General features: G+C 35.5%; 1 pseudogene; it reads right to left on the bottom strand.

Moving 5' to 3' along the window:
• Positions 1 to 9,547: 9,547 nt before the first annotated feature.
• On the bottom strand, positions 9,548 to 38,117 carry LOC138148094 (NADH dehydrogenase [ubiquinone] 1 alpha subcomplex subunit 10, mitochondrial-like; annotated as a pseudogene).
• Positions 38,118 to 72,089: the final 33,972 nt, after the last annotated feature.

The raw sequence follows: 72,089 nt of genomic DNA on the forward strand, positions 1-72,089 counted from the left end.
CTTTATCATAGAAATTTGCTAGAAAAGTTATTGCAATGTCAAATCATTAAAGGGGGAAAATTCCTTCAGCATTAATTATTAGAATACTTCAAAATAATGATAAAAAAGAACTGAGACATCATTTTTCAAGAAATTATCCAGCAAAATAGCCATGGTATTCTAGAATCAGAGAGTAAAATAGTAATTGAAAGAATTCACCAATCCTCTCCTGAAAGAGATCCCAAAATAAAAACTCTCAAGAATATTATAGTCAAATTGCAGAGCTCCCAAATCAAGGAGACAATATTTACATTAAATATCAGAGGGCTTTTGGGCATGTCTAGGTGGCACAGTGAGTAAAGTGCCAGCTCTGGAGTCAGGAGGTCTCCACTTCGGTTCCGGCTTCAGACACTTAACACCCCCCCCCCCCACACACACACACACAATAAGTACTCGTGTAACCTTGGGCCAGTTACTTAACCCCAATTGCCCTCAAAAAGGCAAAAAAAAATCAGATGGCTTCTAATATGACATTCTTGAGGTCAAAGGAGCTAGGATTACAACCAATATTCACCAACACAGAAAAAATGAGTGTAATACTTGAGGGGAAAAATGGACATTCATTGAAATAGAAACACTTCATGAATTCTTGATGAAAAGACCAGAGCAGAATTAAAAAAAATACTTTCAAGTATAAGACTTAAGAGAAAAATAAAAAAAGATGAACAAAAAAAGTAAATCTTAAAGGACCTAATAAAGTTAAACCATTTACATTCCTACATGTAAAAAACTTATACTTGTAACTCACAAACAATTATCATTCTTAGAACAGTCAGGAGAATGTATAAGCAGAGGGCCCAATTCCAAATTGAATATAAAGTGATGATATAAAAAAATTGGATGAGAAGAGGAATGAACTGGGAGAAAGGGAAAGGAAAGGGTAGAATGGGTAAATTATCACACACAAAAAAGGCATAAAAAGCTTTTACATTGAAGGTGAAGGTGGAAGAATTAAGTAAGTAAACCTTAGTGTCATTAGATTTGGCTCAAAGGAGACATAACACACAATACAATTCTATATAGAAATCTATCTTACCTTACAGAAAAGTAGGAGGGAAAGGGGATAAGAGAAATAGTAGTGTTGATACAAGGGAGGACAGCTTGGGGTGGTAGTAAGAAACAAAACATTTTTGAAGAAGAACAGGGTAAAAAGGTAGAGAGAATAGAATAAATGGGGGAAGAATAGGATAGAAGAAACTACATTTAACAATCATAATGGGAAAATATATTGAAGAAAGTTTCATAAATACCTTGTTTCCCTAATATATAGATAACTGAGTCAAATTTATTTTTGAAAAGAGACATTTCCTATTTGATAATTGATTAAGTGACATGAACTGTTTTCAGATGATGTAATGAAAGCTATCTATCACCATATGAGAAGGTGCTCTAAATTGGTATTGATTGGAGAAATACAAATTGAAGCAATTCTGAGGTACTACCTCATACCTATTTGATAGGTCAATGGAACAGGAAAAGAGAATAACAAATGCTGGAGAGAATGTGTGTGTGTTGGTGGGGGGTGAGTAGATACAAATGCACTGCTGGTGGTGTTGTAAACTCATTCAACCATTTTTCAGAATGTAATTTGGAGCTATGTTTGAAGGGTGATAAAACCATGCGGGTTTTTTGCTATGCATTTTCTTTCACAATATGACCGATATGGAAATATATTTTTCATATCAACACATATATAATATATATCATATTACTTGCCTTCTCAATGGGAGGGACGTGGAGAGGGATAAGGGGAGATAATTTGGAAGTTAACGTTTTAAAAATTAATATTAAAAATTGTTTTTACATATAATTGGGGAAAATAAAATACCAAATAAATTTCAAAAAGGAAATTATTTAATAATTTCTCCTAAATGCTTCCATAAACTATTTAAACCAAGGAATGTTGCCTTTTTTTTGCTGGATTGATGGCCCAATTTACTAATACCCTACATCACATCAGTGACTTCATTTATTATAACATAATCCCCTCTTCAAATATTGTAGCATAGTATATTTATGAACATCTCTAATGTGCAAAAAGTTGTTGCCTTAGAAAGTCTATTTTTGTCTGATATGAGGATGATACCTCATTCTTTTTTTATCTATAAGAAATTGACAATTCCACAAAAGTTAATTTTCCAAATAAATAAAGCTGAGCTTCAAGAATTGAAATATAAAGTAATCTGACCATTTTAATATACATCCTTAAAAAGATTTGAAGGGCCAACTTTAAATCCACAGAGTAGGGAAAATAAATGAAAATCACTCCTATTAGTAGGAAAGTGTATGGCTAAGGTATGGGATGTTGTGTACATTATTTAATGTAATTACTGGATGAATTAGTTTTTTCTTAATGTATTCTTTTCTAAGGGCTTGCTTCCCATTAATGGTAAGAGGCAGTGGGGTTGAATATTATGAAATAAAGTGATATACAAAACACTATCATTAAAGTACACATTTGCATATTTGATTAAAACCTTTATTATAAATCACCAGTAATATCATTTTTTAAAAAATTTTGGTTCATAGTTTATTTGATATATAATATAGACAATATGTGTATTTATATAAATGCATATACAATAATATGAGTGTATATAGTTACTAGCTGTGTGACCTGGAAAAATAACTCAAGATTTGTTTGTCTCAGTTCCTCAGTTGTAAAATGAGCTACAAAAAGAAATGGCAAATCACTTTAGTATCTCTGTCAAGAAAACCACAAATGAGGTTATGAAGAGTAGGACACAAGTGAAAAATGACTAAATATAGTAAACAGTACTGAAAATTGGACGACATATTTTCCATTCCACAAATTAAATGGACATGAATAATATTAATTCAATGTATGTAGTGTTTATTGGTTTAAAAACAACAATGACAACATGATTTTGTAGAAAAGTATGACATTTCAGTCTATTTTATAACAAACTGTCTTCCATCCATTGCTCAAAAGCACTCAAGATCACTTCAGAATTATTACAAGCCTGCTTTCCACCTTCTGAAAAGAAATATTTTTGTTGCTATAGTTTGGTCATTTCTGATTCTTCATAATCTCATATGAAGTTTTCTTGGCAAAGATATTGGTGTGGCTTGCCATTTCCTTCTCCAGTAAATTAGAACAAATAGAGGTTAGATGACTTTTCTAGGGTCACACAGGTAGTGAGTTTATGAGGTCACATATGAACTCTGCTCTTCTGGACTCAAGGTCCACCAGTCTATCCACTGAGTTACCCAATTGCCTCTAAGAAACATCATATAAGGCTTAAAACTGACAAAGGTAAACTTGCCCAATATAATCACCGATATGACTAAAAAGATGCAAATCAAACTTCACATCAAGGAAATCTCTATGGATCATGATGGCTCTCCAGAAGCTTCTATTACTGATGACATTGTGCTGATTGTAACATTCCCAGTAGTATTGCTATCTCCTAGCAGAGATGTGTAATTACTGAAAAAGAATTTGGCTTACTCATAAACACAGATAAACCAAACTGGATGAAGAAAGTCTATTGACAAATTTATGATGGAAAGTCAGACAGAATGATACACTGCTATCCTTATAATACCAGTGTAAATGATTAAAGTCTATAGCATGAGTCAGGATACAAAAAAATATATGCTGCCATTGGCATCTCTTAAGGGAATAGATAAGAGCCCAGATGCCAGATCCTTTTGACTATTGGTAGAGAGTATATTTCATGTATTGGATAGAGGGCTTCCGTCAAAGCCTGACAGACCTAGGTTAAAGTCCTGCTTCTTTCATATATTAGTTGGATGACCCTGGCCAAGTCACTTGACCTGCCAGTGCCCTTGGAAATTCTTTAAGATTATAAATTGCAGAGAGGAAATTGACCTGCATTTGGACAGTGATTTTTTTTTCCTTAATGAGTAGTGTTGTCATACTCTAAAAGAAGCAGAGCCACATAAGGATCCCTGTTGGCAACATATTGACTTAGCTTTAAAATATACTTTTATCTACATTTTATATTTTTATTTGCTTTATTATATTTTTCCTAATTATATTTTAATCTGGCTCTAAAACACTCCAGACCGCTACGGGCTGCATACAGTCAGTGGGTACCTCTACTTTAGATCAATGAAATCATAGATTAGGTCCCAATCTTTATATGTTTCAGAATAGATGCCAGACTGTTTTAAATATATTCAAACTAAAACCTTAAATGAATGAAATAAAAGCATAGAATGAATACAAATATATGTACACATTCATGTTTATTTATGCATATATGTATGAATGCATTCGTGTAGTATGCATGTATTGAGACATGCATGTGTACAGAATGTTACAAGAATTTTAGTGCAATTTTAAACTTTTAAGGATAAAATGCTCTATGTTAGTGTCAATGTCTGAAATGTATACAAGCATTCATTGAAAAACTATGACAGGGGTGGCCAGATAGCACAGCGAGTAAGAGCACCAGCTCCATTGTTGAGAAGACCTGGAGATCGAATCCCAGGCTCAGACACTTAGCAACCACCCAGAAACACCTGGCCATGTAACCTTGAGCAAGTTACTTAACCCCAATTGCTTAGGGGTGGCCAGGTGGATCAGCGAGTAAGAGCACCGGCTCCAGTGTTGGGATGATCTGGATCAAATCTGGGCTCAGATACTCAGCACCACACCCCGAAATAACTGGCCATGTAACCTTGAGCAAGTTACTTAACCCCAATTGCTTAAAAAAAAAAGAAAGACTATGACAAAGTTTGGACACAGATGTAAGGATTCAATTTTTATATATTGATAAGCAAAAACATGTTTTTGTTGTCTTTTGCCTTATGATAACAGTATAGAAAAATGAAATAATGTGGTTGGAAAAAATATTAGAGGTAATGTACAAATTTAAAAATAAGCTGTACATATATAAGTCCAACCCTTCCTTTTACAGAAAAAAAATAGAATAAATACAACTAACCATGCTTTTTTTTATCACCAATCTGATTAAATAAAATAAAAATTTCACTGCAATGTTCTTTGCAAGCTGTAAAGTTATAGTAAGAATAAATTTTAATATTTCCATTTTGATTACTAATCGATGATTTAGGTAGCTAAGTTGGGGGAGGGGGAAAAGATAGAATACTGAGCTTAGTGTCAGAAAGACCTAAGTTCAAATTTAACCTCAGATACTTAACAGTTATGTAACCCTTGGCAATTCACCTAAGTTCTGTTTCACTTACTTTGCTCATATGAAAAATGGGATTAACAATAGTACCTACCTCCCTGTTGTGATGATAAAAAAGAACTTTGTACAGTTCTTGACACATAGTAGGTGCTATATAAATATTTGTTGTTGTTGTGATTATTGCTATTGTTGCTATCTTTGCTCTAGGACCCTAGGTTGTTGTTAAATACTGATTCTTGGGAAGGCCAGGTGGCTTGGCGAATAAGAGCACCGGTTCCAGTGTCGGGATGACCTTGGCATCAAATCTGGGATCAGATACTCAGCAGCACACCAAGAAAAAACTGACCATTTAAACTTGAGCAAGTTACTTAACCCCTAATTCTTAAAAAAAAAAAAGAATGTTTCTTTTGCTTCCTCTCCTAGTGTCAGCTGTCTACTTGCTGTCTTTATGAAGATTTTTAAAATACTGATTAGGTAACCAAGCTTGTTTAACCAATAATTTAAATTTCCCTACAGGATGAAATCAATGCACCTGCTTAATGGCAACAGATTACACCAATTGTAGAATGTTTTATGAAATTTTCTCTTCATTCCGCAGAGGCTATATTTCTCCATATACATATACTTACATACAGAAATATGTATTTCTCCATATACATACAGATACATACATACATACATATCTATGTATATAATATAGAGAAATATGTGTCTGTATACACACGTATATATGTATACACAAATATACAACTATATAATATATAAATATTTCATATATATTTAAATAAATATGTGCATATAATTATATTATTAGATACATATTATAAAATTAAATACGCATGTGCATACCCATGTACATATCTATATTGGCTAATATGTTTACACATATGTATATACAAATATGCTTACCAAGTACACATGCATATTTATGTATGCACAAATAATAAAATCCAGGATATCAAGGACATGGACGGGAAGGAAAAACTTAACAGTGGTAAGGAAGGGGCATGAGGTATCAAGAATTCAGAATATCATTTCATTGACAGCAGTGTGTAGAATAGACTGGAATAATGAGAAATTTGATGTAATGTGGCCTCTTATGACAATGTTGTATAATTTCTGCAAGAGGTGATTGGGATCTGAACTAAAGTGGTATTTCTGAGAGTGGAGAGCAGTTGAATATGAGCGAAGTTAAGGTAGAAGCAGTAAGATTTGATATCTGATTACACATGTGGAATGAGGATAATGTGAGTGAGTATGGGATAATGCTGATGTTATGAACCTGAGACGGTGGGAGAATGGTAGGGATTTCAATAGAAATAGAGAAATTTAGATGAGGTGAAGGTTTAGAGGGAAAGATAATGAGTTCAGTTATAGAAAGTGGATTTTAAATGTCTCCTCAGTTTGAAAGACCTAATGGGCAATGGGGAAATTTTCAGTCTACTATTTCTCTCAAAAGTAATAGAATATTTAGAATGGAATATTTACTCCAAGAGATCTGTCATCTCATCAATATGGGCATATGTATAATTCATATCAAAACCCATTCATGCCTGCTGATCCCATGCCATGTGACAATTTCTATCCATAATTTCAACACAATGGCTCCATCAAATGTGCTGGCAATCATTTTATGACATTAAGAATACCAGTGAAGTGAACAGACTATCTCCCTGTTTTCCTTCACTCTCCGTATGTAACCACCCAGACTGCTTTTGCTCACATCTTTGATGACATTCTTCCCACTTCTCATTCATGATTCTTTGTAATACAATATAGCTTCTTTAAGGCCAATGTACATCTCTCCACTGACATTTGACTGATCATCAGATTGGATTCCTTGAACACTGTATCGTTTCATGAAAAAAAAACATAAAATGACATCGGAAGAATGCTGCTATTAAAAACAAGTGAATATTAGAAAGACAAGTTTAGCTGGCTATAAGAAATTAAAAAGTAATTTTAGTGAATCTAACCTTCTTCCTGAAATGAAGGGCTTCATAATGCAACTTCTTTACTGGAAAATAATTCTTATAAAAACCCTCTTTCATATTGCAACATTTTTAAAGTGAGTTAAAATTTTTGACAATTCAAATACTCTATCATATGAAAATAAAGACTCAATATAACACACATGGATTTAGAAAAGACACCTTTAATTAATTATAGACACATCCATATTTTTCTCCTTGATAGATGTATTCACTTTATTCTAAATTTCCTATATACTAGATTCTATGATCATATATCTCATAATTTTTTCTATTTCCCATCAAATTACAGGAATATTCCATATAAGTTGGCTCATATTGTTAAAATTAATTATGACAAAATCATCAGCTAAATTTCTAAAAGTATACTTTTGCTTACTTGTTGGCCTAATCAAATTGAGAACAATTCAGAGTTTGCCGTCCTTCCTCTCTCACTCCCATATGCAATATACTCAAGCTTGGTTCTTTCTTCTCTAGAAATTCTAGGGACTTCTTTCCAATTCACCTTTATGAGAGGACTCACACTACTCAGGAAACAAAAAGAAACACTCCTAAGGGAGGAAACCCAGGGCTTTGTTTCAAAGTGCTAACATGGAGACAGAGAAGGCAAACCCAATGGTAGTTAAGAGATTGCTATCCCTATGTCTTGTTGTGGAATGGTCTGTATCACACAATACAAACCTACTTCCTAGACCACCATGTCCATCCCACAATTATTGTGGGCCCTACCTTTTCCAAAAATTCCTGCATTGTCCATCCCCTCAATAGATGGGCTGCCCCATTCCACTCCAGCTCTTTCTCAACTTTGACCCAGGTAAAAGTATTTTGCCAGTGAGTCGCATACTCTCATCTAGGATGCTCTGGTGCCTAAAAATCACATCTTAAGCTTGTCATTAAGCTTCAACCATAATTATTAATTACTCAAATACTTCTGTCTATCAGTATTATCTTCTCTCAGAGCATACAAACACACACACATACATATACATTCATATGTATGTGTATAATATATATATATTTATATACATACACACACATACACATATATATTCTATCAGAGTTATCCTCACCACTTTTCTTTCATTCCACACAAGCTATGTCTATATCCACATCACTGGTTTCATCCTACACCAGAATCCTTTCAGCAATTAACTATAATTCAGTCCCAGAACAGGAATGCTCTAGTCTTCCTATTTCAGTTTGGTTTTCACCAAATTTATCACATCCCCTTGTTTTTCTGTTTGTGGAGATTCTTACATTCTTTCCAGCTTAGTCCTATCCTAGAGAGAAAATTATCAGAGCTTCCTACCCATGTTTTTGCTGAACTCATTTTTGATCCTTCATAAGTAACCCTCTACTTCTTCCTTTCACACAAAAGTTTACAGAAATTGCCGTACTCTGAGACATCTCTTTTTCCTATGCATCAACTTTTCTCTTGTAACATTGTTTTGCCTAAAGTGATATTTTCATCAAAGTAATTAATGATGTTAAGTGGAGGTGTTCCTGCAAAATCTTAACATGCTGCTATGTTAATCAAAAATAACTGTCTGCACTGTAGTAGATCTGATTATTTCAATTATATTAATAATGAAGCAAATAGCTGCTCAGTCAACCTAGTTGATTACTATATAGCTGGATGAAAAAAAAAGTCAGAAAAAAACAGATTTACTGTTCTATATCTTGTTACCATGAGACTTAACAAGTCATGTAGTCATTTCTATATTTTTTCAGATTTTTGAAGTCATGTAACATATTTTTCAATTCTCCCATATCAAACGTCCCTCATCACTGAAGGTCAATTAGAGTCAATCTAAGCAAGAATAGAGATGATCTAAGACTTTGAAAATGGTTATCAAAATATGGCAGAAGTTTGCTTGGAGTCATAAAACATGCAGAACTTCTCTTACATAGAAAAAACTGAAATGTAAAGACATATACTTGGTTAAAGGCTGACAAGAAACTCCCCATTTTTATTTCTATCCTTGTTCTCTGCACTTATGTCAATAACTTTTCTGTTCCTCCCTTCTTCATGGCCATCAGTATGATTTCACTGGTATATGAAGGAAATGCCCACCCCATCCAATTCTCTAAATTCTCTGAACTTAAAGCAGTAGAAATATTCTGAGGACACCGAGGAGACAAGGACTTTATTTGGGTCCCTCAGAGAGTATGTGACACAGGCAGTACTTGAGTCTTGGTTCCCCCCCCCCCCAGAAAAGGTTTTATTTCTTGGAAGTCTGAGGAAGCAAAACACAGACCCTGCAGGGGCAAGGGCTGAGAGGCAATGGAAGAAAGCTGTTTCTGGTCCTACTGACCAGTTTTGGAAACGTCTGGGTTTTTTGCTTTGAAATTATTTAACTGATATCACTAGGAATCTGAGGATCCTTCGGACCTGGTCATGGGTGTCTACAGGCAGTCTGTGCTTGGGGAGGCCATTCCATCCTTCCATCCCCTAACTAGAGGCTCATTTCCATGGTGACCGGACCTTGCACTGTCAGAGCTCTGTAACCGCTCCAAGGAAGAAAGGCTTCATTTCAGCCAGATCCACTTGTCCCCCACATCTGCATTATAGCCTGGATTGTATTTGTGGTCTTTCAGCTCTCTGAACTGGCCTTAGAGGCGGTCGCACTGGTGGGCTCCGATGGTGATCTCTGGGAGGTAGATGGTCGTGTAACGGAGCACTTCGTATTTCTTCTGGACCAACATCCTCAAGTGATGTAGAGAATAGCCATTTTGCTCCAGCCAAGGGCCCTTATCAAACTTGACATAGTCGATATCTTCCAAAACCTTGTCCATGTCCTTCGCTTCCTTTGCCATATATTGTAAAATCTCACAATTTTCACTAATTTTTGGAAGGAAGGTTTTCTTGTAGGCATTTTCAAAGTCCTGTAGGTGGGCGGCCGTGATCTTCTTTTCATGGGCATTTCCTTTATCATGAATCTTCTTCAGGATCTCGGGGACAGGCACATCGATGTATATATATGACCAGGTGAGGCGGCAAGTACTGCGGAGTGGTGAGACGTTTGATTTCCTCATAGTGCTCCACGCACTGTTTTCGGATGAATCTTTGCTTGAACATGGCCTCCATGAAGACAAAGTCACTGAAGATCGAGCGCCCCAGAACTACGCCCTGTCCTGTGCTCAGCAGGTGGTCCAGCACATCAGAGTACTGCAGGAGGCGGTTGGCATAGAGCCAGGACTGCAGGCGGTCAGCGTTGCCATCGTTGCTCCGGGGATTGTCATAAAACTTCTCCAAGCTGCAGTTGCCGCCCAGCTCTGGACTCAGGATGTTTCCTAGACCTGAATTTTTCTCTGAGTAATGTATGCCGACTTCAGGAAAGTGCTTCAGACCCAGACTCTCTGCCAGCTGCTGCGCCAGCTCGCTCTTTCCCGAGCACACATTGCAGTCCACCGTCACCACTTTGTTCTTCTCAGTGAATCTCCTCGTGGTTCTCTCTCAGAGGATGCGGGCCCGTGTGAAGGCCGGCCGCGCGTGGGGCGCCCACAGCCCCGAGTCGGCGCGACAGGGACAGGGACAACAGCCCAGGCCGCACGAGGCCTCACGAGAACTGTAACCACACTGTCCTCACAGCTGTCTGATGGGAGAGAAGTCCCGGAGCCTTCCTGAATCTCGGTTTTCTTGATGCTAATGTCATCGTTCTATCCACTATGCTAGAGTGCCTGGCACATTTCAGATGCTAAAAGAGTATTTATGATTGAACAATATTATATGTCTTATAATGAGTCATAATACAAATATGATTTAGTTAACAACTAGATTAAAACAAGAATTTCTACAAAGGATGTGAATATTCAACGTGTATGTGGAGTGCAGTACCTAGTTGGAGTCAGGAAGAACTGAGTTCAAATCCATCTTCAAACACTTAGTAACTGTGTTACTGTGTTACCCTAGGCAAGTCACTTAATCATTGTTTTCCCTAAGTTTCCTCATCTACAAAATGAGTATAAACAGACAAGATTATTGAGAAGTTTAAATGAAATAATAATTACAAAGTACTTAAAACTGTTTCTGAGATAGTAAATACTTCAGCAGGCTAAATTAGACTTCCTGGACTTGGATACCAACAGGAAATGGGAACACTGAAATGTTCATCATCCCAATTGCTTATTAGCTTTAACAGGAAAAGTTACAGGAGTGAGAAAGACTGGGTTCAGTCCCCTGGCATAGCAAATTTCACACACACCATAGCAGCAATTATCCCAGCATCCCCAGAGGGGCTGCCAACACAAGTTCTTAGATCTTTTCTAAAGTAAAGAAACTCAAAATTTGTTACCAAGTTTGCTTTAATCAATCACATATATATCGTTTACCTAGTTCAGGGGAAAAAGGTCAGCATCCTGAACTTCAGAGTATACAGACAGAAGTTAGAAGACACAGAAACATTCAAGCATAGAGGCTTCCAAACTGTCCGACCATTACATACATATCAATTCACAGTTACCAGAGAGGAAAGCATCAACATCTGAGTTTTCAAAGCTGTGGAATTCTCAATGGCTACCCAGAGTTTCATCAGCTCACACAAAACACTTTGCAGAGTGAGCTCAAAGCAAAGCCTCCCATCAAGGCTTATATAGCCTTCTCCTGGGTCAGATAATGTAACAACCCTTTTGGAACCACTGCACATTCACAAAGTATCTCCTGAGAAACAAACCTCCCACCACAGGCTCCAGGTGCACTTAAGCCTATGGGCAGGGAAAACTAAAAGTTTACATTCCCATGACACACACACACACACACAAACACTCACACACACACACACACACACACACACACACACACACACACACCACCTACTGTAATCAAAGGAAGGGGACAAGGTGGTGGCCAGTGAAGGAGAAGAGAGATTATTCATCCTTACCATGTTAAAAGGATTTCTTCCCATGCACCTTCAGTGTCTGGCTGTCTAAGTGGTGCTATGCTATTGAAGCGTGGGGATTTTATTCTCTCACCAAAGCTTATAAGAAAATTTTGTGATAGTGCTAGATCAAAGTGTATGCAGTTTTAAAGCCCATTAAGTATAGATCCAGAATGGTTATATCAGTTAACAACTCCACAAACAATGCACTAGTGTTCCAACTTTCCCAAATTTTCCTCAACATTTATCATTTTCCTTTCCTGTCTTATTAGCCAATCTGATAGGTGAGAGGTGGCACCTCAATTTTGTTTTAAATTTGCATTTCGATAATAAATATTAATTTAGAGAATTATTTCATATGCCTAGTGATACCGTTAATTTCTTTATCTGAAAACTCAGAGTTTATACTATTTGATTATGTATCAATTGGGGAATAATTTTCATTCTTATAAATTTGACTGAGTTGTTTATGTATTTGAGAATGAGGCCTTTGTCAAAAACACTGGCTATAAAAATTGTTTGCCAGATTTCTACTTTTATTCTAATCTTGGTTGCATTGGATTTGTTTGTCCAAAATATTTTTAACTTAATATAACTTGTTATCCATTTTGCATTTCATAATGTTCTCTATCTTTTGTATGTTCCTAAATTCTTTCCTTCTCCATAGATCATAGAGGTAAACTATTCCTTGCTCTCCTAATTTGTTTATGGCATCATAAACTATGTCTAAATTGTTTAGCCATTTCAAACTTCTCTTGCAATGAGATGTGGGATGTTGGTCTATGCCGCGTTTCTGTCATGCTATTTTCAAGTTATACCGGCAGGTTTTTGTTTTTTTGTCAAATAGTGATTTTTTTTTCCTAGACACTTGAGTCTTTGTGTTTATCAAATCGTAGATAACTGTAGTAATTTGTTTCTGTGTCTTTTGTAACTAACCCATTCCACTGATCCACCACTCTATTCTTAGCAAATAAAAAATAATTTTTATAATTGTTGCTTTATAATATGCCTTAGATCTGGGAGGTCAGGCCACCTTCCTTTGCATTTTTTCTTTAATTCCCTTGATAGTCCTGCTATTTTGTTCTTTCAGATAAATTTTATTATTTTTCCAATTCTATAAAATAATTTTGGGTAGTTTGATTAGTATGGCACTGAATAACTAAATTTTTGTAGAATTGCCATTTTTTTATTGTATTAGCTTAATCTACCCAGGAGCAACTGATATTTATAAACATTTTTTTTTCCAATTTAGATGTGACTTTATTTGTGTGAAAAGTGTTTTGTAGTTGTGTTTATATAGCTCCTGCTTCTGTCTTGGCAGCTAGATTGCCAAATATTTTACTTATATTCTCTACAGTTATTTTCAATGGAAATTTTCTATCTCTTGTTGTTGTCCTTTTTTAAATAAGAAATAAAAATAATAATGACTCATATAGGTTTATTTAATATCCTGCAACTTTGCTAAAGTTGTTACTTGTTTCAGGTAGTTTTTTTAGTTGATTCTCTAGAATTTCCTATGTATAACACCATGTCATCTGTTTCCTTAGTGCCTATTCTAATTCCTTCAATTTCTTTTTCTTCTCATTGCTACAGTTAACATTTCTTGTACAAAGTTCAATAGCAGTGGTGATAGTGGGTTTCTTTGTTGTACCCTGGATCTTTTTTTTTTTTTTTTTAAGAAATCAAGGTTAAGTAACTTGCTCAAGGTTACATGGCCATTTATTTCTGCATGTGGTGCTGAGAATCTGTGCCTGGGATTCGATCCAGGTCATCTCGACACTGGCACCAGCGCTCTTACTCACTGTGCTACCTGGCCGCCACAGTAACCTGGATCTTATCAAGAAAGTTTGTAGTTTATACCCATTACAAATAATGCTTGATGACGGTTTTACACATATACTGCTTATCATTCTAAGGAAAATTCCTTTCATTCTTATGGTCTCTATTGTTTTTAATAGGAATGGGGCTATATTTTATCAAAAGAGTTTTGCCCATATATTGAGATAATCATATGCTTTCTACTAATTTTGTTATAATATGGTCAATTATGCTGATAATATTCTCAATATTGAGCAATCCACAATTCTTGACACAAATCCTACTTGGTCATAGTATGTTATCCTAGTGATAAATTACTGTAATTGCTTTGCTAGTACTTCATTATTAATTTTTTTTTTGCCAAATTATGCCTTAAGGAAATTTGTTTATAGTTTAAATTCTCTGATTTGGCTCTTCTTGTTTTGGGTATCAGTGCAATATTTGCGTCAAAAAAGGAATTTGTTAGGACTCCATCTTTGTCAATTTGTCCAAGTAATTTGTAAAGTATAGAAACACATTGTTCTTTAAATATTTGATAGAATTCACTTATAAATCTCTCTGGTGCTAGAGACTTTTTCTTTGGGAATTCACTGATGTCTTGCTCAGTTCCTTTAAAAAAATATATCATTTTATGGGGCGGCCAGGTAGCACAGCGAGTAAGAGCACTGGCTCCAGTGTCAGAATAACATGGGAATCGAATCCTGGGCTCAGATACTTAGTATCCACCCAGAAACACCTGGCTATGTAACCTTGAGCAAGTTACTTAACCCCAATTGCTTAGGGGTGGCCAGGTCGCTCAGTGAGTAACAGCACCAGCTTCGGTGTAGGGATGACATGGGGGTCAAATCTGGGCTCAGATACTTAGCACCACACCCATATGGTTGTGTAACCTTGAGCAAGTTACTTAACCCCAATTGCTTTAAAAAAAGGTCATTTTTTAAGCATTTTATTTCCTCTTCTGTTAATCTAGGCAAATAATATTTTTGTTACTGTGCATCCATTTCCCTTAGATTTTCACATTTATTGGCATAGATTTTGGCAAAATAACTCCTGATTATCACTTTCATTTCCATTTCATTGACAATGGATTTGTCGTCTTCATTCTTGGCAGTGATTATTTGCTTATCTTTTTTTCCCTAAAACAAATTCATCAAAAGTTTATCTATTTTACTGCTTTCCCATACAAAAAAAAACCTCTTAGTTTTCTTTATTAGTTTAATAGTTTTCTTACTTTCAATTTTATTATCCTTTCCTTTCATTTTCAGAATTTCTAATGTGGCATTTAACTAGGAATTTAATTTTTTTTTCCTTTTTCTAGAATTTTTAGGTGCACATCCAATTCATTGAATTGTTATTTCTCTATTTTCTTATCTAAGCATTTAGAGAAATATACTTTTCATTCAGAAATGGTTTGGTTCCATCTACTAAGCATTGGTGTGTTGTCTTATTTTCATTCTTCTTAATGATTTTTTGTTTCTATGAATTATGGTTTGATAAACTCATTCTTTTCAATGAGATTATTTAGTTTCTTTTATTTTTGCTTTTTGGATGGCAATTGGGGTTAAGTGACTTGCCCAAAGTCACATGACGAGTTTTTGTGTTAAGTGTTTGAGGCCAGATTTGAACTTAGGTCTTCCTGACTTTTTTTTTTTCTATCCCCATTAACATTTCTTCAAATATGTATCATATTTAACTTTTCTCAAATTCTATTAGATTGATAAATAGATATAGATACAGAAACATATATAGATAGATAAAGAAATAGATGTTTAATATTTAAATGACTTCATTGTCTATATGATACCTTTTAGCAAGAAGTCTCTGTCCTTATCTCTTTTTTTTTTTGCTTTTGCTTTATCTCAGATCAGAACTGCTACTCATTTTTTCCCCTAATGTAAGCCGATGCATTATATATTCTGCTTCATTCTTTTAACTTTACTCTGTGTGTACTCTGCATTTCCTGTAAACAGTATGTTGTAGGATTATGGTTTTTAATCCACTCTGCTATCTGCTTCTATTTTATGGGAGAGTTCATCTCATTCACATTCACTGTTATGATTGCTGTGTATATTCCTTCATCGTACTTCCCTCATTCAGACATTTCTCTTCCCTTTCAACCTGTCCTCCTCACCAGTGCTTTGCTTCTGACCAACACCTCCAGAAATCTCCCTTTGATCAAATGCCCTTTTCTTTTATTTTCTCCTCCTATGTCTAATCTTTATTTTTACCCTCCTTCTGTCTTCCCTCCCTTCTTTTATCTTTCACCTTTCTCCTCCTACTTACTTATAGGTTAAGATACATTTCCATACCCAACTGAATGTTTCTGTTAGTCCTTCTATGAGCCAAATCCAACAAGAGTAAGGTTAAAACAATTCTTAGCCATCTTTTTACTTCTATTTTTAACTGGTATTTTGTGCCTCTTCGTGTGATATAATTTACCATGTTCTGCTTCCCTCTTTCCTCTTCTCCCAGTACAATACTTTGTTTTATTCACTCCTTAATTTTTTTTCATCACCTCATCAATTTTAACTTTATACTCTCACCCTCTGTCCATGAATACTCCTTCTAAGTACCCTGGTAAAGACACAGTTCTCAAGACATTCAAGTGCCATTTTCCTGTGTAGGGATGAAAACAGTTTAACCTTTGTGATTAACATTTTTTGTTTCCTGTTTGCCTTACTATGAATCTCTTTAGTCTTATATTTGCAGCCCAAATTTTCTGTACAGCTTTTGTCTTTTCATTAGCAAAGTTTGAAAGACTCCAATTTTATTGAATATCCATAATTTCCCCTCGGTGATTATATTCAGTTGTGCTGTTCAGGTGATCCTTGGTTGTAATCCAAGCTCTTTGCCTTCCAGAATATCATATTCAAAGTCTTCTGATCCTTTAATGTGAAGTCTACTAAATCCTGTGTAATACTGACTGTGGCTCCTTGATATTTGAATTTTTTCTTTCTGGCGGCTTTTAGTATTTTCTCCTTGACCTGTTAACTCTGGAATCTTCCTGCAATATTCCTTGGAGTTTTCATTTTGGGATCACTTTAAGGAAGTTATTGGTTGATTATTTTAATGACTATTTTACATTCTGGTTCTAGGATATCAGAACAATTTCCCCTGATAATTTCTTGAAAGGTATCCAGGCTTTAGTTTTTCACCTTAGCTTTCAGGTAGTCCAATAATTGTTAAATTATGTCTCCTGAATCTATTTTCTGAGTGAGGTGTTACATTTTCTTATATTTTTCTTTTTCATTCTTTAATTTTGTTTTACTGCTTCTTGATATCATTTAGAGTCATTATCTCCCACTGACCCAATTCTCATTTTTAAGAATTTTTTTTTTTCAGTAAGCTTTTGTACCTCTTTTTCCATTTGTTCAATTATAGTCTTAAAGTAATTGTTTCCTTTACTGGATTTTATTTTCCCATTTTGCTAATTGTATTTTTAAAGGATTTTTTCATTTGAATTAATTTCTGTGATCTTTTCCCAAGTTATTTTTTTCATAATTACCCTGAATAACTCTTTTATTTTTCTTTTCCCATTTTTTTCTTCTCTTACTTGATTTTTAACATCCTTTTTTACCTCTTCTAAGGGGTCTTTTTGGGCTGGAGAACAATTCATCTTTCCTTTGAGACTTCATATGTAGACATTTTTAACATTGCTTTTGTCTCCTGGGTTTGTATTTGAGCCTTCCTGTCATTATGGTATCTTTCTATACTCAGGGTAGATTTGTTTTCTGTTTTTTTGAAGTTGAACTTCACTCCTAAGCATCTTGTACTGTAAAACAGGGGCCTGGTCACTGGCTTTCCAAGTTCTGGCTTCTGATGATGGTGGCTTTCTCTTTACATGGGGGTGACCTAGCCTAGTCACATCTGTTGCCATAGGCTTCCATGGCTGGCAATTTGCCTTCTGTTCTAGGGCTGGATGCCTCACTGCTTTTCTGTTGTGCCACTGGCCTGCTGGACCGAGGGGTAGGGGACTCAGTTGTTGATCTGTGTTGTGTCTAAGAACCTCCTTCTGGCTTGCCCAGACTCCATCTGTGTTGGGCTGTACTTCCCCTTTACCAAATGAAACAGAGCTTTACTGAAGTCCTTAAGTGGAAAATTGTTTTTCTTTGTCTTTTTTTTGGGTTCTGTCACTCTAGAATTCATTTATAGGCTTGATTTAATGTTGTTTCTGAAAGAAACCTGGGAGAACTCAGGAACTTCCTGAGTACTCTATCATCTTGTCTCCATCTTCCTGAACAACATTTTTTGCTAGGGATATTTGTCCCTGATATACTGGATGAGGAGGTAATTTCTGCATATATATCTTTGGCCCACTCTGACTTCCAAGCCCTCCCTTTGTTGTGAGATGCTTTACATCCTTTGAGATTCAGTGTATCAATTTGAATTGGGCTGTTCAGATTTTTATTGCTCTATTATTCCCCCTCTCCAAGTCACATTTTCCTTTCTTTTCTTTATTATTTTTCATTTAATAATCATGTTTTATTCTTTCTCCCATCTTTCACACACCACAACTGAGATAGAATAAAAGAAAAATAAAAACCTTTTTCACTAATACATGAAGTTAAGCTGAACTAATTGCCATTTTGGCTATTTACAAAACTCAAGGTTTCATTTTGAATATTCAATCGGTGACTTCTCTTTCAAGAGACAGGCAACATTTTTATCATTTATGTTCTGAAATCATGCTTGTTCATTGTGCTGGTCAAAGTTCTTAAGTATCTTGAAGTTGTTTTCATTACAATGTTCTCATTTTATAAACTGTTTTCCTGGTTTTACTAACTTCATCCTCTGAATTATTTCACACATATCTTACTAGAGTCTTCTTTTTTATGAAATACAATACCTAACTAACAATCTTTCTCTCTACCCATCACCTTGTTTTGAAATGTGTAACTTCTCTATTCCTTAAGTCCCTTAAATCTCATGATCTCTCAATCAAACTTTATACCTTGTTCTCAAACTTTTTTTTTCAACTTTTTAATGGCTTTTGACAACCTGAACCCTTTGCCCCTCAAAACTAATTTCTCCTCCTATGGTTTCCATGGCAATATTTTTCTTTTCCTTTTATTCCTTTTTTTTTTAAACTGAACCTTTTACATCTTAAGAATATTCTCTCTTTAAGGCAGCTAAGTGGCCAAGTGAATAGAACACAGGATCTGGAATCAGGAGGACCTGAGTTCAAATGCAGCATCAGAAAATTAACACAAAACTAGCCATGTGACCTTGGGCAAGTGACAACCCCAATTGCCCTACCTTCCCCCCATCAAAAAGCAACCCTCCCCCCACAAAAAATCCCACAAAGTTTATTGTCTCTTCTTTTGGCTTCCATGAACTCTTCTTATTCTTCTATCTGATTATTCCTTTTTAGTTTCTTTCCTTTGGATTATCTATATTTCCTCATAAGTATGAATTTCTCTTTAAAGTTCTGTCCAAGATGGATTCTTTTCTGCTCCTGTTATCTATTTAATTATCTCATTCATTTTTATGTATTCAATTATTATCTCAGTGAAAACAAATTTCAAATGTGTATACTCTCATCCTTCTAAAAAAACTATTTACAATGGCCTCTGAATATCTCATCAGTATACAGATATTTATACGTCCTTTACCAAAGTCATGATCTTCCCCTTAACCTGACCATCCTACAAACTTTACAATTACCTTCATCTTTTCAATCATGCAGTTTCATAACTTCACAGTCACCTTTGGGAAAGTGGAGATGTAGTCATCAAGTCATTCTTAAAATTTTAAATACAAAACATTCACAGTAATTAATCTGTCCATTTTCTTCCAAAGTTGTTCCTTGAGAAGAGTTTTGTTGTTGTTTTTGTTTACCTCTTTAAATTCCTATCACATAGTTAAATCAGGTACTTAATAAAGTTTGTTCCCTTGACTTTTGTCCTGTCACCTTTGTCATTTGACAGTTATGATTACAAGAGAAACCTAATTGCTATTCCTAATTTTTGTATCTTGACTACTTTATGTAGCATTCATTTTACCATTTATACCTCAACTTCACACAGTGACTAGAGTAGTCTTGCTGATATATTATTGCGATCATGCCATTCCCCTACTCAAAAACATTCTGGAGGCACCAGTTGTGTTTAAGATAAAATTGAATTTCTTTAGATTGACATTAAAAGTTTTCCATGGTCTGGCTACATTCAACCTTTGCAGCTATATTTCCCATCAATCAATCCCTTACTTGCTTCGTTCTAGTCTGCATTATTAGCTATCCCTAGAATTTAGTTATGCCTCTTTGTTTTCACATAATCCAGTCCCAGTGTCTTCAGCGTATTCCCTTTTCATATTTACTTTTTAGGTTACTCATCTTCATTCAAAGGTCAGCTCAGGTGCTACCTCCTCTATGAAACCTTCCCTCACCTCTGTACTATTGCTGCTCTCTCTATATCTCTTTGGATATTTCTAGACCTCCTTTTCTCTTCTCTTCTTTACTTCTTCCATACCATACTTAAACTTCCTACTTGCAGGCACCCTTTCATTATATTGTGCAATTTTCAGGGCTTAGCACAATATCTTGCATAAAGTAAGTATATAGTGAATTAATATTAATAATAATAAATTGAAATCAAAATGCTAAAAAAAGCAACAAAACCTCTAAATAATTTACAGCTAATAAGACAAATGTTTGGTGATTTGAATGATGATAATGATGATAGTAAACATTCATATAAATCTTTGAGGTTTACAAAGTGCCCTATAGAAGAGCAGAGGAAACACTTTGGTCACCAGGAATAGAGAGATGTCCTTGTTCAAAGACAATGGGAGTGAACAATGACGCATCCCTCAGAATATTTCAATTTCTGTTACCTTGTTCATTCCTGTTAGGTGTAACTTAATTGTATGTTTTTACTAATGCAATTGCAACCTTGTCAAGGTTAAATCCAAGATCAGAATTAAGTGCAAGTTTCAATTTGCTTTGGGAAAATAAGAACCTTAGACAGATGGTATCTTAAAGTAATAGATTTCCTATAGATGAAAAATAGTTTTGTTCTTCTTTTCTTTGCTAAATGAATACTTATATAATGTTTAAACTGGTGAAGTCTAATTAACAAATTGTTTTTTCCTGTATTCTCCAAATCTGCATCTTGGTAATTGTGAGATAGTTACAGAAAATGGCCATATTGAGATATATATTCCTAGAAAAAGATTGCCACCTGGCAGCAGCACATATCCCAGTGAAATGAACCAGCATATCCTTCTCTAACAGCAAATTAGGCAGGAGTTGTTTTCTAATGAATGTCATGACTCCCAAGTAGATACAACAAACAACTTTCCCCACAGATGATCATTAGCTATGTCTTAGTACAAATGTATATCTAGGTTAAATGGGCCAACAATGAACTGGCAGTTCTAAACCTGGCTTGGATGGATTCTATTCTGTGTGTCAGGTAAAACATTTATAGGAATAAATGAAGATAGTGGTTACACCATTTATAGCAAATGAATCTGAGAATTTATTTTTTTCTATCTATGTAGGCTCATGAATCCTCAGATGAGAAAAAGGGCTAATGAGATAATTACTGCCAACATATTAGTGGGGTTTGATATTTTTTAAATGTTCCTATTCCATTCACATATTACATATCTATGTGTGTAAATATGCAAATATGTATATATATGTGTGTGTGTGTGCATGTGTATATTCACATATACATATACATACATAAAATGCATATATAAACAGATATGTGTGAGCATATATACAAGTGTAAGTGCATGTTTGCACACACAAACACTTCAAGTCTATCTCAGTCTTCTTGGAGCATTTAATGAAAAGCACATACATTTATGCATATGTATATGTACATAAATACGTGCAAATATATATGTTTGTATGCATACATACATATAAAATTGTATATAATGTTTCTGGAGATTTTTTTCAAAGTGAAAATTTTTTCCTAACATATTACTTACCTGCCTTTAGTAGATGTGCAGAATGTTTTGAACCAAAAGGATAATACTTAGCTTTATATACTAAAACTTCTTTCTTTTAAAGAGTCAAATTCAGTAAATATGTATAGAATTCCTATACTATGTATTTAAAAAATATACTCAATTGGGAAATGCAGGGGAAAAAAAAAACTTGACCTCTGCTCTCAAACATCTTATAACCTAAAAGAGGAGATAAGGCTTATAAAGAGAAAAATAGCAAAGAGATAATGATGATCAGTAAAGATAGTAATAAAGAAAATATTCTTTATATATTGAGTAGAGCAAAATATTAGATAAAATTTGACTAGGAATGAACCAGAAAGGGATTTTCACTTGGAAAGGTATTGAAGGGTATGGGGGAATCAAGGAATGTTGGATAGGGACAAGTACTTATTAAGTACCCCCTACATGCCAGGCACTATGCTAAGTGTTTTCCAAATATGATCTATGATTATAATATATAATTATTTTTATAATTAATTATACAATTCATATTATGTTAATATTATTGTGACTATTTTATTATTATTTGATCCATGTCAAAAATTTCTGAGGTAGATGCTATTATAATTACTTTTTTAAAAATAGCCAAAGAAACTGAGATAGTTAGAATTCAATTGACTTGCTCAAAATAACACAACTAGTGCCTGAATAACTTGAACTCAAATCTGACTGACTGTAGACCAAGCATTCTCTTTACTCTTCCACTTACCTCTTGATGTCTTTCTAGATGCTTAGGGCTTTCATCCTATGCTCCAGGAAGGCTGAGATAGACTGGGGGCTGGGGGTTGTGTATACAAGCATGCAGGTACATATGTATATATGCTCACACATACATATGTATATGTATTAACAGAATGCTGTAGATAAATCTACATATGCGCACATATATAAGTACACATGTGTACATGCATTCATGTTTACATGCACACACACATATTTTAAAAAATGTTAAGTATCTCAAGACTGAAGATGGGTTCCAGGGTCAATCTTTTAGGAAATTTCTTTTAGGTTGGCATGGGAGACTGAAACCAGTAACATGTGTTCTTTGGATATAGCCAATCAAAACAATTCTCTATCCATCTAATTTTACCAGTATAAACACATATGCATATCTATGAGTATGTGTACTTGCATATGTATATTATTTGTTGTAGTTCTATACTTACAGAATGGCTTAACCAAAGTTGCCTTGTCCAGTAATAGGAATTTAATTTTTTTTCTCCACAGTTAAGGGTATTTTACTTTTTTTCAATGACATGTAAAGATAGTTTTCTTTTTTTTTCCCAAATGCTTTATTAACTTCTGATTTACATCATTCATTTCCACCAGGTTTTGAGTTCCAAATTTCCTCCCAATTTTTGCCTTACCCAGTGCCCCAAAATAACAGTCCCACAGGACATCCCTTCCTTCAATTCTTCAATCTGCTCTCTCCCATATTTTCTCTGATATCACTTTCGACTTTTCCAGTGGATCTCTTGCCCCAGTGCCTGTATATCTTATTTCCCAATTACATGTAAAATAGTATTAATAATAGTGTGTGTATACATATATATATATATACACAGATATATATACATATGATTTTTAAAATTTGAATTCCAGATTCATTCCCTTCCTCCCTTGTCTCCCACCCTTACTGGGAAGAAAAGCTGTTCAGTATAGGTTGTACATGTGTGGCTAATGCAAAAAAATAACATAGTAGATACATAGTAAAAGACTGACTATATTTCCCTCCATCCTCTCCCACTTCCAACTTTTTCTATCCTCTGATCCCATCACTTTTCAAAATTAGGTGCTCCCAACTTCCCGCCCCCCCACAGCCTGCCCTTGCTCCATCATCACCCCTCTCATCCATTTTCCTTCCCCCTGCACTAGTGGAGGGTGAGATACCCTATTTAGTGTGTATTTCATTCCCTCCTCAAGCCAAATTCAATGGGAATAATGTTGACCCATTCCCTGATGGTTTCCTATTCTTCCCCTCAATTGTAACCATTTCCCCTTGCCTCTTCTATATGAGATAATTTATCCCATTCTGTCTCTCCCCATTTCCTCTCATTATATTCCTCTCTCACCTATTAATTTCACCTTTTAAGTATCATCCCTTTCTGTTAAATTGGTCCTGTGACCTCTATCTATGTACACATGTAAACAAAAATACACACATTCACATATGTATTCGTATGCCCCTACACCCTCATATACAGACATATATAGACACAGACAGACAGACACACACACACGCACATATATATATATATATATATATATATATTTTTTTTTTTCCTATTTCTGTTCCCTTGAACTACTGAGAAAAGTTTCATCAGTTGCAATTATTTTTCCATGTAGGAATGTTAATAGTTCAACTTTGATTAGCCTGTTATGATTTCTTTTCCCTGTTTACCTTCTCATGCTTCTCTTGCTTCTTGTATCTATATGTTAAATTTTCTATTCAACTCTGGTTTTCTTCAGCATGAATACTTGAAGGTCCTCCATTCCACTGAATGACCATATTTTCCACTGAAACTTGAGACTCAGTTTTGCTGGGTAGGTGACCCTTGGTTTTAATCCCATCTCCTTTGATCTCCAGAATATCATATTCTAAGCCCTTCCATCCTTCAGTGTAGAAGCTGACAGATCCTGGGTTGTCCTGATTGTTTTTCCACAATATTCAAATTGTTTCTTCCTGGCTGCTTTGTAATATTCTCTCCTTAATCTGAGAATTCCAGAACCTGGCTATAATATTCCTAGTTTTTTTTTCTTTTTGGGATCTTTTTCAGGAGGTTAACAGTGGATTCTTTTGACCTCTATTTTTCCCTCTGGTTCTAAAACATCAGGGAAGTTTTCTTTGAGAACTTCCTGGAGGATTATTTGTAGGTTCTTACTTTGATCATGGCTTTCAGGTAGTTCAACAACTTTTAAATTATCTCTCCTGGATCTATTTTACAGGTCAGTGTTTTTTTCCATTAGATATTTCACAATGCTTTCTGTTCTTTTATTTGCTTGGATCTGTTTAATAGCATTTTGATTTCTCATAAAGTCATTAGCTATCTTTTGCTCCAATCTAATTCTGAAGAAATGATTCTCCTCAGTGAGCTTGAGATTCTTTTTCCATCTTGCAAATTCTGTTTTTTAAGGTATTATTCTCCTCATTGGCTTTTTGATCCTCTTTTGCCATTTGAGTTTGTCTACGTTTTAAGGTGGTATTTTCAACAATCTGGCTGTTAAGTGTCATTTCATAATTTTCTTGCATTGTTCTCACTTCTCTTCCCAATTTTCCCTCCACTTCTCTTATCTGCTTCTTAAGGTGCTCAATGGCATGTGACCAGTTTGTATTTTCCTTTGAAGCTTTTGGTGCAGGAATTCTGACTTCACTGTCTTCCTCCTGTTCCATGCTTTGCTCCTTTTTGTCCCCAACATAGGAGTCTAATTTTGGAATCTTCTATCTGCTTTGTTTCCTTTTCCTGGTCATTTTGCCCCTCAGTCACTTGACCCCTGGGCTTTTTGCCACAGTAGGACCCTGCCATCAGACAGGGGAGCTTTTGTCCCAAATGCTGGGTTTTTCTCAGTTGCCAGAGGTATTAGATGGGTACCTTCTCTGTGGTCTCCCCAGGCTCTGGCAATCTGGACACAAACCCCAGAACCTCCACCCTAGACTGCAATCCAGATACAAGCTGATTAAAGCAAGAGTGATTACCCCTCAGACTGGTGCTTGTTCCCCCTACACTCTGCAGGCCAGGAGCTGATGCTGCCACATGGAGCTGGCTGGCTGTGCCGGCATCTCAGCAGCTTCTCGCTCTGGGGCCAAAAGCCATGCATTCCTACTTACTGGGTCCAAAAGTCTGGTCTGCATTGACCTCTCACCTTGTACTCCACATCTATGTGTTGATAAATCTGGAAATGGACACAGCCACTTCTGATCTGGGTCCCTCAGGTTGGCCAAAGATAGTTTTCAATATCCATTTTTCTAGGATTATGAATTCTGTATTTTTTTCCATCCCTACATTCCTTCCCTCTTTCCCAAGACATCAAGGAAAGTGATATAGTTTATACATGAACAATCATGTTAAACATATTTCCACATTAGCCATGTTGTGAAAGAAGAATCAGAACAAAAGGGGAAAACCATGAGAAAGAAAAATATAAAAGTTAAAATACTATTCTTCTCTCTGTATTCAAACTCCATAGTTCTTTTTCTGGATGGGGATAGCATTTTGCATCTTGAGTGTTTTGGAATTTCATGGATCATTGCATTGTTGGAAAGAGCTAAGTCTGTCATAACTGATCATCACAAAATTTAGCTATAATTGTCTATGACATTCTCCTGGTTCTGCTCACTTCACTCAGCATCAGTTCATTTAAGTGTTTCTAGATTTCTCTGAAATCCATCTGCTCATCATTTCTTATATCACAAAATTGTGCATATACTTTGATCCAGCAATACCACTACTAGTTCTGTATCCCAAAGAGATCATACACACACACACACACACACACATACACACACACATATACACATACACATACACAAAATGGCTTTTCCTCACAGATTCTACTCCTGATTTTTAATTTATATTTGTGCATATATTTTATTTCCTATCCCTCCCTGACTTCTCTATTTTACTTTGACTGCCTCCCTTGCCTTCTATTACTTGATGTACCCAACAACAATGATCCCTCCTTTATCCCTTCATCCACATAAATCTCAAAACCCGTTTATATGCCCCTTGGAAATATCCCCTGACACTCCCCTGTAAAGATACCTCCCTCATGCCCCTTGCCTCCCTTTGACATTAGTATTTTTTTTAATATAGAATAATTTTGCACTCTTCTAGATGTATATGTTTTGGTCCCCTCTTAAAACTCTTTTCCAATAAAAGTAAGTTTCTAGAACTAATAGCAGTCCTTCACCATCTACTTCATGTGTTTCACTTCTTCTTCTTGCAATTCATTTCTATTAGATAATTACTCTTTTTAGCTGTTTCGGAATGATCAGGTCTACCCCCTCTTTCTTATGAACTACCGAATTATTAAGAAAAATTTTAGATATGCATTTTACAATTTTTATGCATAAAAGGTAAACTGTCCATTCTTATTGAGTCCCTTTGTTATTCTTATGCTTCTTATTTTTCTCTTGACTCTTTATTTCAAATCTTATATTGAATTCAACTTTTTAAGCACAATTATGAAAATCAGACATTTCATTAAATGTCCTTTTTTAGTTTAGGGTTATGCTTAGCTGTGCTAGGTATGGTATTTTTCACTGGAAGCACAGTTCTGTGGATCTTTGAAATATAGTCTTCCTTGACCTGTGGTCTTTTAGTTTTGATACAGGTAGATCTTCTATAATTCTAATTGTGGCACCACTAGAGGGAATTTTTTCCCTTGTTCCTCACATTTTGTCATTGAGCTGGGAGTTTCAGAATTTGACTACAATATTCCCATTGGATTTCTTCTGAAGATCTCTTTCAGGCAGATATTGTTGAATTTTTTTTTACTATTTTTATCCCGTGCCCCACACATTCTAATGCTTCAGATCAATTTTCTTTAAATATTTCTTGTACTATTGTACATTTTTTTATCATAGTTTTCATGTAGTCCAAATATTATTATTTTTTTCTTGATCTATTCTGAAGAATAGTTGCTTTTCTCATGAGGTATTTCACATTTTATTCCATTTTTTTCATAATTTATATTTTATTTCATTATGTCTTGATCTCTTATACTTTCCCTGGCTTCACCTTGCCCAATTCTGACTTCCTATGAGACATTTTATTGCTTAAGATTCTAGATATAATTTTCTAATTGGGTGATGCTTTTTTATAATCTTCTTTTCTTTTTTTTTTAGTTTTTTTCATAAATTATTCTCATTTGATTTTTAAACACTGTTTTCATGTTATTCTATGAATTATTTTGGGACAGATGAACATTTGACATTGCACTTTGGCGTAGAAGAGGGTTTCTTTGCTTTACTTTCTTCCTCTTAGGAGGAAATCTGCTCTTCTCTATTTCCATAATAACTTTCTGTGGTTGGATTCTTTCTCCTTTGCCTCTGCATTTTTAAAATAGCTAAATGTATAATATTCAATAATAGCTAAATAATGTAATCACCTCTAGTTTGGGGATATGTGGGATGGTGCCTCTGGTTTTAGATTCTCCTTTAGGTGTATCCTCCGACCTAAAATTCAAAGTGAGACCTCCAGCCTCCTGTAAATCCCATCTAGTCAGTGGTGTCCTGCCCCATTACTTCTGTAGTCACTTCTCATGTTATGGTTATCCTTGCCACATCCCTGCAAGTCAGCTGAGTCTGGAATTTCTTTTCAGAATAAATAGGTCCTAGATTTTACCAGATCAGATTTCCAAATCCCCTTCCTGACCCTCGGTTAAAAGTTCCTGTGGCTGGGAGAAAGGCAGCCTCCCAGACCAAATAAACCTATGGCTTACCACCTGTTTTTAAGAGATCCCTGTTTATTTTTCACAGGGATAAATTTCATCCAAGGATATTTCTTTAGGGCTTCACTTATTTTCCCAGGAGGAACCCTATTCTGCCTTTTTCTTCATGGTTTTACCACTCTCTTTACCTGAGGCACTCTTTTATATCTTTCATAGAGGAAAATTTTGAGAGCTTTGAAGTTTCTGATATAATACACCATCATCCTTAGATATATAATTTTCAGAGTCAAGATGGTGGACTAGAAACAGGACCTCCATATTGCTCCAGCTTTCACCACCTCCAATCCATGTAAAAGGGGACTCTGAACTTGGAGCTACAAAACCCAAAATATTACACAGAGAAGCTAACATCTCCTTGAGCACAGCCCAGCAGTCCAGCAAGAATCAGCCAGCACAGTGATCTGGGAGCCTAGCTGAGTCCAGTACGAACCTGAGGTTTTAGCCCCAGGGCAGCCCAGAACAGCCAGAACAGAGAGACTCCAGATCACCAGCAGCTGTGGCAGTCCAGAATTATCAACACATACAGGCTAAGGACAAAGTGAAGACTAGGTGCAATGTGGACTTTGGGACCCAGTAGTTGGGAATGCATCGGCTTTGGCCCTGGGGAGAGAAGCTGTTGAAGGCTGACATGAAGACTCCACAAAGTGGCAGCTTCAGCTCCTGGCCTGCAGACTGTAGGGGGACAGAGCAACCAGTCGAAAGTGTAATTGCTCTTGATTTAACCAGCGTGGATCTGGATTTTGGTCTAGGGTGTACATCCGGGCTTGTGTGACCAGCTTGCCAGAGCATGTGAAGGCTTCAGAAAGGGAACCCAATTAATACCCCCCGCAGCTGTGAAAACCCCATTGTTTCATACAAAGCTCCCTGTCGGGTAGCAGAGTCCCACTGTGGCCAAAAAGCCCCAAAGTGAAGTAATTAAGTGGCAACATGAGCAGGCAAAGGAAGCAAAGCAAACAGAAGAATCCCACATTAGACATCTATTTGGGGGACAAAAAGAATCAAAGCATGGAACAGAAGGAAGACAGTGAAGTCAGAACTCCTCCACAAAAGTTTCAGAGGAAAATACAAGCTGGATAAAGGCCATAGAGGACCTTAAGAAGGTCTAATGTAATGCCAAGGAAAGACAACTTCCCAAGGTTCAAAATACCAGCATAGGTGTTCTCCATTTTATTCAGTGACAAATTAAGAACAGAGAAGATTAAAATATGACATGATTCAAAATACAGCATTTACTAAGTGTGATTAAATAATCTCCAAGTACTATCCCACACCAGGATCTTACATTCATTCAATCAATTACAAAGTCCCTGTTCTAAATACTACTCCACCCCTAGGCTGTACCTACATTTAGTCCATCACAAAACCCCTCTTTTCAAATGGAGATTAGTTTCCAATCATAAGTAAAGTACATTCATTTGTTCAACCATAGAACACAAAAAGGTCAAAAGTTCCCCACCCCTGGATCACAATTGAATTTACCCCAGAGTTACATCAAGTTTGAGCACAGCACTTAATACCCAAATTGAGGTCTTTTCTTCATCTTGATACTGGGCAAGTTCTCAGCAATCTTTGTTCCTGGGGAGACAAAACTTAGCAAGGCCACAAGATACATTGTCAGTATCTTCATTAATTCATCCTCTGTCTGCAGAACAGTCCTAGGACCCCTGAAAACATTAGCAAAACTCTCTCCCAGGATTTCTGTAAACATACAACAAGAAAATCCTTCTTTAGGGCTTCTGAACCAACAGAAAGGTTCCCAGAACCCTGCAACAACAGCACTGTATTTCACCAGTGGACAGTATTCACTCTCTGTCTGCAGGACAGTCTCAGTAGCTCTTAACCAACAGAAAGGTTCAAATACTTCTTCAACAACAGGACTGTCTTTCACCAGTGGACAATCTGGCAAAAAAACATCAAAACAGACAAAGTACCAGCAAAACAGCCATGTCTCCTCAGTCCTTGGCAGCTCTGGGGGTAGGTCTCAAAAGTCCAGGAAATTCAAAGTGGCCCTCAGCAATCCTCTCAGTCTCTCTCTGCCTCCACGAGGGTGCTGTTTCCAAAAAGTTCTTCTGTCTCTCTCTAGTGTCTCTCCAAATTTATGTCACCAGCTCATTCCCAGTTTGTGTCTCTCTTTTCAAGTCAGCAAGTCCATCCCAAAAGGTGGGATTAACAAGTTCTGGGTTTTAATACAATCAATTTGAAAACCAAGCCAATACAGGGGAACCTTTATATTCCATTAATATCACAGAAGCAGATAAAGGAAGTGGAGGAAAAATTGGGGAGATAAATGACAACTATGCAAGAAAGTTACAAAATGAGAGTCAACAGCCTGACTGAGGAAAATAATAATTTAAAAAATAGAAGAACTCAAAAGGAAAAAGAGGCTCAAAAAAGGCAATGAGTAGAAGAATGCTGTAAAAAGCCAAATTTGACAGATGGAAAAATAATATCCAAAGCTAAATGAGGAGAATCATTGCTTCAGAATTAGATTGGAGCAAATGGAAGCTAGTGTTTTTATAAGAAATCAAGATACAATTAAACAGATACAAACAAATGAAAGATTAGAAGGCAATGTGAAATATCTCACTGGAAAAACCACTGACCTAGAAAATAGATCCAAGAGACATAATTTAAAAATTACCAAACTACCTGACAGCCATGATAAAATAAAAAAAAACAGAAATCATCCTCCAAGAAATTCTCCAAGAAAACTTCCCTGATGTTTTAGAATCAGAGGGCAAAATAGAGGTTGAAAGAATCCACTGATCACCTCCTGAAAAAAGATTCCAAAAAGAAAACTCCTAGGAATATTATAGTCAGGTTCTGAAAATCCCAGATCAAGGAGACAATATTACAACAGCCAGGAAGAAACAACTTGAATATTGTGGAAACACAATCAGGATAATTCAGGATCTGGCAGCGTCTACACAGAGGGATTGAAGGTCTTGGAATATGATATACCAAAAGGGAAAAGGAGCTTGGCTTAAAACCAAGAATCACCTACCTAGAAAAACTGAGTATCATGTTTCAGGGGAAAATATGATCATTCAGTGGAATAGAGGACTTAAAAGTGTTCTTGATGAAAAAAAAAACATCAGAGTTGAATAGAAAATTTGACATTCAGATACAAGAAGCAAGAGAAGCATGAGAAGGTAAATAGGAAAAAAGAAATCATAAGGAACTTACCAAAGTTGAACTATTAACATTCCTACATGGAAAAATGATAATTGTAACTGATGAAACTTTTCTCAGTAAGAAAATAGTTGATGTGAATATAAATATATATGTCTATATCCGAGGGCATATGGGCATATGGATACATATGTCAAAATGTTTACAAGTATACATAGTTAGAGGGAACATGACCAATTTAATAAGAAGAACAGGAAGGCAAAAGGGATGGGGACAACCTTAATCTCATTGAAATTGTCTCAGGGAGGGAATGAATTACACACTAAATAGGATATCTCACCCCAGAGGAGAAGGGGGAGAAGGGGATGAAAGGGGAAATGATGTAAGGAAGGGCAGGCTGGGGGGGGAGGGAAGTTGGAAGCACCCGCTTTTGAAAAGAAGAGAAGAGAAAAAGTGGGAGATGGGATAGGAGGGAGGGAAATCTTGTCAGTCTTTTAAAATGTATCTACCATGTTAATGTTTTGTATTAGCTACACATGTACAACCTATACTGAACTGCTTTTCTTCCCAGTAAGGGTGGGTAACAATGGAGGAAGTGAATCAATCTGGAATTCAAAATTTAAAATCAAATATTTGAATATATTCAAATATTTGGTTTTAAAACTGGTTTCCAGATTCTTTACCTTGCTCTCTCATCACCCATACTTAATTGTAAGATAACCATTTCAATATAGGTTTTATACACACAGCTATGCAAAACATTTCCATAGTGGATACATTGTAAAATATTGGCTATATTACCCTCTATCTTAAATGGCCCCCACTTGTTCTATTCTCATCTTTGACGCAGACCATTTTCAAAAGTGTGTGCTTCCACCTTCCCTCTCCCCCCAAATCTGCCCTCCCCTCCATCATCCCCCATATGTCATTCCCTCCCTAAGCTAAATTCAATGAGAGTAAGGTTGACTAATTCCTTATTACCTTCCTGTTCTTCCCCTCCATTTTAACACTTTTCCCGTGCCACTTGTATATGGAATAATTTATCCCCATTCTGTCTCTTCCCATACCCTCTCATTATATTCCTCTCTCACCTCACAATTTCACCTGTTAAGTATCATCCCTTCCTGTTCAACTGGTCCTGTGCCCTCTGTCTATGTGTACCTGTACACATATATACACACACTCACATATGTATTTCTACACCCATATACCCTCCTATATATATGTACCCATGTATAATATTAATGTATGTATGTGCATATGTGTGTGCATGCATGTGTGTATACACACACATTTATATTACCTTCAACAGTTATACTGAGAAAAGTTTCATAAGTTACAATGATCATTTTTCCATGTAGGAATGTAAATAGTTCAAATTCAATAAGTTCCTTATGATTTCTTTTCCCTATTTACCTTCTCATACTTCTCTTTATTTTTGTGTCTGAATGTCATATTTTTTATTCAACTCTGCTTTTTTCATGGAGAATTCTTGAATGTCCTCTATTTTATTGAATGACAATATTTTCCCCTGAAACATGATATACTCAGTTTTGCTGGGTAGGTGATTCTTTGTTTTATTCCCAGCTCCTTTGACTTCTGGAATATAATATTTCAGGCCCTTCAGTCCCTCACTGTAGGAGCTGCCAGATCCTTTGTTATCCTTATTATTTTACCACAATATTCAATTTCTTGCTTCTTGGCTACTTGTAATATTTTCTCCTTTATCTGGGAACTTTGGAAACTGTCTATAATATTCCTAGGAGTTTTGTTTTGGAGATCTTTTTCAAGAGATGATCGGTGGATTCTTTCAACTTCTATTTTGCCCTTTAGTTCTAATAGGGCAATTTTCCTTGAGAATTTCTGGAAGGATTATTTCAAGGTTATTTTTTTTATCATGGCTTTGAGTTAGTCAATTTTTTAAATTATGTCTATAGTATCAATTTTCCAGGTCAGTGTTTTTTTTTTTCCAATGAGATATTCACATTGTCTTTTATTTTTCCATTTGTTTGGATCTGTTTTATAGTATCTTGATTTCTCATAAATTCATTAATTTCCATTTTCTGCAATCTAATTTTGAAGAAATTATGGTATTCAGTGAATATTTGAAATTCCTTTTCCTTCTGGGTAATTCAGCCTTTTAAGGCATTCTTCTTCGCATTGTTTTTTTTTTTGGGTCTTTTTTGCTATTTCAATTAGTCATTTTAAGGTGTTATTTTCTTCATTCTTTTTGCAGTCTCCTTTAGCAGGCCATTGACTTGGTTTTTCATGATTTTCTTGCATCCTTTTCACTTCTCTTCCCAATTTTTCCTTCACTTCTCTTAATTGATTTTCAAAATCCTTCTTGACCTTCTCCATTGCCTGTAATGAGGTCATATATTTATTGAAGCTTTTGAAGCAGGACTTTTGCCTTTGTTGATTTCTTCTGGTTCCATGTTTTGATAATTTTCATTCCCCAAAAAGGATGTTAATGTCTGATTATGCTTCCTTTGCTTCCTCATCTTGCAAGCCAATCATTTGACTTTTAATCCCTTTGCCACTGAAGAACTCTGATTCCAGACTGGAGAGCTTTGTCCAAAATAACTGGGCTTTTGCCAATGTTGTCAGTGGTCTGAGGAAGATTCCCTCTCTACACCCACCACAAGATCTGGCACACTGGCATTTCTCTCCCAGGACCACTGCCCAAGACAGCAACCCAGATCCAAGTAGGTCAAAGCAAGAACAATTTCCATCCAAAAAGTCACTTGGTCCCCCTACACTCTGAAGTCCAGGAGCTCTGGAGGCAGTCACTGGGCTCAATGCATCTCACACAGGATTTCCCTAGGTTCCCATTTTGTTGGGATAAAACCTTACTGTTGACTTACCAGGCTGCTTCAGTGGGAAGATTGTCTCTCTGTCACTTTGTGTGTTCTGCACTTCTAAAATTTTTTAGAGTCATATTTTACATGTTTTGGAGGTTCTTATCATGGGAGTTCACAAAATTTTGGCTGAGCCCGACCGCCCTCCCCCTCGCCCCATGTCCTGCTATTCTGTTCTTCATATGCTGGTGGTTAACTACATTTTTGAAAATTATGGAATTGTTGGATTTTTATTTCTTTGTTTCAAAATGAAGTTTCTCTATGAAACCCCTTTCGCATTGCTCCCAAATCTTTAAACACCACTACAATTATGTCCCTGTACTGGGACAGATTTTAAATGATTTCCAATATAATGATGATTAAATATCATCATACTATATGTTGGCACTAAATATGAAATTTTAAAGAACATATTCTATGAATGTAATTCATAGAGTTTTAGGATATTAATATCTAGCTGATTTTCATAGCTTTTGTGTACTTATTTACTCTACTATTAAATATACTACTCCTTTCATTATTTAGCTGCTTAAACAATGCCATTGTATGTTTTATTCTTTTATTTTACTAAATCTCATCCAGTTTTATTTATATATAAGAGAAAGATAGCTCCTTGAAGGCAAAAATTATTAAATTGTTTGCCATAACATTTTCAGTATTTAACCAAGTACCTGCAACATAGACATGGTAGATACTTTTAAAGAACTTTAATCAATTGAATTTATTTCCAAGAGAGAAGCGGGGAGGATCAAGCAGCTGAACAGAGTGGGATTGAAGGAATCTCTTTGGTGGTGATGAGGTAAGATTATCTTGATTTGCCCATTTTTGGATCTGGTTCCCAGTCCTATGGTGAGAAGAATCATTGACATGGCTGAGCTTGTGGTCCTGGCAGAGAGAATATCCTCTTCACCGTTATAGGGTAGAAAAGGGTGCTTCCGGTCATTCACAGAGAAGAACTCAGGCCAGAAGAGTAAACACCTCTCCTTTGACCATAAAACCATGGAAAAACTGAAAATTGAAAGTTTCCTAGAAGTATCTCTGAAACCAGCTGCATTATTGTAAATATGTATGTATGTATGTGTGCGTATATATGTATCTATGTGTATATATATATATATATATATATATATATATATATATATATATATATACAGACACACATATGAGTAAAACGTTGGTGGGAGTTCATGAGCAATGTTTTTATTAATTTATTGCATTTTTTTCTTTTTGGAGGGCAATTGGAGTTAAGTGACTTGCCCAAGGTCACATGAATCATTTTTGTGTTAAGTGTCTGAAGCCAGACCTGACCTCAGGTCCTCCTGACTCCAGGGCCAGTGCTCTGTGAACTGCACCACCTAGTCTCCCCCAATGGTCTTGAGTGGCTGCTGAAATAAAATGAGACTTACGCTAGGCATAATATCTGCAAAACTCTTTCTGACTCTTAGGATACTTAGTAGACCAATAGCTAGTGGCACAGTGGATTGAACACCAGGCCTGAAGTCAGTACGACCTAAGTTAAAATTCAGCTTCAGACATTGAATAGCTGTGTAACCTTGAGGAAATCACTTAACACCATTTGCCTCAGTTTCCTCACATGTAAAATTAAGCAGAAAAGGACATTGAAAATCCCTCCACTAGCTTTTCTAAGAAAACCCCAAATTATGTCATACAGTGTTGGCATGACTAAAAATTACTGACCATTGATATAAATTTAACAAAAAAATCAGGAGATGAGTTAAAACAAGATAAATTTAAGCAAACTGTGTAATGAATAAATTAACAAGAAAGATATATCTTCATGGACATATGGGTTACACTGTCACACTTATTTTCCATGCTATTAGAGGAGGACATACTTGTATAAAGTACAGTCAATCATAGAATACAGATAAAAAACACCCACATTAAAACTTATGTGACTACCAAACAGATGCAAACAAAGCTGAAGATGGGGCTGATTGAATATAGTTAAGTGAAACAGGCATGTGAAAAATTTGACATTAGAAAATTGAGAAAAAATCCACTACCAAAGCTCTTTTATTTTTCTTTAAGCAATCGGTGTTAAGTAACTTGCTCAACGTTACATGGCCAGCTGTTTCTGGGTAGATGCTAAGTGTCTGAGCCCAGGATGCAATCCCCAGGTCATCCCAACACTGGGGCCAGGGTTTTTCCTCACTGGGTTACTTGGCTGCCCCAAAGCTCTTTCTTAATAGTCACACCCCAAATATCCCCTAAAATCAGCAACCTTCAAATTTGTTATGTTTCTGTTCCCATTCTGGGTCCTGCTTTTTCTGCTTTAGGATCAAGTGATGGCTGTTCTGCTGTTCAGTATTAACAAAAAATATTTTGCTTCATACATGTTCACAAATTTCCTAAATGGAAATCCAGGTCTCCTTACAACACATTGCCTTGCCACCCCCAATTACGCAATCTAGCAATTCTTTTATAAACACTATGGTAATTTATTCAATTTCAGTTAATGATGGGGAACAGTACAACCATGAATTCCAAAACGAAAAGATTTTTTAAAAATCCATACATGTGTGTTAGTGTAGTACTTTAACAGTTATCAATAGACAATACAGTCTAACAGCTTAATAAATAGCTGACCTTAACATATGGTATTATAATTAACTGGGAGTCACTACATGATACCTTGAATATCAAAAATAAACAGTCAGCTATAAAAGCACATGTATAACATTATAAATAATAACAATCATCAATAATAGTGGATGATAGTTCAGTGAAGAATATAATATATGGGCGTTAACATATGGTTGTAAATACTACCTTCTTAATTGAAATAATGTGACCACTTACAAATAGAAAAGTAAAATTATCTATACATAATTCAATTTTAGAAAAGCAGCTAGTTTTGTAACTCTAAACTACTAATGTATTCATCATTACTGATGGTTTTAGTAGCTACATTTTCCTTCTCTAAACAACCTGCAATTCAATCAGTAGTGGCATTGGGAGTAATACTGAAAGAATAATGACAAATTGCTCAATGAATAGCAAATACAATACAGAGGAAAATCAATCTCTCCTTTCCTAGTATTAACTTTGCTGGTTTTTTACATATTACTAAAGCCCTTCATTGTCACTAGGTCTTTAAAACATGGTTGGATTTTTCTCATATCCATGTGAATTTAAGGTCACAGCCTGTACAAAAACATATCTTTGATAAGTTATGAAGCAATTTTTTAAATGCAATCTTAGAACATAAGCTATTTTTATTAGATGAACATATTAAGCTGTTAGACTATATTGTCACTTAATCCACCTTGTGCTGAATATTTTTTCTAAATGTTGGTGGAACTGAAAAGAAGTAATAGTGATAGTCATTTAGAATTTGGATAAAAAAATTTAAAAATAGTGGAAAAAACTCAGGATTTATTTGGTAATATTTTGAGGAAGATTAAAATCGGAACCATTATTTTTTTTCTGAAAGTTACATTCCCTATATCAGTTTACTTTCTACTTTTCTTCACATCTCTATCCTTTAGCAAATGTGTTTTTCAAAAGATGAAAAGGGGGGCCAGAGTCAAGATGACTGAGTAGAAACAGGATTTCCACAAGGTTCCTGCCCCCACCTCCTCCAATTCATGTAAAAAAAATGAATCTAAACAAACTTTGGAGCAACAGAACCCACAAAATGACACAGAGAAACTAACGTCCTGCTGAAGACAGTCTGTCAGGCTGGCAGGAAGGGGCCAGCACAGCTGTTTGGGAGCTGGATCCAGGCCCACAGCAACCCCAGGTTTTAGCCTCAGGGGGTCCACAATGAGCCACTGCCTGGAGGGACTTCAGATCACCAGCAGCTGTAGTGGTTTCCATAATTAGCAACCCATAGATGCAAAGGACATATTAATAGGTCAATGCAGTGTGGACTTTGGGACTTGGGAGTTTGGGAGTGTGGTCTGGCCTTTGCCCCGGGGCAAGAAGTGGCTGAGGTGTGCCTGCCATCCAGCTGCTACCACATTGCTGTTTCAGAGCTCCAGGACTGCAGATTGCAGGGGGACCAGACATCCAGTCTCAGGGGTAATGAATCTTGCTTCAACCTAATTGGATGTGGATCACTGTCTGGGGTGGAGTTTCTGGGGTGCCTCACCAGTGTGCTAGACCATGTGGAGGCTTCAGAGAGGGCAGCCAACTAATAGCTCCAGGAGTTGAGAAAACCACAGTAATTTGGGACAAAGCTCCCCTTTCTGGTAGCAGAGATATACTGTGGCAAAAAGCTCAAAAGTCAAGTAATTTAGTGGCAAAATGAACAAATAAGTGAAGTAAAGCCAGCACAGTGGTCTGACTTTGAATTCCTTTTTGGGGGAGAAAAGTGATAGGGGCATGGAATAGGAGGAAGATAGCAAAGTAAGAAGTGCACTCAAAGCTTCCAATGAAGGAATAAACTGCTTACATGCCATTAAAATAGCTTAAGAAAAATTTTGAAGACCAAATAAGAGTATTGGAGGAAAAATTGGGAAGAGAAATGAGTATCATGAAAGAATTTAATGAAAAGAGAGTCAACAACTTGAATAAAGAAAATAACACCTGAAAAAATAAACTGACTCAAATGGCAAAAGAGACCCCAAAAGTCAATTAGGTGAGGAATGTGTTAAAAACTCAAATTTGCGAGATGAAAAAAGAACCTCAAAAGCTCACTGAAGGGAATCATTCCTTTAAGATTAGATTGGAGCAAATGGAAGCTGGAGACTTTATGAGAAATCAAGATACTATTAAACATTTCCAAAAAAATTAAAAAAATAGAAGGCATTGTTGGAAAAAAAAACACTGACCTGAAAAAGAGATCCATGAGAGATAATTTAAAAATTATTGGACTACCTGAAAGCAATGGTTAAAAAAGAACCTAGAAATAATCCTCCAAGAAATTCTCAATGAAAATTGCCCTGATATTTTAGACCCAGAGGGCACAATAAATGTTGAAGGAATCCACCAATCACCCCCTTATAAAGATCCAAAAAAGAAAACTCCTAGGAATATTATACCCAGGTTCCAGGGTTCCCAGATAAAGGAGAAAATATTACAAGAAGCCAGTAATAAGCAATTTGTAAACTGTGGAAACAATGAGGATAACACAGGATCTGGCAGCTTCTACATTGAGTGATTGATGGGTTTGGAACATGATTTACCAAAGGTCAAAGGAGCTGTAATTAAAACTAAGAATCATCTACCAAGCAAAACTGAGCATCATGTTTCAGGGGAAAATATGGTCATTCAGTGGAATAGAAGACTTTCAAGCATTCTTGAAATACTCTACCAGAATAGAATAGAAAAATTGACATTCAGATACAAGAAGCAAGAGAAGCATGAGAAGATAAACAGGGAAAAGATATCATAAATCAAAGTTGAATTCATTACATTCCTACATGAAAAAATGATAATTGTAAATTATGAAACTTTTATCAGCATTAGAAGAGTTGAAGGGGATATATATATATATATATATATATATATATATGTTTATATAAGAGCATATATGAATGTGTGAGTGTATGTGAATAGATATACATAGACAGAGCGCCCAGGACCAATGGAATATGAAGCTGGGATATGTAAAAGATGAACTAAAGAGATGAGAGAGGAATATAATGATGGGGAGAGATAGAATGGGGTAAATTATCTTATATAGAAGAGGCAAGGGAAAGCCATTACAATGGAATGGAAGAACAGGAAGATAAAAAGGAATGAGTCAACTTTATTCTCATTGAATTGGGCTTAGGTAGGTACTGACATACATACTAAATAGGGTATCTCACCCTACAGGAGAGTAGGGGGGAAAGGGATGAGAAGGGGGATGATGGAAGAGAGGGTAGGCTGAGGGGAAGGAAGATTGAAGCGCCCACTTTTGAATATGGATATGATCAAAGTAGAAAATAGAACAAGTGGGGGTTGGGATAGGATGGAGGGAAATATAGTTATTCTTTCACAATATGATTACCATGGAAACGTTTTGCATAACTACACATGTGCAACCTATATTGAATTGCATATCTTTCCAGTAAGGGTGGATGATGAGTGAGGTAGGAAAGATTCTTGAATTTAAAGTTTTAAAATCAATTGTTTAAAATGTATGTATATTGGGGTGGCCAGGTTCCTCAGTGAGTACCACCATTGGCCCCACATTCGGCATGACCTGGGATCGAATCCGGTATGACCTGGGATCAAATCTGGGCTCAGATACTTAGCACCACACCCAGAAATAACTGGCCATGTAACCTTTAGCAAGTTACTTAACCCCATTAAAAAAATATATATATATATATATATATATATGTATATAAAATCACTACTATTTTACATGTAACTGGAAAATAAGATATACAGGCATTGGGGAATAGAGACCCATCATGCCCTTCTGCAAATTTGGAGGGGGAATTGGGGAAGACATGGGAGAGAACAGATTGGGGGAAATGGATATTTAGTGGGATCACTGTTTTGGGGTGGTTGGCAGGGGAAAAATAGGGAGAAAATTTGTAACTCAAAATCTTGTAGAGATGAATGATATAAACTAAAAATAATTTTTATAATAGATGAAAATAGATCTGTAACCTTTTTCTGCATTTATAGTGAATTTGTGGAGCGAAGAATTTCTGCCCCTCAGATTCTTTTAGATGTCTTCATATTTTAAGTAAACCATAACAAAATTATGAAAAAATAACTTTTAGAGATACATTCCTCAACTTCGTTTGATCCCACTTTAATGTCTTAAAAAAATAAAACTAAAACATTTTCCGTTCTTGTTGTTACCCTTTGTTTCCTGTCCAAAGCATTATTCAAAAGTCATAAAATTTTACAGAAATTTCAGGAAAATTGCCCTTAAATCTGTACATCGAAATAGTTTCTAATATCCATTCAAAGCCAGACAAGAAAATCAAGTGTATCATTTAAGAGGCAAACCTTAGTTTCGACTCCCAAACAAAAGAAAAATTTTAAAGCTATTTATTAATTTCATTTCTTTTACTTTTCTAAGGGATTTGTAACTATTTCCATCATCATCACCACCACCATTGTCATCAACATCATCACCATGAGTCATGAAGGATCCAAGAATGATATTTCAACCAAATAGAAAATTTTAAGAATATATTCCATTCACTGTATTTCAGATACTGAAGAAAATTCTAAGACAGCAATTCATTGAATATAGTGTTTTAAGTAAGTGTCAGTATAACAATTTATCTGCATTTCAAAGTGATTGCATAAAGAGAACCCTTTCCTGGAATATATATGTATTGACAGTTTTATTTGAAACCTAGATTATTGTATTGGCACACTTCCTAATTTTGGTGTTATTAATATCGTATCAGTGATGTAGATAAAATTACCAATTGCTTCTTATGACCTCTAGGATAAAATGTGTTATGAATGAGAAATACTGAGAGAGCTTCTTGGAAATTAATAATCAGTTTATTACTTATACTAATTAGTAATAAATTGATCATTAGTTTTTCTTGGAAACTAAACTGGCCCATGGAAAGCCTGAATGATTTCAATAACCTTTAAAGAGGATTTTCCTTGATGACTGAAAATCAACTATGATTGGTGGACCTTTAATGAGAAGATGTGCTAAAAACATTTTAGCAACTACTGCTGAGAATTTGCTTTGATTCCTAAGAGTCAGCTGCCTCCATCACTATAGACCGGGTAATTCATCTCTATCTAGGCCATTCTAGTTCTTTCTCTCCTTCATGAGCTGGGTCTTCCTAAAGTATAATGGAGGTTTACAAGGTCATAGGGCTCCTTTCCCCAGGGTACCAACTCACCCAAACTGGATTCTTTTTATATACTAAACAGAATTTAGGTCTCCCAGTTGAGTGGAGTCCTGGTCAAGATTGAAGATCATGTTCCTTGAGTGGTAGGTGTAATATCCTCCATTAATTATGTCCCTCAGAGATTGTTTTTAATGAAACCTGAGCCTTAGTTAGGAAATTGAGGAGAAAAACCTGGATCCCAATTAAAAATTGGATTATCAATATAATAGTAAAATAATAACTTCTTTCAAATGCAATCTCATCATGCAAGCCCTTCAAAATCAGGTTCTGATATACCTAAGGTTAGCACATATTACTCTCAATTTTATTACCTATATTCCAGTCAAATCAGCCTAATTGCAATAACCCATTATATTTCCCTTTTCCATACTTTTGCACATACCCATGATTAGAATGTACTACCTCTTCACCTTGAACTCTTAAAATCTTTAGCTTTGCTATAAGCTCAGCTCAACTTCCACCTTCTTCAGGGGTCTTTTCCTTATTACCCTTCTCATTTTAGTAAATTTATATAATAATTATTTTTTTCTTTGAATAAAATGCATATCTAATTATGTGTGGATATTATTTCTTCTACCTTATAGGTAGGTAGAATCTTGCATTTTCTGTTTCTATAACCTAGTATCTAGCCCAATTCCTGTTGCATTTTTGAGCTGTTTCAGTCATGTACAACTCTCCATTACTCTGTTTTGTTGGCAAAGATATTAGAGTAGTGTTGGTATTTCCTTCTCCAGCTCATTTTACAGATGAGAGTTAAGTGATAGCCAATATCTGAGGACAGATTTGAACTCAGGTACTCTTGATTCCAAGGCTTAAAATCTATCCACTGAACCACATAGCTATCCCTTTTTGGTACATGGAAGGCATTTAATGATAAATTAAGATTTTACAATATCTTTTTGTCATTTAACTTTGTCATATGTAAATCTTAATAACTTTTTGATTAAAACAAAATTATTGCTAGTTTCTATTGCATAGGGAAAAAGTTGCCTGAGAAGATGGGGGAACTAACTCAAAATGATTCCTGTCAGCAAATAAATTCAGTTCCTCAACCTTTTATCAAATATTGAATATTTTACAAGCTGTCTTAGGGGTTTAGAGAGATAGAAAGGCACCTAGGACAGGTTACCTGCTCTCAAAGATTTTGAATTTAAATAGCAGTAGATAGGAGATATGTAAAGATAAGTATGATACAAGTTAAACACCCTAGCTGACTTTTAAACCCATGACACTTATTTGAACTATAGGTCAATTAAGAACTAATACTAAACTGGGTGAAAAAAAAGGGAATGTAAAATGCTAAGATGTCAAAAAAGAAGAAATTATAGGAGGGAGAAATAGACCTCTCAAAGAAATTTGGCATATATAATCAAGAGATATAAGCGCTAATGTCTTTTTCTCATCTATTTCATGCAGCCACTCAAGCTACTGTGCCAATGTAATTAATTCAATATCTTAGTAGATATGACTGAATGGCATTTTTCCTGGAATATAGGAAGTAATGGGTTCCTAGGTAACAGATAACAAATTCAACTCATTTATAAGAAGCACACATAAAAAAATGGGGGTGGCTAGGTGGAACAATGAATAGAGCACTGGCCCTGGAGTCAGGAGGACTTGAGTTCAAATCTGGCCTCAGACAATTAACAAAAAAAACTAGCCCTGTGACCCTGGGCAAGTCACTTAAACCTAACTGCCCTCCTAAAAGCAAAAAAAGAAAGAAAAAATGCCTTCATAAATGTTGTCAATGACTAAAAAAAAGCAAGATGGTGGAATGTTCCATTTTGAAATATCAGATATAATGGGAGAATTACATTATTTCACTTTCCTTTGAAAAAATTTTCCCGTATAAAAGCGGTAATGTTATTCTGTCTTTTTTTAAATTGAAAAAGTCTTGTGTGAATATGTTAATGTTGTGACACAAATTATAAACACAAAAGTTGTAAAAATATACTTAAGAAGTTAGGATATATTTCCCATCTTATGTTTTTAACTGCATATATGAAATTCACATTTCTTGAAGAAGATATAAGAGAACTAAAGGCACAAGGTTAGCCTCAGGTGTTTATTTTTTTTAATTTGAAAGGATAACAATAATTTTCATTATTTATCAGTCTGTTTCACAAGATGTCACAAAGGCAAAATACAAACAAATAAAGAAGGAAAACAAGTGTATATGAGAGAGGAACCTAAAATTGAATTTAGCTATGTTATATATGTTAATTCATATCATCTTTTTTTTAAAAAAAATATATATTATATGTATCAAGTGTGCTTTCCCTTTTTCTTTTTTTTTAAGCAATCAGGGTTAAGTAACTTGCTCAAGGTTACACGGCCAGGTGTTTCTGGGTGGGTGCTAAGTGTCTGAGCCTGGGATTTGATCTCCAGGTCGTCCCAACACTGGAGCTGGTGCTCTTGCTTGCTGTATTACGTGGCCACCCCGTGCTTTCCCTATTTCAAAAGAAATCATGACATGACATATTTATTATCAATCCTTCCTGGACATGTCCTTCACTAGTACTCTCTCAGAAATTTATACAGATAGATAGATCTATAGATAGACTGATTGATTGATTGAATTCTGTTACTTCATCCTTATAGCAGTTCTTTAATCCTCCAAGCCTATGGTCATATAGTTGCAGATTCTGCATATAAGCTGTATACTTGTAAGCCTAGACACTTCTTAGAGAACTAGTAGAGATCTAATTTGAAAGCAACAATTCAAAAAAAAAACCACATACATGACACCACCATCACCACAGGGGGGGGGGGACACAGGGTTGAGGGGGAATAGAGGATGGGAACATTTGGTATGACAATTAATTTTGGAAATAAAAAAATTAGCGTGAAGAAGTCTTGGAGTTGATAATAATCTGTTTATAAGAATTTGAATGAAGTCATGTGGAAGCTGTTCTAGCCATATGCATTTAGGACACAAAAAGTAATAGAGTATAAACATTCCCAAGAGAAATATTTTGGTCTGATATATATTTAGTAAATATAGGAACCAAAAATATCATAGAAAGCTTTGGATATCTGTGAATTTCTTTTCACTGAATATTTGTAGAACAGGTTGGACATCTGTAAACTCTTTTGTAGAAGGGATACATGATTTGGTATGGGTAGCAATGAAAATACAAAATCTCTAATGTCTCTTTCAAAACATTCTATAAATTCCTATAAATATTTTGCAACAGATAAAAAAATATTAGGGAGGTCCAGAAATTATGACAATATTCTGTCATCTAATAAACCAAAAAGATCTTATTGCTACAAAAGATGAGAGTAAAAGATTTCTATGATACTTAGCCTGCAATCTAATGATGCATTTCTCTTTCCTAGTTTTAGGATGGATCTTTACATTGAACCATAGTAATCACATAAAGAAGGTATAAACAAATAGCGAGAAATCTTTTCACCATCTGAATAGGAACATTGAAATTTACCAGTATGCCCTTATCAATCAATGACTACTTTAAAGAAGGCTGGTGAAGGTTGAAAATACCTTAAATAACATATGGATTTATTGACAGATTTTGTCACTGTTGTCAGTTTATGAAACATAAGATCTAATACTATCCTTGAAAGTTCATCCCAATAGCAGAAAAGATCTACTGAAAATTACACTGTAAGTTTCTATCCTTAATTCCAACATTTTTATTGTGGAATTTATGTTTTACAAACATCTAAGACATCTTTAAAAGAAAAAAATAGTTCAGAAAATGGAAGTTTCAATAATTTATATGAAGAGACAAAGGATACTGCAGTGGCCTTTGGCTTGGTGAATGGAATAGTGAGAGAGGTGGTCAATCAGTGAAACATTGATTGTGTCTACTATGTGCTGATACTACTAAGCCTAGGGTTTACAAAGAAAGGCAAAATAGTAACTTGTCTCAAGGATCACACATTCTAACAAGAAAGAAAATTTGTACCTAACTAGATAATAAAATATGTATAGACATGCACAAGAGTAAGACGGACCATCATCTCAAAGGGATAGGAGACTGATGAAAGTTTTATAGAAAGGGTTTGTAAGAATGTCTGGTCTTATTTTACCTTGATGGCTTTCTTCCTGTGTAACTATGCAGCCACTATCATTGACAGTCTCCCACATAGTGTACGCATGTGCACGCATGCACACACACACACACACACACACACACACACACACTCCTTTCCTCAAATAATAATATGTAAAGTATTGGGTAATTGCTGTAATTCACCACAGCCTGGGAATAATTTTGGCTTTACCTTTTGCAGTTCTCTAAGTCTTTGTCTCTCATAACATGACCCACTTTATGTCAATCACCATCTATTGAGATATCTAAATGAATTCTAAGAAAGTATTTGAAAACTTAGGGAAGCTGAATAGGGACACTAGGAAAGTTAAAATAAGAATTATGGTTTAAATTTGAAGGTAGGAGCATTAGAGAAATTCCAAAGCCAATAAAGTGATGAGAACACAAAAAAGCACTTGTATAGTAGTGTGTTCATTATAAAGAATTTAAAGTAAAAAAAAAAAAACCAGAAGTTCTAAAGGTTACTTTGTACAGTAAATGCTTAGTTACTAAAGAACCAAATTGATACAGAGACAAGATGGCAGAAAGGAAGTAGGAACTTTTCTAAACTCCTCCATGAATTCTATCACTTAGCTTTAAAAAGTGAATCTACATGGATTTTAAATTGACAGAACCCATTGGGAGACAGTGTGTGGCAGATTCCCAACCCAGCAAAGTTCCCACATTAGTTTGAGAAGGGGGAAGACAGAGCACATGGGGGTGCACCAGCATGTACCTGAGAGCAGACTACTTTGAAGTGAGAAAGATCCCCAGACAGCAGACTCACCCACCCCAAGGTTGATTCGAAGCCTTCTCAACACAGGTGGAGGATTGGTCAGAGCTGGGTAAATGAAAGTGCAGGGCCCACAGCAGTAATGGCAGTTTCTCTTGGGGCTACCAGGCAACAAACAGTCTGGATGTTTAAAAATCACCTACCTGATTTCACAGGAGCCAAGATGGAGGGTTAAACCCTAGCTGTTCTGATTCTCCCCTCCCTGACCCAAAAAACCAAGAGATAAATGTCCCACCCAGAGTAAAATCCTCAATTAGTAGCAAAAGCCTCAGGCTTGGGAAACCTAGAAGAATGGCATAACTGAAGCAGTACAGAGTCTGAAGTCAAGGGTAAGAGGTGTCCCAACAAGCCCCATCTCAGCTGACCAGCAGGAGCTCTATTAGCCCAGGCTGGTGGAGCCAGCAAGAGCTAACAACACAAACCCAAATGCACCTTTACACCACCACAGGAATCTGCACACACTAGTCTTTCTGGCCAACAGCTTTTGAGCCTGCTGAGGTGTAGCCCAGAGACACTGTGGTGGAAACCTGAAGTGGCCAGACCACCCTTCCCCACAGGTTACTCTGTGAGCCTCATAATAACTCAGTGGAAACTTTCAGAGTCCTGGTCTTGGCCTCAGCCTAGACACCTAGAGGCTAGAGTACACAAAGTTAACAACCACATCCCTACCTCCTAGTCTGAGAAGTATGGCACATATGTACCCCAGAAGCAAATATACACTCTAAAAGTTCGGGACATAGGGAATCACAATGGGCAAGAAAGAATATATCAAGAATGATATCATCCTATTATACTGAGCAAGAAAAAACAAATTCAGAGGACAGCATGCTCTATACTCACACCTGAGACCACAGAATGAAATATAAAATAATCTGAAGCCCCCCAAAAAACATTCTTGGAGGAGCTCAAGAAAGATGTTAAAAGACAAATTAGAGATGTAGATGATACACTTAAATCTACAGTGACCAAATTGGAAAAAAATATCTCACTGAAGAAATAAAATCCTTTAAAAGTAAATTTGGATAACTGGGATGGGAGGTTTAAAATCTAACTGAATAAAATACCCCCCTAAAACTAAAAACTGTAAAAGGAGATTCAAAAACTAAGGAAAATAATGCAATAAAAATTAGAATCAGTCAAACTGAAGATAAGGACTCTATGATGCATCAAGTATCAGTCAAACAAAACATAAAGATTGAAAAATTACAAGGAAGTATAAAATATCTCATTGGAACAACAACATGACTGGAGAATAGATCCAGGAGAGATAACCTAATAATTCTTGGTCTACTGGAAAGATATGATGAAAAAAGCAACCTGGACAACATCCTCCAAGAGAGCGTGAAAGAAAATGTCCTAAGGTTTTAGAATCAGAGAGTAAAATAATTCTTGAGAATATTCACCAGACCTGTCCTGAAAGAGATCCCAAATTGAAAAACCCAAAGAAATATATTAGCCAAAATCCAGAATTACAGGGTCAAGGAAAAAAAATAATGCAAACAGCCAAAAAGAAAAAGAAACAATTCATATATCATGGAACTACAGGCAGGTTTACATAGGACCTAGCAGCTTCTACATTAAAAGATTGGAAGGAGTGCAAACAAGAGTCAACTACCCAACAAAACTGAGCATAATCTTTCAGGCAAATAGATGGTCATTTAATTAAATAAGGGATTTCCAAACTTTCCTTATGAAAAAGCCAGAGTTCAATGGAAAATTTAATCTCCAATTGCAATACTCAAGAAAAACAAAAAGGTAAGCAAAGAAAACACACTAACAGACACATGCACAAATGTATACACTCACACATGCACACACATACAAAGATAACTTGGAATTCAATAAGAGCAAACTTGTTACATTGCTATATGAGGAGATACCAGACAGTGTTAAAATTAATATGATTATTACTAATTTTAAAAGGGATATACATAGATATTGGGTGCAGATACAATGAACTAATCTAAACTAAAAACAATTATTAAGGGGTACAAAGGGATTGTAATGAGACAAAAGTCAATGATCAGGCACAAAAGGTAAACTAGGCCCCACGAAGAGGCATAAAAAACATGTTATAGTAGAGGGGAAGGAGGAAGGGAAATGAAAATCCTATGAACTTTATTCTCATTGGATCTGGTTCAAAGAGTGATAAAAATAACTATTTAAGTTTAGGATTCTAGAATGAAAAGAGATAAAAATTCATTATAATAGAGGAAATAGAGGGAGGGAGAGGATCACTGTATGAAAATTACTCTCTTTGCTTTAGGTTCGAGGAAGGAATAACACACTTTGTTAAGTATAAAAATCCATTGTGCCCTACAGGCAGTAGGTAGGGAAAGGGGGGGAGGTAAAAGGGGCAGCTGGTTAGAAGGGAGGGAAATAGTCATAAGGGGAAAGGGAAGGTAAAGACAGGGTAGTACAGGAAGAGAATATAGAGGGAGGTGGTGGTCAAAAGGAAAACTCTTAAGGAGTGAAAGGGAGAAGGAACAAGCAAAAACATAAACAGGGGAGGGAATAGTTTGGAGAGAAAGGCAGTAATCAAAAGTATGGATGTGAATGGAATGAACTCTCCCATAAAACAGAGGCAGATAGCAGAATGGATTAAAAAACAAAATCCTACAATATGCTCTCTACAAGGCACACATTTGAAACAAGCGGATATGCACAGGGTAAAGGTAAAAGGTTGAAGTAGAACATGTAATGCTTCAGCGAAACTAAAAAAAAAGCAGGGGTAGCAATTCTTATCTCAGATAAAGCAAAATCAAAAATAGATCCAATCAAAAGAGACAAGGAAGGAAACTCTATCCTGCTAAAAGGCACCATTGAGAATGAAACAATATCATTATTTAACATAAATGCACCAAGTTGTATAGCATCCATATTCCTATAAGAAAAGTTAAGGGAATTAGAGGAAGAAATAGATAGCAAAACTATGTGAATGGAGGACCTCAATCTCCCCCTCTCTGAACTTCATAAATCTAACCTCAAAATAAACAAGAAAGAAGTTAAAGATGTGAATAGAATTTTAGAGAGCCTAGACATGATAGATCTCTGGAGAAAACTGAATGGGGACAAAAAGGAATAAACCTTTTCATCAGTACATTACACATCGCCAAAACTGACCATTTACTAGGGCAGTTTACCTAACAATTCAGTGCAGAAGAAGCTGGAAAAACAACAAATTGAAAATCCCCAATTAAATACTAACTTAGAAATAATGAAAACCAAAAAGGATATGAATAAAGCTTAAATTAAGGAAACTATCAAATTAATAAACTAATAATAACTAAGAACTGGTTTTATGAAAAAAAGTAAAATTGACAGAACTTTAATAAATATGATAAAAAAGAAAGAAGGAAACCAAATTATGAGTATCAAAAATGAAAGGTGTGAATCTACCTTCAAAGAAGAGGAAATTAAAACAATAACTAGGAATTGTTTGGTCCAATTGCATGCACATAAATTTGACAATCTTAGCAAAATGGATGAATATTAACAAAAAATATAAGTTTCTCAGAATAACTGAAGAAGAAATAAGTTACTTAAATATCACAATCTCAGAAAATAAATGGAAGAAGCCATCAGTGAATTCCCTATGAAAACATCTCCATGGCCAGGTGGATTTACTAGTGAATTCTATAAAACATTTAAAGTAAAAATGATTCCAATACTCTACAAACTATTTTGGAAAACTGATGAAGGAGTTCTACACAATTCTTTTTGTGACAGAAATATGGTACTGATACATAAATCAGCAAAATGAAGAAAAAAATTATACACCAATTTCCCCCATGAATATAGATGCACAAATTTTAAATAAAATGTTAGCAAAAGTATGACAGAAACTTAACACAAGAATAATACAATCTCATCAGGTAAGATTTATTTCAGCAATGCAAAGATCATTCAATATTAGGAAAACCATTATTATAATTGATCATATGAACTATAAAACTAGCAGAAGCCATATGATTATCTCAATAGATGAAGAAAAGCCTTTTGATAAAACACAAAATCTATTCCTAATAAAAACATTAGAAAGTATAGGAATAAATGGAATTTTCCTTAAAATACTAGGTAGCATCTATTTAAAGCCATCAACAAATATTATATGAAGTGGGCTTAAACTAGAAGCATTTCCAATAAGATCAGGGGTGAAACAAGGAAGTCCACTATCATCATTCTTATTCAATCTGGAACTAGAAATGTTAGCAGTAGCAATTAGAGAAGAAAAAGAAATTGGAGGAATCATATTAGGCAAAGAAGAGACTGAGCTATCACTCTTTGCAGATGATATGACAATATACTTAGAGAATCAAGTAAAAATAATATTTGAGACAGTAAACAAATTTGGTAAAGTTGGAGGATATAAAATAAACCCACATAAATATTTGACATTCATATATATTTCTTTTTTTTTTCTTAAGCAATTGGCATTAAGTAACTTGCTCAAGGTTTAACAGCCAGTTATTTTGTGTGGGTGCCAATTATCTGAAGCTGGAACTGATCCCTGGTTTCCGGATGCCAAAGTCAGCACTCTTACTCACTGCGCCACCTCTCCACCCCCATTCATATATATTTCTAGGAAAATCCAACAACAAGAGATATAATGAGAAATCCCAATTAAATTTACTGTCAACATAAAATATTTGGGAATCTACCTGACCAAAAAAAAAAAAACCATAACCTATGTGAACACAACTACAAAACAGTTTTCACACAAAGTCAGTTTTAATTATTAGGAAAAAATATCAATTGTCCATTGCTGGGTTGAGCTAATATAAGAAAAATGGCAATGTTACCTAAATTAAATTACATATTGTGTGCCATACTAATCAATCTACCAAAAATTAATTTATAGAGCTAGAAAAAATAATAACATCATTTATTTGGAAGAACAAAAGGGCCAGAATATAAGGGGATTTAATGAGAAGAAATGCTCAGGAAGTTGTCCTAGCCATACCAGATTTTAATCTGTATTATAAAGCATCAATCATCAAAACTGCTTGGTACTAGCTAAGGAATAGAGTAGTGGAATAATGAAATACATTGGGTACATGAGACACAGCAGCCGATGACTGTAGTAATCTACAGTTTGATAAAGCCATTGAACCCAGTTTTGGGGATAAGATCTCACTATTTGACAAAAACTTCTGGGAAAACTAGAATATACTATGGCAGAAACTTGGCACAGACCATTATCTAACACTGTGTATCAAAATCAAGTATAAATGGGTGCATGATCTAGGTAGAAAAGGTGATATTGTAAATAATCTGGGAAAGCAAAGAATAATTTACCTGTTAGATTTATGGAGAAGTGAAGAATTTATGACCAAATCAGAGTTAGAGAGCATTATAAAATGCAAAATGGATAATCTTGATTACAATAAATTGAAATTTTTCTTTATGAATAAAGTCAATGTAAGCAACAATAAAAGTACAGTGGGAAACTGGGAAAGAATTTTTAAAACCAGTGTGTCTGATAAAGGTCTCATTTCTAAAATATACAGAGAATCGAGTTATATCTACAAGAATACAAGTCACTCCTCAATTGATAAATGCTCAAAGAATATGAAGAGGGAATTTTCAGAGGTGGAATTTAAATAAATCTATAAGCGTATGAAAAAAATGTTCTAAATCACTATTGATTAGACAAATGCAAATCAAAACAAATCTGAGGTACCCCATCTCAAATGTCAGATTGGCTAAGATGATAAAACAGGAAAATGACAAATGCTGGAGAGGATGTGGATTAATTGGAACACTAATGCTTTGTTGGTTGAGTTGTGAATTGATTCAATCATTCTGGAGAGTCATCTGGAATGATGCTCAAATGGCTATAAGTAATTGCATACGCTTTGAGACAGTAATACCACTTCTAATGTTGTATGCCAAAGAGATCATAGAAGTGGGAGGAAGATCCATATGTACAAACTTATTTATTGCAGCTCTTTTGGTGGTGGCAAAGAATTGTAAATTAAGGGGATGTCCATCAATTGGAGAATGGCTAAATGAATTATGATATATGGATGAAATGGAATACTATTGTGCTATGAGAAATGAGGAGCAGACAGACTTAATATTTGTCTGTAGAGACTTATACAAACTGATGTGGAGTGAGAAGAACCAGGAGAAAATTGTACAAAATTACAGACACAACACATGTGTGATGACTAGCTTTGAGAGATGGGACTCTTCTCAGAAAGGCAGAGTTATGTCAACTCCAAAAGACTCGTGATATAAAATATATCTACATTCAGAGAAAGAATTAGAAAGAACAGAGTTTGAGTGCAAACTGAAGCAAACTACCTGCTCTCTTTCTGTTTCTTCTTTAGTTTTGTTGCCTCTTTCCCATTGTTAATTCCTTCATTTAGAATCCTTCTTTACAACCTGACCAATGTCTAATGTGGAAGTGTTTGATGTATACTTGATTGCATTCCACTATGGGGGGGCGGGAGTTAGAGGGAGAAAATTTGAAACTAAAAGGATTGTGGAACTGAAATTTGTAAACCAAATTTAAACAAACAAATTAATAAAGACCAAAAAAAGATCCATATCTATAGGGAGGGGGACTATGATTTCTGACAAGAGACAGAGATTGACCATCTTTCATTCATTCAGTGAATTGTATTCAAGAATTTTGATTATGTCCCATACTATTATCTTCTTGCCAGGCATAGAAATGGACATCCAGTTGCTACACCAGATGCATTCACCTACATCTTTGTTTTTGCATGGCTTTTTATTATTTTTAGAAGATTTTCAGAAATGAATGCATATGTAGCATGAATTTTCAAAGAAATATTACTAAAATATGTCTACATTTATAATTACTAACTCCTTTACCCCCCAAAAGAAAGAGCAAATTACAAACAGGGTAATGAATTCACTTGTTTACCCTTCAGTCATACACCTAAGAATTCAATTAACATTAAATGCTTATTTCAAGAATACATTTAAAAAATGATTTCTCAAGATTAAACCTGCTGTTAGAAGCATATTAAACATGTCTTTTTTTTTCTTATATGGTGACTGAATCACTGTTTCCATGATTCATTGTTATGTGTCAATTGTGCTTAGGCTGGGATTTCTCAATACCAAAATTACCCATGTTTGCTTTGATTAGACTATTGATGAATTTTGCCTTTTCTCCTAATCAGTAGTAGGTTTGGGGAAGTCACCTTTGAGGAATAGATAGTTTTACTTTTTGTTTGTTATTAGGGATTATCTCTGTACCCCTTAGAAAAAATTGGTGAAAGGAAAAAAAAATACCTGAAGAATCCCTTAAATTAATGTTAAATTTTTCTGTCCTTTATGACATAATATATTTTATCACTGAAGATAGTAAATAGAATATAAATCCATTTAGACCTAAGCTTCTCCTTTATCTTCAATGTAAGACCATGAAAATTATATATTCTAAGTGAATACGTGTACTGCACTGCATTTTTAGATATGTCACGGAGGTGTGATTTCCATTAGCAGCCTTCACATTGCAAATAGATGAAACATTAATAAGAAAAAAAGTTGTTTCTACTTTTATGTCCTCAGAGAGAAATGCTTAGTATTTCTTAACTCTATGTATTTTTGCCTTTTTAATCTTTTAAGAATGGCAGATAAATATTTTAAAGAGTCAGGTACATTCAGGAAGAACTAGGTTTGGGCATAGTTTTCTGACACCTACAAATTTTATGACCCAAAGAATTTACTTAGCCTCTCATTCCCCAAAATAATTCTCTAAGACTATAAATTACAGAGAATTTTCCTTTTCATAAGGATAGAGAAAATTCCTCAGCAGAAACTTCTTTTATTGATCAAATCACTGATCAAGTCAACATTTTAAAAACTAAATTAAATTAATAATGATAAAAGTAAAATAGCCAAACATTTTTGGTTAAAGTTTATATATATATATATATATATATATATATATATATATAGTATCATTATAAGTTGTGCACTTAATTTCAAATCTTATGAGATTGTGAAGAAATTTGGAGGAAAAAAATAGCTCTGAGGCTTTGTGCTAGCTTGAACAAACTTAGGTGAATTGATTGTTAAACTTTTAAATGTGAATATTTATACCTAAGAAATTTCTAAATTTACAAACAAGTGATTGATTTATTATTATGTTGAATTGAGAAAATAATGGAGAAAATATTAGCAATATATCTTAGACTTAATAGTGTGACATGGGCATAAGCCCTCCCCCTTCCCAAGTACTGGTCATTAAACGTTTCTCAGCAGACCCTTATATGCAGCCCAGAGATGTCATATAAGCACCATGATGGTATTAATATAAGATGGATTTTAATTACTTACTCTAGAAATAAGAGAATTCACATCATGTCATGCAAAAATCACAATTTTTTAAACCACTCCAGAACTAAGATAATCACTAAACTTATTACATATATCAATAAGTATAAAGAGGAGAAATGGACATTTTTACTTTTACTCTTTTAAGTTTTTATTTTCAGCCTCTGTCTATACAACATTTTCCAAACAACATTAAGGAGAAAAAAGATGAAGGTACCATCATCGATAAATTAATCAAATAGAATTCCCCACTTGATAAATCTGCCAAGATTTTCTCTTCAGTTTTGAAGAAGTCATTTACAATGGTTGTCATTAGGAGATTGACAGTATTTTCCATGCATAAAACATAAATTTTATAGCAGCTACCTGAAGATTGTAAAACTCTTACAACATGGACTTTTCTCTACTTGATTGGGTAAAGTTTGGGATGGAGAAAATATAAGAATAGAGAACCAGGAAAATTTGATCTAAGTTTCAGGAAGACCAACTTGTTCAATCAATATCTTCTAAGTTCCTTGAAAACTGGCATTGCTAATTCATTGTTTTTGCATATCTAGTGGCAGCACACTATCTTTCTCATAGTAGATGCTTAACACTTGTTTGTTAATTACGTGTTTTAACAAATGTCTCAGGAAACAGCTACATCTTCCACCCTATAAAATGATACACTTTTTATCTTGATCCATACTTGTGTGAATTTATATTTGGTCAACAATCCATATAGCTAGGTCTTCTAGTTTTGTAGAGATGTTATTGAGCCCCCCCTTTCCATCATATCTATATTACCTGTTTGAATGGCCCTTTGTGTTTGAAAATGAACTTTTCTGAAGTATACTAATATTTTAAATTCAATATGCCATCTTCAATGTGAGTTACTCTACTTCCAAACATGACTTATGCACATATTTATTCGTTGTTATTTAAAAATACTTAATTTTAATATATTTTGATGTCCCTTTGTTTTGACTTTATAGAGATTTCCCATTCTATATGCACATCTGGTTCAAAATAACAGCATACTTTTTATTTAGAGTTTTGAAGTTTTCAAATTATTTTCTGAAGGCTTTTCTATGGCAACCCTGTTACAGTTGTCATACAAGTTTACTTGTCCTTCTTTTGTAGAAGAAGAAATTTATAATTTATACTCATGAAATTCAAGTCACATGCCTGTAGTCATACAGTTATAAATTACACAGCTAGCATTTATAATCAATATCCTGAATTTAGGACCAGCACCCCTTCCATTATTCTGCACTATCTTTCCAGAGTATTAATAATTATTCTGCCACCTAGGAGGACCATCCCACCCTACCCTAAATTGTAGGCCAGCTCATGTGTACACTTGGAAGGAATCTAGTAAAATCTAATGCCTGTTGGGGCCCAATGTTATCCTATTTTTCCCAAGGAAGAAATGAGTTCTCTTCACTTTTTAGGGACTGAGCTCCTTGAGAGTATTGACTGGTTTCTTTTTCTTTTTGTGATACCAAGCACTTCGCAAAATGATTTCCATAGAGCACTTAATGAAAAAATTTTGTTCGTTTATTTTCCATTCCCATTTTTAAGTTGTTCATATGAATATCCAATTCAATTATTAAGCTTGTTACAATGCTACAAAGATACACAATATCATCACTAAGGGCATGTCCTCAATCAACACAGAGCATATTCACTATATAATTTAATATTTGTTTTTTTTTCTTTTTTGAATCAATGTGACTCTAAAATTTATCACTCTGCAGGCAAATTGGTAACGAGTCTCTGCAAACATAGCTAAGATCTCTTCAGACAAATGAAATCATCTGTCACCACACGTATTTAAAGCATTATTAGATCAGTAGCATGGAATAAATAGAGATTCTGTTCTGTTAAAATAGGTTTCAAAGAAGCAGAAACATCACCATGTCCCAGTGACCTGTCTGAGGAAGATTTTACCAGAAGTCATTTTTTCCGAAATATGAAAAATATTTCTAAATATGAATTTTTCATTGTGTACACTCTTGAAGAGTAATCTTAACATGAGGTTAGTGAACATATCTTTATAACTACACTTCAGAATTTTGGTTTCCATTGTAATCATATGTATTTTTTTTCTGCACTTAAAAACATTATTCTGAAAAGAGGCCCATAGGTTTCACCTGACTGCCAAAGTATTTCATTCTACTAGAAAGGTAAAGAACTACTGATCTAGAATGTCCTGTGGATTTCTATTTTCCAATTTTTCCTACCATTAAATGTCATATTCATGATTTGGGGGCCCGTGATAATAGTTCCATTCTTTCATTATTGGTGCTTTTTCCTATGATTGTGTATAGAATTGCGAGAGCTTTAGTTTTCTATTGAGACTCCACAGGTTGAGAGAGTTATCCAAAATAAAATATGTAATACATCTTGGTATTCTTTTCTAGAATCAACCTTTAATGATTTCACCCAGTCTGTCCTGCCAATGGGAACTTGAAAAACTTGGTTTCTCCTTGGTGTAAAAAATACCTCTGTTTGTATATTTAGGGGAAATAACATCAATAATTTAAAATTCTTAGCAACATAATGTTGTGGGACAGTGGTTTGCACATAATTAGCTATCAGATCAGAAGCCAAAAGAAGGAAAAGCCACTTATGCCCTTCAAATATCGTGTACTGAATTTAGGTAGTAGGCAATTGTGGGAAAATGGAGGTATCTTGACAGCTAGAAAATCCAAGCTTCTCCCCAGCCCACAAACGGACCTAGATATGTTCTAAAATGTACCAAGTTTTATAAAAGACAAACAAGAAAAAAGAGAATCATGATGTATGAGTGTGAAGAATTTTGCATGAGTCAATTTGCCAGATGTAGAATTCCACTCTGGGTAGAAAGCCTTAATATCTTCACCTAAAGTTTCTTCCTGTACTGAACTCTATGATTTGGGTATGAACTTGACTGTACTTTATTGATGATAATGATTATGACTACGAAGATGATTGATGATGATAAAACAATTCCTGAGATATGGCTCCCAAAGTATATGAGATATAAACCCAGAAGAGGAAGGAGATAAGATATGGTTTCCATGGATTCTACAAAGCGATATAAAAACAATACAAAGGGTACAGACATTGTATATATGTTTGATTATAAAAGGCTGAATGATAAAAATAGCAAATTAAAACAAAAAATTAAATTTTACATATAGAAACATACTCAAATTCTATTAAAAAAAAACAGCCGCTTCTAGATTAATCTCTCTGTCCCAGTTTATTCAAGATATTAAAATGCAACTAGGAAAAAAATTGATTCTTGCAAAATTCTTCATACTCACATTGAAAATATGAGTAGATGCTAACTGGCATTTACCACACTTAAAGATTATTACTATTATTTTATTTTTTTCTTTATGGAGGCTGGCAATTGGGGTTAAGTGACTAAATCAAACAATATTATAAGAATATATATTTTATATAATACTAAAAATGGAAAAGAATTCAAAAATATTTAATGACTAAAAGATACATCATAGTAGGATTTTTAAATAGCTTATAGAAGAGGAAGACTGAGAAATACTAAATGAGTGACACATATATTTAAAATCTTAGAACTGCAAGCATGTAATATTATAATTTGCAGGGCAGTTGTCTCACATTGGGAGAAGTTCTCAATAGCAATGACATCATACTTTAGGTCCTTTTCCTACACCCCAAAGGAAAACAAAACAAAATATTGCACAAGCTTGAGGCTGATTTAAATAATTTTAAAATGTCCAAGTTGAAAATGACTGAGTAAAAATAATGATTTTCTAATGGAAGAAGTAGTAGCAAAAAAACTCCATTTTGTGGAATTTTTTTTGGTTAAAATAATAGTGAATCTTTAAACCAAATAATTGAATAATCCCTCAGAATTCAACTAAGTTAGGAAAGCCATTGCCACTAGATGTACGTAACTTTTTTGAAAGTGAGATGATTCAGATTTAAAAAGGCAACAGTATATCCAAGAAAAGTGCATTAAACTATGCAAAAAAAAATGTACTGTTGAAATGCCAGATGTAGGATTCCACCCTGGGTAGAAAGCCTTAATATATTCACCTAAAGTTTCTTCCTATAGTGAACTCTTATGATTTGGGTTATGAACTTGACTGTACATGAAAATTTACAAGATTCTATCATCATTTTTCTGCAGAGTTTCCTATTGGCTTCATACAGTTTTAGTGGCCAATTCATAGAGGCAACAGCAGCTGCCTGTCTGGAGGCAAGATCATGAAATAAACTGAATACACTTATCTTCAGAAGGGAAATAAACACACACACACACACACGCACAATTCTTGCTACTTTATTTCACATACCATGGGAAAAAAATTATGGCAATATCACTACTGCTCACTTTATATGGAAAAAATTTGAAAGAGCAAGACTTAGGAAAAGGCATTTTAGATTGTTGTTTAATTTGGGGGACAATTTTTTGTTTATCATTAATTTTTCCAAGCGTATCCACCCCCTTTTTTTACTACCAAATAAATTATTTCATCCAACAAGGAATTTAAAAAATAAACTAATGAACAAACATTTATAACTGCTGTGTGCTAGGCCATGTCTTTAGTGATCAGAATATATTACAATGAAAAAAAACATTACTAATACTGAGTAATTCAATAAAAGTAAAACAGTCATGGCATTTATTATCATGCTCATCCATCCCCATCCATTTTTATCATTAATTTTCTTTTTTTTCAGTCATATCCAATTTTGTGGCCCCATTTACAGTGTTCCTGGGAAAAACGTGAAAGTGGTTTGCCATTTTTTTTCTCCAGAAAACTTTATATATGAGGAAACTGATGCAAACAAGTTTAAACTATTTACCCAGGGTCACACAGCTAGTAAGTGTTTGAAGCCAGATTTGAAGTCAGAAAGATGAAAACCTGTCTACTGTGTCACCTAGCTGCCCTTTCCATACCCATAGTCCGTCTTTTAAAAGAAGGGAAGAAAGGAATATTTTGTCTTCTTCTTCAGGGAAAATTTTGGATAATTAAATATGTTTCATGCTTAGTTTGTTTCTCTTTTCTTTTTGAAATTACCTTTTCAGTTTTTGCTTTCATTTAATTCTATATATATATCAGTTCATGTCCTATTATGTTTCTCTTAAAGCTTCATATTTAAAATTTCTTAAGGCATAATAATATTTCCATTACATTTATGTAAACTAGTTTGGGTGCCTATTCTAAAAGCAATGTATATCTATTTTGTTTCCATTTATTTGCTTTAATAAAAGTCATGAAAATATATATTTTTGGTGTCCATGGATCTTTTCTATCTTCAACTGCCTTAGTACATATGCCTAAAAGTCAGACCTTTGGATCAAAAGGTATGGACTTCTTAGTCATTTTAAAATCATAAAAAGAAATCATTTTCCAGAATGTTTGGACCAATTGTAACCTCTACTGATATATTATAGGCCAGTAAAGTAATAACTAGTGAATTAAAATAACATTAAGAATAAAATTAGTAATAACTAATATTTATAAAGTGCTTTAAGACCTGTGATATTCTTTATGTTATTTATTCCATTTGATCATCATAAAAGTATTATGAGACAGATTATAGAGGTGTTACACCATGTTACAATTGAAGAAACTGTGGCTGATCAGAACTAAAGATTTGTCCAGAAACATACCTAAAACGTGTGGGAAGCAGGATTCCAAATGTGGTATTTATGACTTCAGGTTCAGTACTCTATTCACTATACCAATAAGATGCATTTATCTGTGCATATATCTTAACTTAATATGCATTGTTAGGGAGTATGGAGGATACTGAATTTATTTTGTCTGTCTCATATAATTTTTGGAAGATCAAATACTATATGAATTTAAGGGGTTATTGACTTGGTTTTGCGATTCTATTGGTATAGGGAAATGTGAAGTTAAGAATGTCTGAAGAATGATTCTACCAAGGCAAGTCAGCATTTTATTCGCCACTTACAGACTAAGAGAGGTATGGAAAACAGAGAGATGTTAATTGTGACCCAGGGTAACAGTATATCAAAATTCAAGTGAGGGAGCCATCTCTCTATACACTCTGCATTGCTACCTCTTATAAAGAATTAAAAGTACTATTTAAATGTCACCTTGAATCATTTTAGATTGCCATTTTCATTAAAATAGACTGCACTACAATTTTCATATGCCTGTTTATGAGGGGTCAGTGTGGTCCTATACATATTATATATTTTATATACACACATACATGTATATATGTACATGTGTACATATATACTTTATAATAGGTATTGTGTAGGGATACAAGAAAAGGTAGTCTCTACCCTCAAGAAGCTCACATGTTAATAATAGAAGACAGCACACAAGTGGAATTTAGAAAGAAAGAGTTGAGGGAGAATATAACAACTGGGGGGGAAGCTCTATATTCAGTGAATGAGTTAAATAATAATCTAAGTGTAAAAACAAAGTTTTTACTTTGTAACTTTGTAACTAGTAACACTTTAATGTTACAAAGTCACTGGTATGAACTGAAACATGGATGGGGTTCTTTCTGAAATATGTCCCAGATAAGAAAATAACCAATAAAGAGTACAGTTTCAGGGGAGAGGGATACTTTGACTCAAAATGATCTATTTCTGAAACATGCCATCTGGGAAATGCTGGGGATGTCCCAACTTCTCAGCATTCTAGGGAACTTTCTAAGACTAAGTTTCAGAGAAAGTGCAAAACTGTTGGCAGAGGATTTTTCTTCATCTGAGAGTTCCCTATATCAGTCAAATCACTGTTCCAGTTACTACTTTATCCCTATCTCACTCAGGATCTAGTACACCCTGCTGGCACTTCATAAATGCTTTATGAATGATTTACATAATTTGAGATTTTATTGAAAAAGTGAGCATACTGAATGATGAAGTAACAAGTTTGAGGTCAAAAATTTAAGAATATTTAACTTCAAATATCTTTACATTTGAGATTGTTGATAATTATAAGAAACACTACTAAAAATAGCAGTCATGGAAAATCCACACATCAATCTAGTACTTTTGGATAACATTGATGATGACAACAACAACATAATAGAGATGATTATGTGTCAAGCACTGATTAGATCCTGTGTAATAGGGACAAACAGATGAACTATTCCCCATATTTTTGACACTAAGAACATTTCTGGTATGCTTCATGTGCTCTGATTCAGTGCTCATAGTCATAGGTTATTGCTACATACCTTAGGTTTGTATACATTATTTCTTTTTGTTTTAGCTACCTTTTTTTACCCACCAAAATGGTAACAAAGTGGGAGTGTGTCGCTATTTTAGGAGAGGAAGTTTCTCTTCTCTCTCATTAGTCTACTAAATCTGGATGTATAATGTCCCAATCTGATTCTGTAACATCCTTTTGGGATAAGAATTACTTCTTTCCTAACACCACCCACTCTGTTATTTATGGTCCATTCAATTTTCTATGGTTTCAGGCAAAATTGTGAACTAAATGAACCTTATTATGAGCTGCAGGCACTTCTTTGCTGCTTTATAATGTCTGTCACACCATTAATGTAGGTAACCAAATATCATTCTCTCATAATTGACATATTCAGCCTTGGAGGTTACCTCAAGAATTCAAGAGTCTGGGAGCTAATGGATCCATTAAGTATTGATGTCTATGAAGTACAAGGAAGTTTCTTTAACTACACCATTCCTACATAAGATGTACAATGACAGAAGAATGAGCATAAGCCATGTCAAACGAGAAGGTATGGACTTTGAGGAAGTCTTGAACTGAACTGAAAATTAAATGGCTATGAAATAATCTCAATAAATATCACCATATTTTAATGTTTAAGGTATCATCTCCTAGGAAAGAAATAAAATATTTAGACAGAGAGAGAGAGAGAGAGAAAGAGAGAGAGAGAGACAGAGAGAGAGAGAGACAGAGAGACAGAGAGAGAGAGAGACAGAGAGACAGAGAGAGACAGAGACAGAGACAGAGAAAGAGAGAGAGACAGAGAGAGAGAGAGAGAGAGAGAGAGAGAGAGAGAGAGAGAGAGAGAAAGAGAGAGAGAGAGAGAGAGAGAGAGAGAGAGAGAGATTAGGGGAAAAGAAATGATTCAACCTATCAGAAACGAAGATCTCTCCAGACTTAATCTGGTACATTAATATGAGCCCACACATAAGTAGGGATTTAAGGCAAGAGTGCTAACGTTCCAGTCTTTCTAAGCCAATTCTCTACTGTTAAAATAAATACCCATCTGAACTCAGAGCAGAAAGATCACTCAATAGAAGGGAGAGATGGTAAGGTTACTGAGGCTTACAGGGCCCAAGTTGTCTTTGTTTTTACACTTAGATTACTATTTATTTCTTAATAAAAGAAGTAAGTAAACGAATTTTCTGCATATACAGATGAAAACATGCAACGGTATAGGTTCATTGTAGATATATTATAGGTAGAAAGACACACATAAAGAGACAGGCAGATAATTGGTGCCTATAGAATTGCCATGTCCAACACTTACTGTGTAGTCTTAGCCCAGTGTCTTTATAGGAACCTTAATAGTTTATCATTAAAGCAAGATAATGATGAAAAAGGAAAAGGAGGAGGAGGAAGATGAAGTTGAAGATGATGATGAATGGATAAGAGCTATGACAATTACTTTTCTTTCCTTTGCTCTAGCTATTGTTGCTGCTTTAGTTTATTTTGTACACTTTTAGATGATTTGATATAACCAGATAAAGCTAGGCTGTTACATAAATACAATAGATATGCACAAATATATATATATATATATACTTGCATATACATGTACACATGCACACAATACATATACTATATAAATGCATTGCATATATGTGTATACATATGCATACATACAAGTGCAGACACACATGCAGGTGTATACACATATATTCATGTGTGTATGACAATACATGTAGACTATATAAAAGTGAGATAATCTATATATGTCATAACTGATTTGTGATCCTGTAACATCCAGAAATGATACTTCTCTGTAACATCATTTTTCCTCTTCATTTCTTTTCAGTCATTTACTTAATACTTACTTCATCATTATTTAGTGAATGTGCTGGATCAGATGAACTTTATGATCTCTTTTAGTTGTAAATTCTGTCATTTCATAGCATATAAGAGTGAAGTTTTTAAAATGCCTGATTCCATTAGAATAAAGTGAATAAAATTATTTGGCAGATTCATTTGGTGGTGTTCAGAAGTGTTCCCAAACAAAATAGAACACTAAGCAAATATGTCACATGTTTTCTGGACAGTGATATCCTGACACAACTTCTTCTCCTTGTGAAACCTGATTCACTCCAGCTTCCCTTAAGCGGCTTCCTGGGTTAAAGGCATAATAGGTCCTAGATTTCAAAATTGGAGGGGTACCTTTGACCAAGGGAGTCCAAACCCTGATAACTGACTCCACAGGTTTCCAGATGGAGATATATCCAGAGAAAATAAATGCCTTTTTGCATACTTTTGCTATGCCAAGGCAAAGTAAACCTTTTCTGTTGTTAAATGTTGAATGTTTTATAAGTGCCTCATTCAGTCCTAGCATCACACTTGAAAAGTTAGAGTACTAACTTTAGAATTGTGCCTACCAAACTGTAATGCCTTTTGTCATTACTTTCCAAAGATAAACACTTTTCTTCTGATGTTTGTTGTCATTTCCAAGTGCTAGAGTCCACATAATACATTTTAAATACCTCGAGTATTTCACCTTTCTATTCTGGGAGCCAATCAAAGCCTGTCCTCCCTACTCACTATCACATACTTTAAAACTCAATCAACCAGTTATTCTCTGAAATCAAACCTTTGTAGAGAAGTGGATTTTAACTTGGGTTTGTGACCATTTTTTACCAAATATTGGAGTGAATATATTGTGATAAACTCATTTCAATGAACCCTTAGAGCAATGGTCTCATAAATCTACCCTGGGGTTCATTGATGTGAATTAGGAACATCCACAGGCAAAAGATATTTATTTTATAGTATGAGTGTATGTGAATATAAATATTCTTATTTTGCTCTTCTGATCTCTAATATCCTAAATAAAATTTGAGACATCCCTTAAATATTGCTTCTTTGAAACCAAAACAATTTCAAATAGTTCTTGGCCAGATATAATCTGAAGCATGGGAAATAAGAGGAAATGCATTTATTGATAGTATCATCAAAGTCATGAATTTTCTTCCATGGATTTGCTTGAAATATGTTTTATTTGATTAAATTTCATTTTTTAATGAAATTTTATGTTTATTTTAGCTTACATCATTCATTTCCACAAGATTTTTGGTTACACATTTTCTCCTCATCCCTCACCTACCCACCACTTCAAACCAATGATCCCAAAGTATATCCCCTTCCCCCAATCTGTCCTCTACTATATCCTCCTTCATCCCCCCTCTGACTTTCAAGTAGGGTAAGATGGATACCCATACCTCAGTGCCTGTACACATTATTTCCCAGTTGCATGCAAAATAATGATAATAATATAATTTTAACATTTGATTTCAAATCTTTGAATTTCACATTCTCTCTCTTCCTCCCTCATCACCCACCATTACCCTGAAGATCAACAATTCACTGTAGCTTGTACATCTGTAGCTACACAAAACAATTCCAGAGTAGATATATTGTGAAAGATTGACTATATTTCCCTCCATACTATCCCACCTGTCATTTGTTCTATTCTCTACTTTGACCCTGTTCCTTTTCAAAAGTGTGTGTTTCTACCTTCCCTCCCTCCCAAACTGCCATCCCCTCCATCATTCTCCCTCTCATCCCTTTCTGCTCTACTATCTTGTAGGGTGAGATACCCAATTTAGTGTGTATGTTGTTCCCTCACTAAGCCAAATTCAGTTAGAGGAAGGTTGATCCATCCCTTTTGCCTTCCTGTTTTTCCCCTCAGTTGTAACACTTTTCCCTTGCTTCCTGTATATGAGATAATTTACACCATTCTATCTCTCCCCATCTCCTCTCATTATATTTCTCTCTCACCACTTAATTTCCCCTTTTAAGTATCATCCCTTCATAGTCAATTGGTACTCTGCCCTCTGTCTATGTATACCTGCACCCATAGATACACAAACTCACATATGTATTCTTAAGTCCATAAACACTTCTATAGAAACATATATATGCATGTACACATATATTCATATACATATTTATGTATCAGTATATACATTTATATTACCTTCAACTATTCTCATACTGAGAAAAGTTTCATAAGTTTGATTATAGTTTTTCCATGTAGGAATGTAAATGGTTAAATTTTAATAATTTCCTTATTATTTATTTTCCCTGTTTACTTTCCCATGTTGCCCTTGCTTCTTCTATCTGAATGTCAAATGTTTTATTAAACTCTGCTTTTTTTCATCAAGAATGCTTGAGTGGGTAGAGCCAAGATGGCAGAGTAGAATCACGACCTTCTAGCGGTTCCAGCTTCCACCTTCCCCAATCCATGTAAAAAGGCGACTCCAAACAAACTTTGAATCTGCAGAACCCAAAAAGTGACACAGACAAGCTAAACTCCTGCTGAAGACAGCCTGACAAGCTGGCAGGAATCCAGCACAACGCTCTGGGAGGCTAGGCTAGCCACCGAGGATTTAGCCCCAGGACCGGACTGACCAGCCACTGGCCAGAGGGACTCCAGATCAGCAGAAGCTGTAGCTGTTTCCAGATTTATCAACATATACATGCGAAAGACAAAGTGAGAGGTCAGTGCAGTCTGGACTTTGGGACCAGTAAGTGGGAGTGCATGGATTTTACCCCCAGGGAGAGAAGCCACTGAGACACCAGCACAGCCAGCCAGCACAATGTGGCAGCTTCAGCTCCTGGCCTGCAGAGGGTAAGGGGAACAAGCACCAGTCTGAGGAGTAATCACTCTTGCTATAACCTGCTTGGATATGGATTACAGTAGAGGGTGGAGGTTCTGGGGTATGTGTCCAGTGTGCCAGAGCTTGTGGAGACCTCAGAGAGGGCACCCATATAATACCTCCTGCAGCTGAGAAAACCCCTGCATTAAGGATGAAGCTCCACTGTCTGGTGGCAGAGTCCTACTGTGGCAAAAAAGCCCAGGGGTGAAGTGACTGAGGGGCGACATGACCAGTCAAAGGAAACAAAGCAGACAGAAGATTCCAACATTAGATTCCTATTTTGGAGACAAAAAGGAGCAAAACATGGAACCAGAGGAAGACAGTGAAGTCACAATTCCTGCACCAAAAGCTTCAAAGGAAAATACAAGCTGGTTACAGGCCATAGAGGACTTTAAGAAGCACATAAGACAAGAGGAGGAAAAACTGGGAAGATAAATGAGAACAATGCAAGAAAATTATGAAATGAGAGACAACAACCTGAGTGAGGAAAATAATACCTTAAAAAAACAGACTAACTCAAATGGCAAAGGAGGCCCAAAAAGGCAATGAGGAGAAGAATGCCTTAAAAAGCCAAATTTTCCAGATGGAAAAAGAATCTCAAAAGCTCAATGAGAAGAATCATTGCTTCAGAATTAGATTGGAGCAAATGGAACCTAATGACTTGATGAGAAATTAAGCTTCTGTTAAACAGATCAAAACAAATAAAAGAATAGAAGGCAATGTGAAATATCTCATTGGAAAACCCACTGACCTGGACAATAGATCCAGGAGAGATAATTTAAGAATTATTGGACTACCTGAAAGCCATGACCAAAGTAAGAACCTAGAAATCATCCTCCAGGAAGTTCTCAAAGAAAACTGCCCTGATGTTTTAGTACCACAGGGCAAAATAGAGGTTGAAAGAATCCATCGATCACTTCCTGAAAAAGATCCCCAAAAGAAAACTCCTAGGAATATTATAGACAGCTTCCAGAATTCCCAGATTAAGGGGAGAATATTACAAGCAGCCAGGAAGAAACAATTTAAATATTGTGGAAACACAATCAGGATAACCCAGGATCTGGCAGCTTCTACACTGAGAGATCAAAGGGTTTGGGATATGATATTCTTGAGGACAAAGGAGATGGAATTAAAACCAAGAGTCACTTACCCAGCAAAACTGAGTATTATGTTTTAGGGGAAAATATGGTCATTCAGTGGAAAATATAACTCTCAATCTTTCTTGCTGAAAGAACCAGAGTTGAATAGAAAATTTGATATTCAGACACAAGAAGCAAGAGAAGCATGAGAAGGTAAAAAGGGCAAAGAAATCATAAGGAACTTATCAAAGTTGACCTATTAACATTCCTTCATGGAAAAACAATAATTCTAACTTTTAAAATGTTTCTCAGTTGTTGAAGGTATTAGAAATATATATATATATATATATATATATATATATATAAGGTTATATGTGCATATGAATACATATGTGAAAATGTGTATATATGTTTACAGGTATACATAGATAGAGGGCACAGGACCAATTTAACCGGAAGGGATGGTGCTTAAAAGGTGAAATTAAATGGTGAGAGGAATATAATGAGAGGATATGAGGAGAGACAAATAGGGGTAAAGTATCTCATACAGAAGAGGCAAGGGAAAATGGTTAAAATGGAGGGGAAGAAGAGGAAGGCAAAAGGGAATGGCTCAACCTTATTTCTATTGAATGTGGCATGAGGAGGGAGTGAAATATGCACTGAAGAGGGTATTTCACCTTGCAGGAGAGTAGGCAGGGAAGGGGATGCGAGGGGGGATGATGGAAGTGAGGGCATCCTGGGGGAGTGGGAAGTTGGAAGAACCCACTTTTGAAAAGGGATGGCATCAAAGTAGAGAATAGAACAAGTGGGAGGTGGGATAGGAGGGAGGGAAATATTGTCAGTCTTTCACAATATATCTACTATGTTATTGTTTTTCATTAGCCACACATGTACTACCTATACTGAACTGCTTATCTTCCCAGTAAGTGTGGGTGACAAGGGAGGAGGGGACTGAATCTGGAACTGAAAGTTTTAAAATCAAATATTCAAATATATATATATATATATATATATGTATATATATATATATATACTATTATTAATACCATCTTACATGTAATTGGCAAATAAGATATTGTAATGGGAATGCAGATTTGGAGGATCTTCCCTGCCCCTAGGCTAAAGTGCACCTGAAGCCTGGGGAGGGAGGCTTGTTTTTCAGTAGATACTTTTTGATTGGCCAGTGAGTCAATAAGGTTGTTACATTCTCTGAGCCAGGAGAAGGCTATATAAGCCCTGATGTGTAGATTTGTTTTGGGACTCACTTTGAGAGGTGTTCTGTGATTTGATCTGAATTCTGGGAAGCCGTTGTTGACAGTCCCCCAGCTTTGAAAAACCCAGATGTGGAAACCCAGATGTTGACTGGGTATGGATGTAATGGTTGGACAGTTTGGAAATCTGTCTACTTGATCTGTTTCTGTCTTGATAATTCTGCCTGTATGCTTTGAAGTTCGGGGTGCTGACCTTTTTCCCCTGAACAAGGTAAATGATATATGTCTGACGGATTAAAGTAAGCTTGTTAACCCATTTTGAGTTGCTTTCCTTTAACAAGGCAGATCCAAGAACCTGTATGGGCGGCAAACCCTGAGGACGCTTGGGATGCTTGCTGCTACAAAATGGCGTCACGAACAGGATCTGCCGAGTAAAAGGAAAGTATGGGGACTGGGATAATTGTTTGTTTCCCAGTTGTGGTAGCTGTGACTCTGTGGAGCCATGTACCTGGAGAGAAGAATGGCCAGCATGCGGACTTCACTGAGCTGAGAGCAGGAATGGTGAGCTGCCTGCATCGGGACCTGGGCAGAAGCCAGGAGCGGCTGCCGCCTGTGGGAGGAGAAGGAGCCCAGAAGTTCGGAATTCAGCCACAGGAAAAGATAAGAACTGAGCAGCAAAGCAGGGGCACTGAATGTGTTTCCTGGCTGCATCCCACAGTTTGGGACCCTGGGGGAGGATGGACTTGTGACTATGGTGGGTGGGATGAAGTGCCTTGGATCCCCAGGGATCCCACCTTGTTGGTTTTGTTGCCCAGCCCCCTCTCTGTACTTGGAGGCAGGGGCTGGAGCTGTGTGAGGGGAAGGATACCCCTCCCCACTACCCCAGATAACTTTATTTGAACTCTTGTTTTGAATTGAGGTAATAATGCAATGTACTTTGTGTTTGTTTAAGGCCCAGTGGCCACTTTGGTAACTTTAGTTCTGTACCTTGAAAAGGTGACCTAAGAGATGTTTAGTGCTAATTTCAAAAGTAAATTGTCTATGCTATGGTCATGAAAGATCTTGGGGCCGAATGTAATGGGAATGCAGATTTGGAGGATCTTCCCTGCCCCTAGGCTAAAGTGCACCTGAAGCCTGGGGTGGGAGGCTTGTTTTTCAGTAGATACTTCTTGATTGGCCAGTGAGTCAAAAAGGTTGTTACATTCTCTGAGCCAGGAGAAGGCTATATAAGCTCTGATGTGTAGCTTTGTTTTGGGACTCACTTTGAGAAGTGTTCTGTGATTTGATCTGAATTTTGGGAAGCCATTGTTGAGAGTCCCCCGGCTTTGAAAAACCCAGATGTGGAAACCCAGATGTTGACTGGGTATGGATGTAAAGGTTGGACAGTTTGGAAATCTGTCTACTTGATCTGTTTCTGTCTTGATAATTCTGCCTGTATGCTTTGAAGTTCGGGGTGCTGACCTTTTTCCCCTGAACAATGTAAATGATATATGTCTGACTGATTAAAGTAAGCTTGTTAACCCATTTTGAGTTGCTTTCCTTTAACAAAGCAGATCCAAGAACCTGTATGGGCGGCAAACCCTGAGGACCCTTGGGGTGCTTGCTGCTACAGATATACAGTCACTGAGGCATAGAGACCCACTGGAAAAGTCGAAAGGGGTATTGGAGAAAATATGGGAGAGAGCAGATTGGAAGAGGGGATATCCTGTGGGACTTCTATTTTGGGGAGGTGTTGTAGCGGCAAGCACCCCAAGCACGTCCTCAGGGTTTGCTGCCCATACAGGTTCTTGGATCTGCTTTGTTAAAGGAAAGCAACGCAAAATGGGTTAACAAGCTTACTTTAATCAGTCAGACATATATCATTTACCTTGTTCAGCAGAAAAGGTCAGCACCCTGAACCTCAAAGTATACAGCCATAATTATCAAGACAGAAACATCAAGTAGACAGATTTCCAAACTGTCCAACCATTACATCCATACCCACTCAACATCTGGGTTTCCACATTCTGGGTTTTTCAAAGCCGGGGGACTCTCAACAACGGCTTCCCAGAATTCAGATCAAATCACAGAACACTTCTCAAAGTGAGTCCCAAAACAAAGCCTCACATCAGGGCTTATATAGCCTTCTCCTGGCTCAGAGAATGTAACAACCTTATTGACTCACTGGCCAATCAAAAAGTATCTACTGAAAAACAAGCCTCCCCCACCCCAGGCTTCAGGTGCATGTTAGCCTAGGGGCAGGGAAGATCTTTAAATCTGCATTTCCATTAGAGGTGTGTAGAGTAAAAAATGGGGAGAAAATTTGTAACTCAAATTCTGGTGGAAACGAATGATGTAAATCAGAAGTTAATAAAGCATTAAAAAAAAGAATGCTTGAAAGTCCTCTATTCCACTGAATGACAATATTTTCCCTGAAACATGAAACTCAGTCTTGCTGTGTAGGTGATTCTTAGTTTTAATCCCAGCTTCTTTAACATCCAGAACAACATATTGCAGGCCCTTATATTTTAGAAGCCCTTTGATTGTAGAACCTGCCAATTCCTGTGTTATCAAAGATTGTGTTTCACTATTCAGATTATTTCTTCTTGCCTTCTTGCAATATTATTTTCCCCTTGATCTGGGAACTCTGGAACCCAGCTATAATATTCCTAGGAGTTTTCTTTTTGGGATTTTCTTTCAAGAGGTGATCTGTGGATTCTTTCAAC

Source organism: Petaurus breviceps, unplaced genomic scaffold (assembly GCF_028583685.1).
Source record: "Petaurus breviceps papuanus isolate PSGF00001 unplaced genomic scaffold, PetGlider_PUasm1.0 90822, whole genome shotgun sequence".
Taxonomy (NCBI): domain Eukaryota; kingdom Metazoa; phylum Chordata; class Mammalia; order Diprotodontia; family Petauridae; genus Petaurus; species Petaurus breviceps.